The sequence below is a fragment of the Pholcus phalangioides genome, unplaced genomic scaffold (genome assembly GCF_987345545.1).
Source record: "Pholcus phalangioides strain wild (caught in Gottingen) unplaced genomic scaffold, Ppha-v1.0 ptg000013l_1, whole genome shotgun sequence".
Classification (NCBI taxonomy): Eukaryota; Metazoa; Arthropoda; class Arachnida; order Araneae; family Pholcidae; genus Pholcus; species Pholcus phalangioides.
The window spans coordinates 28,361,183-28,422,130 of NW_028301606.1; the positions used below are offsets into that span (position 1 = coordinate 28,361,183).

Here is a 60,948-nt window from a genome sequence, read left to right on the forward strand (position 1 = left end):
TTGGCATATGGGGACTATTAATGTATAACTTTATATCCGGAACCCCTTTAAGGTATCCGACTACGTTGAAAACGTCATTTTGGAAGAAAATATGGATTTTCTTTCCATTTTTTATAAAAGCCCTATTTGTTGCGATTCCAAAACGGGTCTTGTTTATATGATGCTTAGAATCAAAGTTACGTTCACTTTAGCTTTGCGTTTTTACATACAAGACTTTAAACGTGTTTTACTAAGAATGCTATTTTTGGCATTTTACTTGACTTTGTGACATGGTTTGTAAAAATTGATGCATTGCATCCTTACGAAATTTTAATGTGATGTTTCGCTATATATTGTTGAGGTTATGAACCAAAATCTAAGGTCTATATCGCATATTTTTTGAATTAGTGTTTTATAGACAAAATATAGGATGAAATTTCAAAAAATTCTCAGGTACTTAAACATATTTTGGTGTAACTTATGAACATATCATGCAATCCTTTAAATTTTGGTTCATTGGTTCATAACCTGCAACATTACTAGCTAAATGCACTGTGAAAATCACAAAGCCTTTCGTTAATAAAATTTTTTGCTATCGTGTTTCAAATATCGCATGAATTTTGCCTAAAATTTGACATAAAAACGACTTTTTCATAGAAAATATAATAGATAGGCCAAAATGTGTCACTGTTTTCACCATTTCGAGACACTTTCTATCAAAAAATGTAGTTAAAGTTCACTCCAGAACCGTTTTGAAGAAAAGTGACAAGGAAGGTAGTCTGATACCTTAAGTGCCAAAACACTCGTCTACATGATAAGCACAGGGTGTCCCGATGAAATCAAACGCATTTAATATTAATGTTACGGAATTTACTTTTCAAACTCATTGTCAATAAATATATCGTGATGGGGACATTCTCTCATAAAACTTGCAATTTATTTTCCAACAGTTTGGAATGACTCCGAAATCTTTCATATTCCTTGGATTGACTTTAGTATCGTTCAGTGCTTCGATTTTCGCGTAAGTACATTTTTCAAGAAATATTTTAAAAATTATATGTATACAGGGTGTCCCATAAATTCTTTAGTATGAAAATTCATAAATTGAAGGAATTGGTGTATTTTGAATACAGTTTACAAAAGTTCTCACGGGGGATTTTTTCGGTACAGAAAACAATTCAAAAGTTTTATTCATAGAGTGCGCTGCACCAAAGCACTAAAAATATGCAAGTTGGTCCTCTTAAATGCAGGGTTTACGATTAATCGCTCATTTCTGAATTGTCCTATTACTAGTTAATACATAAGGTTTTCATTCAGATTTTGGCATTGCTAGATAAAGCACCATTGGTGAAGTTGTTTCAACTCTGCAACGAATCTCCTGCTTGAAGCTTTACGAACGTTTCAGACACGCAAGGTTTGGGCTTGATGGCATCTGCCGGACTACTTTCCAGTGATAATTTCTATTGACAAGAATTTGAATTAAATCTTCTGTACCGAAAAAAAATCCCCCCTCCCTTTTGTGGGAATATTCTCACAAACCGCATTCGAAGATAAAAAAAATTCTTTCAGTTTTTAGATTTTTAAACTATAAATTTGATACCCCAGAGGCGTACGGGGGGGGGGGGGGCACGGGCATCCAAGATGACCAAAAATTAGGATTCGGTGAAAAAAACTAAATATAAAAAAAATATGCTATATTAACCAATTTCTGTTAATTTAAATGATTTTTAAAGGATGGTAACGATATCTCGAAGAATGTTTGTGTCCCTCCGAAGGTCGATCCTGCGTACGCCTCAGGGATACCCTATAAATTATGATCAATATTCGAGTGAGAAATATCGAATAACCTCTTAGACGAAAAAAATCCGTATTTTCTTTTTTCAGAGCGATTCAAACCATAGATGTCTTTACGTCATTCACGGTTCTAGTTTTACTATCTCGTTTTTTTGAAGGAATGGGAGCTGGTATACTGAGATCATCAACTTACTTGATGGTGGTGGATCAGTTCCCATCCAACGTATGGAATGTTTTTGTGAGTAAAATTTCAAGTCTCGTCTATATTTGAAACCTTTACATGAATAATTCATTTTTTTTTTTTCTTTTCACACATCGTTGGATCGAATGTCATAAATATGGTACGTGTTTTTTACGTTTCTTGTTTCTTGCAGAGCTCCTGCGCGTTTCTTGTTTTGTAAGACGTTATTGTTCCCCGGTTTTTTCTGGGTATAGCCATGAAAATTTCCCTTATATAAGGGAAAATCATTTTTTTAAGTGTCCGCGATAACAATTTTATGTACATTCATATCGGATGGAACCACCCGAAGAGAAATGTGGAATTCGCAGTAGTTTGAACGCGGTGATATGCACGCGTATTCTGAAAATACGGCGACATTTTTTTTTTGTATGACTTTAATGTAATAGTTTTATCCGAAGGTTATGAACACTTCCTTGAAGCCCTTCCTGTCATATTCACATGAATCGTTCATGTTACAATCCTGTGAAATCTCTAAAATCATTCGAGACATCCCGTAACGCAATGCGCGCTTCGAATAGCTGAATTTTTTACGACAATTTTCATGCTATACATAGTGAAACTTATTTCTTCAAGGACTACAGATACAAACTTTTGATGTTGGGCCATCAATTCATCGTGTAGATGGATTTTCAATTAATCTAACTAATAGATTATGATCAATAACTATTCCTCCAGGAAAAGTTTTTCAATTTTCTACAAGGTGTCCCATAAGTTCGTAAATAATTGAAATTGATTGGAAATTGGTATATTTGAATGTGGTTTGACAGCGAAAGCTATTCTCACGAAAGGAATTTGTTGTAGAAAAAAATAAATTCAAATTTTTTCCTCGATAAAAGGGCACTGCACGAAAGTAAATCATTCTTGAAAAATATTCCAGAATTCAGATTTATATTCATTTTGTTTTCCCCTTTTTCATGAAATTGATGGCATGTCGATTTCAGGAAAAGTTGATATATTTGAATGCAGTTTGTGTGAAAGTTATTCTTGCAAGTTTTTCTTTTTTTGGTATAGAAAAAAATTGTTCAAATTTTTCTCAATAGAAAGCGCTGCACGAAAGTAAATTGCAGAATTCAATGGGAAAAAACAATTTCAGTGTCCGTTCGTTCGTAAAGCTTCCGCCGACGATTTGTAGCTGAGGTTAAACTTCGCCAATATTGCTTATCTCCACCTTTTGTCAACATCACAAACTTATGTGAGTGCCAGTAACAAATTCAGAAATGAATCATTCATCATACAGCCTGCATTTTATGACAGATTTGCATATTTCCAGTGATTTGCTTTCGTGCCCTCTTGATGAAAACTTGAACTAAATTTTTTTTTTTTTCCTTTTCAACGAATAAATTTCCCTTCGTTAGAATAATTTTTCCGCAAACCACATTAGAATATAACAATTCCTTTACAATTTTTATGTATTTCTAAACTGTTTATAAATGGCACACCCTGTATTTCGAAGAAACGAATGGTCAAATTTTAAATTTAAAAAGTATAATTAAACCCTTAAAGCGCGATTTATAAGTTTCATTGATCCTTATTTCCCCTGTGAAAATTATAAACTCTGTAAAATGCTACTATTTTTCACTTTTCGATTTTGTGAAGGTGATAGTGCCCCCAAACAAACTCGGAGAGTTGAAAAAAAACTTCATGTATCCTGTACACATATTCCTATACTTCCCCGAAAGGGAAAAAGTTGTTTCGAGCATCGTCCCTCCTGGGAGGTGAATGTTTCCTTTTGAAGAAAACATGCGAAGCTCTTTGGGCTAATCATTTTCAAGGAGGTGGGCGAGATATCTCGTGATTGCCGAAACAAAAATCTTCAAGTTAGACGAGATGTTTCGTAATATCGCCACTGCCATAATGAAAATTTAAAATGACTGTCTTGTAATTGCTTTCAGAGAAGAATTTTTTTTTTTTTTTTTTTTTTAATGTTTACAGGCGATCTTGGATGCATGCTTTTCTTTCGGAATGGCGATTGGACCGGTTATAGGAGGATATCTATTCGAGGTAAATAGTCTAATCCCGTTTTAACGAATACCGTTATAGCTAAAATCTCGTTTTAACGAACTTTTCTAATCCTTCGAATAAGTTTACATAGGAACAATAAGTTAACTAGGTAACTTGGAATTCCTTTTATAACGAAATTTCGTTCTAAGTGATTCCTCCGGTCTCTTGGCGTTCGTTATAACGGAATTTAACTGTAGGTGTTCGATCAATCTCTGACAATCCACACTCTCAATCTCTCGACCGTATACATATACAGTAACTAGACCCACCCGATCCCCTCCAGTAACGGCTCTGACGATTAATTTATAATATTGCAGTATTAATACAATAATATCGGTTAAATAATTACATCGTAATCAATTACAGAACGGGTTATTTTACATGTTATATAGATCCTAAATTTTAGTTTTTCAGAAATAAAACTGCCATTCTCAACAGCGGGGAGGTTTTACTGTATACGCAACACACGGATTTTGCCTATAGAAAGTCGCGAACAAATCGACAGACGGTCTATCGACTTGCGCAACATTTTGTAGGTGTGAACAAGTTTCTGAGATAGGACACGTCAACACTTTTATGATTTTGGCCTAACGTGCGGCGAAACTATTCATCTTGAGAAAGTGGATCATTGTTTTGAAGCAGAAATGCGCGTGAATAGTAGGTGGGCCGCCATGATAATCTTGTACTAACAAGATTTACGGCAGGCTGGTAGGCTCCAAAACGCTTGGTTTAGGACCGTCAACCCTTTTCGAGTGATAAGTGCCATCTATGCACGTAAGAAATAACCTTTGCGACAACTGACATGCTGATTCAAATTGCCTAAATACAAATTCTTGAACTCCGCTCGTACGGAAAATATTTTGAGAAATTCAACACTTTGAGAACAAAGTTCGGCATTATCATGATGTGTGTACACTAATAATCCATAGAGCAAAGGTCTTTAACCTTTCGCAGTCGCGAGCACTACCTGTACCTATCATCAAAAGAAGAGCATCGTTACGGCAAATTTGACATACGAATGCATGATTCGGGATGATTTTAAATCGTTTGAATTGCGATTTGTTTAATTGGAACGTTGATAAAGTGCTCGCGAGCACGAAATCTGACACCAGCATCGAGCACTCGGTGTACTTCAGGGAGCACCGTGGTGCGAGCAACGGGTTGAAGATGTCTGCCATATAGCGAGATGATTTTGAGAGATCAGTCATGTGTTACATATAACGATCATCTCAATGATCTCTATCGGAATCTACATAAATATGACTCTGCATATCCATTGATACCCATGTATTTGAAAATATTTCGCAAATCTAATATCTTCACATCGAATATTTTAAAGCAGTGGTTCTCAACCGGTGCTCCGCGGAGCCCTTGGGGGGGGGGGCTTGTGCACTCTAGTGGCTCCGCGGTCGCTCGAGAAAAATAAAAAAAAACAGTAAAATTTAAAAAAATATATTTTTAAATGGTAAAATAAATCAGTAACTGAATAATTAAAAAATTGGTCTACGGGGCTCCGCCATAGAATGTTTTTCTTACTATATAGGGTTCCGCGGGTCAAAAAAGGTTGAGAACCTGTTTTAAAGGGTGCAATGCAAACAATTTTTATAAATTTTCTATCTAGGCTGTTGGATTTTCTTCAACCTTCTACTTAATGGGTGGTGTGATCTTTACAGTGGCCTTTGTCATTGCTGTACTGTTGCCTGATACAGGTATAGGTTGGACTTGCTGACGAATTTTTATTGGAATTTTCGAAAGCTTTTTCTCTTGGTCGATCATTGTTTTTTCAGTAAATGAAAGTTGCTAATAACTTATGATTTCGTGTTTATAGGGGAGGATTTCCAGCCCATACGCTTTAGCGATGTGTGGAATCTCATGAAGAAACCCCAAAGTGTCGTCTATTTCAGCGTCATCTTTGTATGTTACTACTTCACAGGTTTTCTCGAGGTTACGTTAGAAACTCATCTAAGTACGGTGAGCTGCATTATATTCTTGTTTACGAAGATTACTTCTTAACCCTTTCCGCGGCATACTAGAAATCGCTAAACACCCTTTAAAATGTCTTTTTGTTAAAAAAAAAAAAAATAGGCTTTTCGGCAGGTGCAAACTAGGGACGGGCTTAAGTATTTTGTACCCCTCTGGAACTAGTTTTCCCCCAGTGCATTGGCGTACACAAACGGGAGGAAGGGGTTGGAGCTGAATTCCCCTAAGCTGAGATTTGTTTCGGCAGTAAACAACGCAACTCGTTTTCTTGGGAACAAAATCTGAACCCCTCCCCTCTTGAAAATCCAGTGTACGATACTACCCCAGTGTTCATTAACAACCTGGTGCACACAAGTTTTGGTGGGGCGCCACAGTGGTTGGTACCCGATGAGGATTATAAAACCAATATTTCATGGTCATTTAAAAAAACCATTCGACTATAAATTTGGATGTTGGTGCCCGCTGCCCACCGAAAAAAATTGTCCTCGGGCATTTGAAGGTTGTTGGGGGGGGGGGGCAAAAGAGGGCTTACCCAAGGCCGCAACTAGATTCTCTTTCAGCCAAGAAAGTGTACATCATGCCTGCCCAGCGTAATTTTGAATAACTCTAAAAGAACTTGGTGCCCCCGGCACGAGATCTACTTGCACCCTTCTCTTGACTTACGGAGGTGGCTCTGATATATGTGTGTGTGTGTGTTCGATGTCTCAATTTTAGAGGTCTGGAACAGAATTTTAAGTAGTCTTGCTTTGATAAAATGGGGGGTTGAAGTGAAAATTAAATCAAATTACAGTGAAACGTGCGTATAACGGTACTGTAGGGACCTCTTTAAAAAAAATTGGACAGATTATCTTTGTAGGCATTTTGAGCACGGGCGCTTTCCTATTGAATACGAATTCCACCGGGACCAAAGAAATTATCGCTATAGCCAGGTTTATCATTATACAAAGGTTTCGCTGAATCTTTTATCCCGTTTTGCGGTTCCTAAAATTTAGATTCCTGGTTCGGCCTCGCCCTTCACGCCTGCCCAAGTTCGACCCTACTAAGGGGTATAGAGAACAGTTTTATGTAAAGTTGATTTCTCAATGATATTTTTTTGCTGCTTTGCTAATATGAGGCTTTTAGGGGAGCTTAGATATCTCGTTAATGCCACAGAGAATTAAAGGAACAATTTTTAAATATGTTGGAGCTGCAAAGTGTGAAAGTGAATACTAAGCGGAGATGAATTTCAGAAAGAAAATTCACGTATATCTGCGGAGAATCTAGCCGCCAACCCCTCGCTCTACCATTAAGCTACAGAGGACTGTCATTTTTCTTTCCTACGATCGTATGGTTAAGAGCTATTAGCTAAGTAGGGGGCTGCTCATGCATGGTCCCATTTTGCACAAGCTTAAAGAATGTCTGTCCTCTGTAGCTAAATGATAGAGCACTCGCTCGGACTGCGAGGGGTTGGTGGTTCGATTCCCCAGAGATACGCGAATTCTTTCTGAACTTCATCTCCATTTGATATCCAGTTTTTCGTACATCATATGAACAGCGGAGCGTGTGACGTTGTTTCTCTATGTGGGAACTACGTTGAGTTTGATCGAATACTGAATTGTATTTCGTAAATAATTTGAGATTAAACTGTTTTTTTTCCCTTCTAGTTTGCCATGAGAATGTTATTCGTCGGGATATTCTTTTCGATACCGGAAGCCATATGCTGCCTGTTGTCTATGGGATGGGGCAGCCTGGTCCAGCGAAAAGTGAGTCTTGTCATCCATTCGTGAATGACGTCTTTTTTAATGTGTTGCATGAATTTTTCTATAGCGTTTTTGATGAAAATTGATGTCCCATATTTGGCGGATTATTATTTAAGCTTCCAGTTTACTGTATTTTTCTCAGTGAAATATGGTCATCGTATCATTTGTATATTTTTCCGTGAAATTTTTGTTTACTGCGATTTCTAGCATCCTTTAATTTCCACGCCCTTCTGCAATTTTAGCAGCAATTGGCAAGTTGCATTTGAAGCAGTAAATTGCAGTTTTTGGAAAAAATATTTGATATTCCTTATTCAGGATCGCAATTTCCTGCATTCTCAATGATGCAGGGTGAACAAAAGTATAAAAGTTTTCATTTGTACCCATGATATTACTAATATGAATTACAACGGATGAAAAATGATTTTATCAAGTCTATCCGCAGACTGTTTTTTTTTAACTAATGCAGTAATCTGATCACGGGATCAAATCTTTTACAGAATCCTCTTGATCGAGACAAGGCATTTTATCAGGCCTGTCATTTGGGGGGGTCCGTTGCTCTCCCCAGGCTTTTGAAAATACACTAAATTTATACATGTATACACACACATTGAGTACATGTTCTTTGTCCCCCCCCCCCCGGAAAAAGTTGAAATGACGGCCCTGCATTTTATCTAAATGAGCGATTAAAATCGCTGCAAATAAATCCTCCTACGAAATTGTTTTTATCCCCCTTGGTGCTATTTTTAATCTACTTTGTGGTAATTTTCTGAGGAGGTGAAAGATCTGATCACCCGCTTTTAAACACTCGATGGCCGTAATGGAAGCTATTCGTAAGTAGATCGATGGAAGTAGCTTTAATTTATTAAATCCCTAGATTCATATTGGAATTCTAATATTAAATCGGCATTTTGCTTTACAATCTAGGAAATAAGCAATATTTTTGTTCATCGCCATTTTTTTGAGTTTATTTTGAATATGAATTTATAATGGTTCTAATTATTTCCATTTTTAAAATTAATCTTTTTAAAATAATTCAAAACATTTTTGGAATTCTAATTCACTTACAGAAAGATATATTTAAATTAGTTGAAAACATTAACCATCCACAGGCTACTATGCCTGTACAGATGATCGAAAACTTTGCACGATTAAGTAATAAGATAAAAATGAACAGACACATTAAAAACACAACATAAACAAGACAAAATTATGAATATCTAGTAAAAAATGCAATTTTTGTTCAATTGCCTTGTGTTGTGGGTGATAAAAAATAATGTACGACGAGAAATGTAAAAAACATTCATTTTTCCATATTTTTTAACAAACTCGCACAACTTAATTATTAACCTTATTTTAAATGTCTTTTTTATAAGCAGCTGAGTCCAGTGATGGTGATCTTCGTGGGCACGTTATTAGGTTTACCAGCTGCCCTTCTTATTGGACCAGTGAATTTCATTGAGTCTGACACGTAAGTAACGTCATGAGCGGCTTTTTTAAAAATAATTCTCAATATAATTTGAAAAAAAAATCTCAAGTGGTAAACTTCCATGGAAATATATACTTGTAACTGTTTCCAGGCAATTATACCTTATCGCCGCCGCTTTAGTGTTCAAGGGCATTTCGCAGAGTCAAAAGAACGTTTGTAGTTTCTATGGCTCTTATATAGATGCCGTGTACGTATATTGACCATTTATATATTTTACATTTTCTGTCAGAATATTTTCCCCTTGTGTATTAATCGATATGAACAAGTACCAATTTTTTTTTATATTTCAGAGCCAGGGGTCTTAACAACGATGTCATAACGCATTCCACCATCTTTATATTCCATACGTTAGCGACAACTTTAGGGTAAACAAATGCAGTATATGAATAAGTAGCTCATTCTAATTTTGTTCTGTAAAAGATGTACAAAATCTAAAGGAGTTGTGTATATGTGAATTAATGTGTTTTCTGTGGAAAATTGCAGAGGCTTGATTGGTGCATCGACTGCGGGTGTTCTGTATGAAGGTATAGGATTTAAAGATAGCACACTGATTCTTCTGGGATTAGAGATTTTGCTGGTATTTATCGTATTTTCGAATTATTTCCCGTAATTTCGATTGTCAAGCGATTTTTTTTTAAATTTGTTTTTCCAACAGAAATACCCCAGACATAGCTTTTACGGTTGTGATTCCCTTCTATAACTAGTGATCATTTACTGTACTTGCAGTGAAGGCGAATCACAATTTTGTAAAGTTAGATTAGAAGTTTGGAAAACTGATTTTCCTCGTAATGCAACCCACAACAGCAAATATTCTTGGTGCATTTAGTATTTGGGTGCCACCACATAAGACGGCCCTACCTTGAGATTGTCCATCCCCTTCCCCAGGATGCTCTTAATGAGTTTTCCGAGGCGCCTACCATGTTCTGCCGTTCCCTCGTGAAAATGGGATCTGGTTAAAATTATGGGTTTCCCCTCTGCACTTGGTCTCCAGGCAGGGTTCATACCTTGAGACGGCACTGTCTCAAGGTGCTTTAACAGCACCCTAATCACCTGTTGGAATCTTTCAACCAATGGTTCTAAATCTTTCGCCATCCAACGCAGTGCCGTCTTAAGGCATGAGCCGGCCCTGGGGCCCTCGAGATGGGCCTCACAAAAATTAGATCGGGTTGAAAATTTCGAGAATTTGCCTAGTAGGGCCTCATAGAAATCACTTATCCCGGGGGCCATGATGCTATTAAGACGGCCCTGCATCCACGGCTCCCGAGAAAAGTTTAAATAACCACTGAACAGACTCTCATCAATGTCGCCAACTCTCCGTGATACCCACTGACAAAGGTTTACGGTGGCCTTTGGAGCCGCTATGCACACTTTAAGTAGGCACATATATTTCAGGGCCTACTATATATAGCCCTGCATTCCATTCCCTGTTCGGTACGGCGTCGATTACAAAGACGAGGCGTATCCTCCGCAGCGGCATCGTTAACTTTGAGTCACTTTCTTTAAAGCCATACTATTCGGCTGACGTCATGGTATTCTACGCCGGCTGCAGCGTAAACTTTGCGAAATCACCCACAAAGTGCAATCTCGGAACTTGAGAAATTGTTTAATACCCTGGTAGAGTGGGTGGGTGGGGGGGGGGGGGGGTCATTTCACCAAGTTGGTCCCATTGAATTGAGTGGGCCACTTAATTGATATGGAACAGCACCGCTGGTTACTTGAGTTCCCACTTAAAATTGCCACCACCCCCTAAATTTTTCCGCCCATAGCCGTTACCCCCCTCAGAAGTACGGTACGTAGTTTGGACATCCATGCGTATTAAATTAAAATTTGTTCAAAAAATCCTTTGTAGCTGCAGAGATCATTTAATGTCGAGATAACTAAAATGAAAACGTCTGCTTCGTCCAGGAAAAGCGATTTTTTGCTAAGGGGGCCATTCAAGTATTATGTAAGCAGATTTTTAGCCATTTTTGACCCCCCTCCCCCTTGTCAGCAAAATTTCGTGAGCAGCTTAGAATATTTCATATCTTCAAAAAGGGTGGTTTATGACGTAAGCAACCTTCAAACCCCTCCTTCCCCCTTGTCATCAACAGTCAGCAAATCCGAAACCCCTCGATGTTGACGTAATACTTGAATGACCCCCCTCACCGCCAGGCAGAGACTCTGATTCGCACTGGCGATGCATCAAAAATGTCGGTAAATACTCTTTATGCATTTTCTCCATATCATTTTCTCCCTATTAATCCTTTTCTTTTCCGCTTAGATTCCCTTTGTGCTGACCTATGGCCTACTTCGTCCTTACAGAAGACCTGTGAATTTCCATTCCAGTGGCGAAAGCAGGCCATTATTATCGTCATCGTCGTCGGCCACGGTTTCGTAGAAGATACGTAAATGATGTTTACATGTCCGTATTTATTTGTCACCGGTACAAGGAAACAATTTCTCTTACACGCACAATACTGTATAGGATAATAAGAGGAATTTCTTTTCATTTTGAGATCGATAACCTCTTGCTCTTGTTCGTGTAAGATCTAAAGATCTTTTTGTGTTTTTGATTGCGTTTTTTTAAATTCGTGTTTTTCGTAACATCAGTGTTTTTGAATAATTTATGATCGTTTTAATTTTTGTATATTTACATTCATTTAATTTTAATTTTGTAATTGACATTTTTTTTTCCAGTATTCAATAAATTTTCAATTATTAATTTGTTTCGTATAATTTTGTATATAAGACTAACGAAATTTCTCTTTCCTCGAAAAGCTTGAAAATCTTCGAGTTCGAATCACTTGGCGAAATAGCTGAATTCCGCTTTATCTGAAAGAATACAAATTTAACACGGATAGTAACTTTATATTTAAAATGACTTTTTTTGGAGTATTAATCCAGTAGGAAACATTTGGGTGCAATATAAAGGTTCTTTTAATAAGGATTTCGATTCATGACTATGGGCCGTATTCACCGATATGGTTTAAACCAAAGTCGTACATGTTCAACCTATAGGCCGGGGGTTACCTTCGAAGTCATCTCATATTGCGCTCAACCTCAACTTATTTTTACGACAAAGTTCATCTGTAAATGTTTCGTCTCTACTTCAAGAGACTCGCGGTGCAGTTTCACGACACTTAAAAATGGCCTGTCATATTTACAGTTCACGTAGCATCTTTTCAGATCGCATGAGTAACCCGCGACACACAGCACTTAAGCGACCTGCGGTGCTATTTCAGATCACTTGGAATGGCCCGCACTCTCCTAAAGGTTGTACTCTTTGGCTGTGATCCGGCATCGTAGGTTTTGTGGGTCGAATTTCGATTAGTAAAATCATTTGGACAAAAAAAGAAACTTTAGTCAGCCGATCAGAATCTGCTTCGGAATGTCCCGGTCTGAATAAACCCTCGTTTTTTCATAAAATGACTGAGGAATGTATAATCTTTGAAAAAAGAATTGAAACATATCGATACATATTCTGGACCTGTATATCTTAAATGAACACCTGAATTTCCAGTCAAATTTAAGGGTACTTGTATGAAAATATCTGGCAATTTAAGATGAATCTAACGACTATATGGATTTATACAATGAGCGTACTACAGTAGAATCTATCGATAAAGGACACCCACATAGGACCAAAAATTTTATCCTCAAATGAGTGGGACGATATACAGAGGAACCTCGTTTACACGACTTTCACATTTATACAACGTGAGGCTTCGGTCGCTACAATTGGTTCCTATACATTTTAACGTTAGAATGTATTACTGCGAGAGTATATAAAAGTGTGTAAAGTGGTTATATATGCATTATCACCATTCGTCTCTAAGGAAAGTTTGATTAAATTTCCCAAAATTTATCACTTTACGGCGATTAAGCATAATTCCCAAATAAAGTTGGAAAGTCCGATAAATATAGAAATTTATAACCTTTTTCATTAAATAATTTCTATCCGTACATGAGTATACATCCGTACTACGCGCATTTTTCAATATCTCTTCATTTCTTTCAAATTTTTAAACATTTACATAACGACATCAGTCTTGTAATGTTAACCCCACCGTCGCCCCAGTGGTGGTCGGCTGAATTTGGTTTTCTGTGGTTCCCAATTTCAAGGCGTGAATGCGAGCTGATTTCCCCCTCAAGTTTCACCACATACCTACAAATGTAATGCATCACTCCATGTTTGAAATATAGACGGCAGCACTGAAAAATCAAGTGTATAACGATAAATTATTCAATCGTTACACTTCACTCATATAGTTAGAAAAGCTTGTAGCAGATGGCAGCACTACATACATAAGCATTACACAGAAACGAACCATGTCAGGTTTCACTACACGTACACGCGCGTACCAACATACCAATCCGCAAAGGAACATGGACGAGGTGCATGTGTGGTTTAGTAGTAAAGCATTGTAAAATCAAACTCACTACATACGCACCGAGACTGTTAGATGCACTTCCGGCACAACTCACTAGGTAAGTAAATCGCCCATAGATAGTGATAGACCTGAGTTGTGCTCGGTTTGAAAGAAAGTCTTGTAATGTTGACTTTCTCCTCACACGTATCAGCAAACAAAACCAACACCACTATTCAAATTTACTATCTTGGACCCATAGTTATATTCAGTTAATCCAATAATTAACTGACGATTTATCAACACTAGCTTGGGGGGATCAAGCATAATCTCAGTTGAATATGATTTAATTCCCGGTTTATAACAAGTTAAATCAGTTTGCCTGGTTTTACTGTCCGCTGTAACGGGGAGTGAAATACATTAAAGCCCTATTTCCACGAGACCGGAGATTAGAAATAGTGTCCGTTGGCGGGGGGGAAACGAAAAAGCACAATATCTACTCATGCAGAGGATAGTGAAATTGCTTCATTGAATTCTCGTATACTCTTTGTCACAGAAGTTTGTATAGCTTTTCACGTGCGAATTTCGACTGAGTTTTCGACGTTTTGCACAAACAATAAAGGAGAATTGATAGTTTCCCCCCTTTAAGGGGTCTCACGACCCTTGAAATCGAATTCTCAAAAATGATTTCAAAAAAATATTTCCTTCAATTGCAAATAAAATACTAGAAATTTCGTGTCAATCGGTTAATTTGTTCTTCCATAATAAAAGAAAGAAATTATGAATTTTTATAGAGTGTGAACGTATACAAGAAAAAACGCTTTGAACGTGATTTTCTCAGATTGCAGTTTTTGAGCTAATCCGTAAGATTTAAAAAAAAAACTGCCCCAAAAATTCTGAAATTATGGTTAAGAACCTCTTGGTCTGCATACGAATGTGTTTTTCTCGCTCTCTTTTATTCATTACCTTTAAAATTAAAAGTACTATAGTATTTTTTTGCGATATTTCATTATACAAGTTTATTTATAAATCAACAAACATTTCTGAATTTCTTTTGATATAAAAAGTTAGTCATCGTAATTTTTAAATTAAAGATACCAACTGCTCAGAAAATACGCACGTAGTAAAGTGCCTGCGATGTGGGTAATATTGTCGTCTTTCAATAGCCCAGGGTCAACTAGATGCTTGGTAAGCTGGGGCAAATACGAATTGTCTCCCCCCCCCCCCCCCGTGTAATGTAGAAGGAGAAATGAAAAGGTTGATTTGACTCCCCTTCTGGTTCCCGGGGCACTAGACCAGCCTGCTCCCCATTAATGGCTGCCCTGCAAGACCCCTCCCCCACAACTTGTCTAGAGGGTGATGCTTGATGCCTTCTTCCTCTCCCCATAGTCTAGGACTGTGGTACTGGGATACCTCAAGGGGGCCACGGAAGAAAATGGGGAAAGAGGGAGGCCATGACAGGTGGTTTTGAGGGCTGCAGAGAAGAAAAATTAAGGTGTGAAAAAAATATAAAAAAAGCTTTTATATTAGAGTGACTATACACACTTACAGAATCCAACAAAACCACCAATGTAATACCAGGGCCGTCTTAGGGCATGGACCCACCCGGGCCTCACCAACTACATTTTACAGCAGGTTCCCTAGGGGACGGGGTTTTTTCGCAGGCCCCCGGCTAGATTTTTCAGAGAACTCCCCCCCCCCCCATATTAAAATCATAGTGAAAAAACAAAAAATGATGAAAACCATATCAGGCCCCGGGCTGCAGCTCTGTCAGTCCCACTCTTGTGAGAGGTCGTGCCCGGGGGTCTCATGTTTATAAGTGACCCCCACCCCTCAATATATTTTGTGTAGTATAAATTTTAAAAATAATTAAGAAATATGTAGGCTGTTTATTTCTGGACAAGTGTGGGACTGACATAGCATCACTTTGCCAAGGGGGCCCATGATGTTGAGACGGTCCTGAATAGAACTCTGACTAGCGGGGAGCTCACTAAATTCTAGGCCAGTGGTCTGGTGGCCAATCTTATTTGCAAAATTTTCATTCAGTATGAATTCACAGAAAAAAAAATCAATTTAGTACGTATAAAGGATCTTGCTTTGAGATGAGGGTCGAAGACTCGGATAAGACAGGGGAGCCACGAGAAAAAATATGCTTCAAAGGGGGGCCACGGGGAAAAAAGATTAAGAAACGCTAGTCTGGGACAATAGTTTCTCAATCTTTTTTGTCTAATCGCTCTCTTCTTTAAAAAAAAATTTTCTCCTATCGCAATCTGATAGGATGAATCCTATGTTATACCCGTAGCTTTTACCGCCCACGTTGGGAATCACTGGTCTAGGATCGCTATAAACCAGAACTTTTTTGTAAGTAGAAAATAAAAGAGAAAAATTCATTCATGATCCGGCTTGAATTCAAACACAAATTCAACGTCTAATCCTCTTATAAATGGTCTCAAATGTAATAATTTTATGAGGATTCAAACTACCACGTTGCAAACACAAAATATTTTTAATGTTTTAAATAAAATTTTAGCATTTTTATATTTATGGGAGAACGCGCGTTAGAAAACACGGTCACGAAAACCCCTTGTGCTGGTATTTTTTTCTTCCTTTCGTTGTTTGTGGTAATAAATTAAGTGCCTCGTAGTTATTAATACAGTACAACTTCCGTGTGAAGCTTTATATAAATTATTACTTAGACTTTCAAGATTTAAAAACTTTGAATACACGTTGAATAATGAAAAATTTTATTGCTTCTGGTGGGATTTCCATCTCACTTTCCGTAGAAATATGCAAAATAGGCAACGGCGAACTATATTGCAGTGAATCATTTATATAAAAAGCTTCTTTCCCAACCTGGATTCACATATTCGTGATCTAACAGCGGAAGGGAACTTGTTGAGGTCACCGTACCGTAACTATGCCTCGTATAGAAATTAAGTAAGTGTTATTCTTTGATGTTATTTTTTTTTCCGGAGGGGTATCTGTCCTTGTTCTGTTTTAATCGCATTTATTTTAGCTTTATTGGGTTTTCTCCTCCCCCGTTTTAAAGCCGCCTGTGCAGGCCTAGCTTCGATTTCCATCTTAGTATGGTGCGTCTGTCAAACCATTCGGAAATTCCTATTAAGTTGTTCTTAACCTTTTTGTTTTCAACTGTGCAAATAAGGTGAAAAAAAGAGGACCCAGTTAATTATTAATCCAGTTATTTGATCCATTAATCGGTTTAATGTACGAATTTCATCGGAGTAGGTGATGAATTTCCGGATTATGCGGTGTCACGATCCCCCCCCCCCGAAGTCGATTTTTTTAAGAAATAACTTTGAGAAAACACTGATATTTAGACAAAAAATATCAAATTCAAAAAATCCTTATCTCTGTCAATTTTTTTTTTCTTCAGTAAATGTGAAAGAAATTAATAAAGAGTAAATGAATACACATGAAAAATCTTTTTGAACGTGGTTTCCTCAGATTGCAGTTTTCGAACTTGTCCGTAAGATTAAAAAAATTGCACCAAAATTTCTGAAGTTTTATATAAATATCCCTACACGAGTCGATAAAATGAACTTCAAATGTGAATCCCTTCCCTTTCCTCAGGGTTTTATGAATTTTTAAAGTTTGAAGAGAAAAAAATTTGTAAAAATCCTAGATTCGATATTCTTATGCTTCCCATTTTTCAACCACAAAATCGGAGGTACACTTTACTAATAAATATTCCTAGAAAACTTCAGAAAATTTGATGCAGTTGGGTGTGTTCCCCCCCCCCCCCTTACGGATGTGCTGCAGAAACTTTCAGAAAATCTCTGAACGAATTTATGAATACTTTCAAACTACAATCCATTAGTTTTTATTTTCAAGAACCAATTAACTGAATTGTATGAAATATAAAAATATATATATATATATATATATATATATATATATATATATATATATATATATATATATATATATATATATATTTATATATATATATTTATATATTATTATTATTATTATTATTATTATTATTATTATTATTATTATTATTATTATTATTATTATTATTATTATTATTATTATTATTATTATTATTATTATTATTATTATTATTATTATTATTATTATTATTATTATTATTATTATTATTATTATTATTATTATTATTATTATTATTATTATTATTATTATTATTATTATTATTATTATTATTATTATTATTATTATTATTATTATTATTATTATTATTATTATTATTATTATTATTATTATTATTATTATTATTATTATTATTATTATTATTATTATTATTATTATTATTATTATTATTATTATTATTATTATTATTATTATTATTATTATTATTATTATTATTATTATTATTATTATTATTATTATTATTATTATTATTATTATTATTATTATTATTATTATTATTATTATTATTATTATTATTATTATTATTATTATTATTATTATTATTATTATTATTATTATTATTATTATTATTATTATTATTATTATTATTATTATTATTATTATTATTATTATTATTATTATTATTATTATTATTATTATTATTATTATTATTATTATTATTATTATTATTATTATTATTATTATTATTATTATTATTATTATTATTATTATTATTATTATTATTATTATTATTATTATTATTATTATTATTATTATTATTATTATTATTATTATTATTATTATTATTATTATTATTATTATTATTATTATTATTATTATTATTATTATTATTATTATTATTATTATTATTATTATTATTATTATTATTATTATTATTATTATTATTATTATTATTATTATTATTATTATTATTATTATTATTATTATTATTATTATTATTATTATTATTATTATTATTATTATTATTATTATTATTATTATTATTATTATTATTATTATTATTATTATTATTATTATTATTATTATTATTATTATTATTATTATTATTATTATTATTATTATTATTATTATTATTATTATTATTATTATTATTATTATTATTATTATTATTATTATTATTATTATATTTTTTTTTTTTTTTTTTTTTTAAATGTACTGACAGGTACAGTTAACTACAGTACTGTACTAAAATTTCATTATATGATATCGGAATACTATCGACATCCAATGGTATGACTAAATGACAAATTAGTTTTCCGTTAAGTATGTGCTATTAATAAAATTTTGAGTTTCATATTTTTAAGATTTTAGGCAGCATTAAATGTTCAATCGATTTTACCTGGTTTGAGTAGACCAAGAGTTTTCAACGCATATCCAGCGGGTCACTTTTGGCCTTCTGGTATTTCTACCGTTGCCCGCCGACCATTTTTGAAAATAGCAAGATATCGAAACATAAATACTTTTTTATTTTGCCCGCGGTCACAGTGAGAAATGCAGCACTAAGCTGTTTTTTGGGCCCCTGATTTCGTACGGTTCGGACGGAAAAGTCTGCATTCGAAAGGCAGAGTTCACAAAAATGCCACTACTAAACCCCACATGCACCTCGTCCAGTCCTCTGCGGATCTTCTAATGAATTGGTAGATGTTGGAATATGCATGTTGTGAACCTGACGTGAAGTTTGTTTCTGTGTAATGTTTGCGTGTTGTGATGCCGTCAGTTTTACTAACTAAAGAGTAATTAAAATGAATAAATAAATACAGTCGAATCTCATTATAACGAACGCCGAGAGACCGGAGGAATCGCTTCGTTAAAATGAAATTTCGTTATAAAGGAATTCCAGGTTACCTAGCATTGTTCCTATGTAAACTTATTTGGGGGATTAAAAAAGTGTTCATTAAAACGAGATTTTCGCTATAACGATATTCGTTAAAACGGGATTCGACTGTAATTGTATCTTAAGTCTATTGCTCTTTATGAATTCAGCATTTCTCACAGAAATGCCGAAAAATATGCATATCATAACAGATTTTTAATTTTTTGAAATAATTTTTTAATCACAATTTAGATTTTAAACAAACTTTTTTTCAATTGTAAAATAACTTCAAAAGTTTGAAGTTAATGAAAGGAACAATTTAAAGATATATTGAAGGGAAATAATTTCAGAGGAAACTGGATAAATAATTCTAATTATTTATCCAAAGTAAATTCAAAATAATTAATAAACTGTTCCAGAATTGGTGAAATGATTTCAGAACTGACAATATCATGAATATAAATGATCATGAATTATTGAAAAAGCTTTCAGAATAAAGTTTTCAACTATTTGGGTGATCTGTTTGACTTGGGGTAATTGGCCCTTCTGTTGTGATGTAATCTAGATTTATATCTTGTACTAAATACCGCAGTGCAATGAGTTGGTGGCCCGTGGGAAGTTTTCAGTTTGGTCCGCGATGTCTGGAAAGGTTAAAGATTCCCCCATCATATATCGACGCTGATACAATTCGTGAACGTCGAATAGTTCAATGTCGTCATCGCTGGAATTCAATCTCGTCTACATTTGTTCAGCCACATTTTTCAGGAAGATAATGGCTTTTATCATAAACGTTGAAATTTACGATCAAGGGCGTAATATTACGTCTAAACACCAGTGGAATAAATTCAAACAAGCTTTGTGTTTTTTCCTCTTCACCATCGCGAAGCTTTATAGCAAGCAGCGGCGGTTCATGGTCCGATATTTTGGGTGGCGCTGATTTCCAAAAATATACCGCTATCTATTGCTGATATGTAGTCAAGTACATGTAGGGCCGTAACTAGGATTTTTGCCGCCCCTAAATTTTTCGGCCTGGGGTAATCGCCATCTCTGCCCCCTCCCTCCGGTTCCGGCCCTGAATACATGTACTATTTACAATTTTAGTAAAGTATTGCACTACATTGAAAACTTTTTATTTTTGTTTATCACAATTTTTTCACATTATCTGTATACCTTGCAATACAAAAACAATACTCTATCAACGCAGCATATATACGTAAAAAAGTTTGCGCAGTCAGCTTAAGCGATGTCTTAACGTTGAAAATCATTATTTAAGTTTAACAGTTGGCAATGGATTTTGCATATTGTGAAAATTCGTGCTCTTCCAATATCAGGGGTCTGCACCCAGCCAAAAATTGGTCCCGTTTTCCGAACCCTTCCTAAAATTAGAAATTTATGGTTTCATTAAATTTTTATTTTGCGAAGGGTCCGTTTTTGATTCCTTTTTGAGTAGATAATCTAGTTAGTTAACTTCGCTTCCCGGAAAATTACTTCACAAAATTATCCTTTTCACAAAAATGGGAAAATTTTCACAAACTCACCCTACAACAAAGTGTATAGACTCCTGAATATTATACTCTATCATAGAATGCATGGAATACATTTGAATAAAAATATTTTTTTATATATAACTTTTCATGAAGGGGGTTTGATGGGTTATAACTACCCATTGGAACCCTGTCTCACCAATTATGGTTTTCGGATATAACTTTTGGAAGATACAATAGATTTAAAAGAAAGTACACATGGCAGCATTTGAGTATTCGCGGCGCTATTATTGCGCACCTAAAATGAGAAAATAACCTTGTACTAACCATACCCCTTTCTTCCTCTGGTTTTCATACTACCAAAGGGTAGAACCAAAGCCTCCTAGATACTACTTCTAGGAGGCTTTGGTAGAACCCCTTAATACACGTATCCTTTGGTAAGACTTCATATATCTCGTACGGAGAGCGGCCAAAGAGGAAAGAATAGATCTCTCTCCACGGAAAGCGCTGCCGAACTTTGACCCATATTTTAAGGGACTTTTTATTAATGCTTCAGCAAATTTTTCTTTTCTAATTTATAAAAATTCATTTAAAAAAAATAGATTCAATGGTATTAAGTTAGCATCAAATCCATTTAAAGAATTAAATGAATGACTTAATTTTCGGGGGGGGGGGCGGCACGCCCCTTCTTCACGAGCCGTCCCTAATAGCAACCCTATTATCACGATTGTCACGTGGTTTTTCTTTCCCCTTCATCTACACGTAAGAGAACTTTAAAAATCGTATAAAAGGGAAAACGCGATAGCTATTTCCCCCCCCCCCTTTTTTCTAATAGTGCTGTTAAGTTGATACAAGGTTACCATACTTGTATCACCGATTCCTTAGAGATAATCCAAATTTCTTGCCAAAACTTTGTATGTGAAGGGTAAAAACTGGCTCGCTCCCAGAGGCATTCACTGGGTATGGTAACCAATGGCTTGGACGGTTCAGAAATTCTGTAAGTTGACTATTTCGATTTCAAGTTTTAGTAAACGTAGGTCAAGTTCTTATCCCAGCATAAAGAAACAAATACGTTGAATTACAGGTTATCTGTCTACTGTGTGACGAAGTATCGAAACGAATACCACATCACCACAAATGAAATTTTAAGTTGCCAGATTTCTAAATACAAGGTGCATGTACATTAGGGTTACCAAATTAAAAAACTCGGAAAGGAGAACGGCTGCGCGCACTCTTTATAACGTCATTTTTTCAAATTTTCGCGAAGATGTTGCTACATGGAATCTTGAGTTTGAATCCTGTCTTTGTTTCTGAATCCATCCCCCAATATTCAGTACACGGAAATAGATAATGGCATATTAAAATTTGATGCTGTCGGGTTTTTTTTTCGAAGCTTTTTCGGACTGTCTTTTTCATGTCCTGGAGCAAGCTGGGCCGTAGAACATCTGTCCCGCTTAGAAGCAACTTGAGCTCTTGCATTCCAGGAATTTCAAGGGCGATTAGTTAGTGCTTGAATACATGTGTGGAATAGAAGAAACTTCTCAATGAAGAGATGTTTTCAGAGAAGTAAAACTCCACAGAATGAAAAATAATTCCGAAAATGAGAACAAAATTGCAAATTTTCTCAAACATAGAACGTTTGAAATGGCATCGAAAAGGACGGTAACCCTAGTGGAGTAGTAGACATTCCTCTACTGAACTGGTACATGTAGAAACACGTTCCGAGTGTGTGGCCTAACGGCCGTATTCACCAACACAGTTTCAACTACAATCGCAGGTTAAACGATCAGCGATCGACACGGATTGGTTAAAATCCTTAATTTAGCCAATCCGTTTCGATCTTCAATCCTTCCACCTGCGATTTCAGTTGAAACTGTGTTGGTGAATACGGCCGTTAATGTATCCATATTATTAGTTATGCATGTTTCGTGTTCTAGTGTGTGCTGCCATCTAGAATTTTCACGATGCCTGAATTTTCGGGTTTTAAAGTTCGCCTGCTCTATGGGAAAACGTTTTTCAGGTTTCTAAATAAGATGCTGTGTGTAACAATCTTGAAGTGGGATATTTGAACTAAAAAGTATATAATTTTTATTCTACTTTTTCAGCTTATTACAAGAAATTCTGTTCCGTAAAGACGGCACGCAAATTTGCATTTGTGAGAGAAACTACACAACAGTACGATTCTCGAGTATAGATTCAAGTTCACGACAGGCATGATGGCCGTTCACAGGTGTTGCAACCAGAATTTCCCTCTATTCGTACGAGAAATTGATACTTGGGTTTTTTTGTTTTTTTTTGTTAACAATTTTGTTTTGGGGAATCTGGGAGAAGATTCAAATTATTGCATTATATAAATTTTTATTCATGAATTTCTATTGATTTGTGACTGATTTGATAAAAGTTAGATCGATTCCTAAAGATGATCTATTAGAGTCCTTTACATTGGAGAATGAGAGATTCTAAATGAGATGACGAATGAACGACAGCACATCCACCAGATAATTGATACTTGAAAAATACAGGATGAATCGCCGTTATATATGAATTAATACTTATGAACGTTATTACTTTTTTCGTATGAAATAAAGCTATTCATATATGTGTGTTAACTTTATCTTGAAATATAATTGTGTGCTACTCTTCATTAAAACCTTTTCGTTAATATTTTCAGTTTTGCATAAATGAAATTATTAGTTAAATTATTTCATCGCTTGGAATTTTCATATCGCTCATTACACTTCTATTACAAAATCTCGCGAATCCATGATTATTATACGGTATTGGTTCACTTTCAGTACTGTTACCTCGTAATAGTATTTTCAGAACATCGATTCCACACGATGTGCACGTTAAATAAACCATTTTTAATTTTTTTCAAAAAATTAATGGATTATGAATTGAACAAGCTTAAAATGCTTTTAGAAGTGAGTTATCTTCATAGAAATAATGGGGTAATGCAAAATATCAACTGCAAATTCACATATCCAACACCGATTAAAATACGCATAAATTGTTTACCGTGTTCTGAAAGAGTAAACCGATTTGAATTAACTTTCACGTTTTGTCAATCTTAAAACAATTGCATTGCCCATGCAAGATATACAGAAAATTTGATGACGTGTTAAGATGCTGATTTTGGAAAGAAAAATTTATCTCTGCCTCTTTTCTTTCCACACAAAAGAGAATTCAATACCTTCATGAAACATCCATTTTTCTGTATATCTTGCATAAACACGTGAAGAGCGACGTCATGTCATAATCATTGGCCATGTATTCATAAGCATATTTAGCATGATTTAAGAGCTCATTTGTATATCCAATATAGGGATTATAATTACCATTTAAAGCACTTGCTTTGAACACACTACAAGCGGAGATGAGTTTTATAGATATGCGTTAAATCGTTGACGCTTATATTTCTGCTCTCGTTGAACAAAAGAAATATTGAGTCTTCCGTACAAAAGCTCCATTCATTGAAGATGAGAAAAACTTGCATTATTCGAATTAGTGTGGGAAAAAATTTAAAATTTTCAACATGTCTCTGCATTAACCCTTAAAGGCATTGAATAGCACAAATATTTTGTGAAGCCAATGGGCCCTTACTTTGCGCCTGTTAAAAATGGAAACAGTGCTCGCTTAATTAAAAAAAAATGTAATTCATAGGCGGTGTAGTGATTTTTGCTATGATACTTACACAAAGGAGTAATGCACGGACACGAAAACTGATTCCGAAACTTAGAGAGAGGAACTTCGTTGTTTGTATAAATTCAATTTTTTCTGTTGAGTATGTATAGTGAGTGATCTACCTTTACTTCGCGATGTAGAAGGAAATATATATAAATTCATGATTCACAGGATATGAATTTATAGTTTAAGGAGAATTGAATTTACAATTTATTTTGAATTCGATTCTAACCTAGCATATATAGTCGAATTTCAATTATCATAACCAAGAAAGATAAATTATGAAGAATAAAATTCCTTATAAGTGATTCACCAATATGTGTGTGCGCGTTCATATTATGACTAAAATTAATGAATTAAATAATAAACGCGCTTTTTAACGTTCTTGTTTTCGTAACAAAAATTTCTCTTCGAATATTCGGATATATATGTATATAGATGACGCTAGTAGTATTATTCCCTGGTATTCCTTTTTGTTACGTGACTATTATTTTTGGCTTTTTTTTTTTTGACGTTTCCTTTTTTCTGAGAAGCAACTGAGCAAGCAGCTGACAACATGGCGCCGTTGAGAGACTGCTTGATCCATTGGAAGAAAAAACTAGAACAGAGTGATGATGACGAAAAGGTAAATGAATTCGATGGAAAAGATTCGAATAAAATTAATAAATTCATATTCCTTCCTTTATTCTAATCGTTTCGCCATTTTATTCTTTTCCATGTTACTTTTTTTTCTTTCAAAAAAATATTTGTGGTGATAGTTCCGAACTGGGCCACACACACACAAATGCAATTCGAAGGGGAATTTCGCAACAGCTGTTCGAATGATTTATAAATGGGAGCTTGAAAAATTTGATTCACTTTCTAAATGCCATATCCGTATTGTGCAGCGATTAATTTGATGCTTTGTGGAGTTCGTATTCGATCTTGAAGACTGGGTAAATTGATGGTCACTTTTGGGGCCCCCCCTTGAGCTAGGGTTTTTTTTTCATGGGGGCTCCCCCTCTTGTAAAATGACAAAGATTTGTTAGGGGTTTGGGGGGGGGGGACCCCCACCTGTTAGCTTCACCTGTTTTCGGGCCGTGGCTCAAAATCGGTGAACCTTATTGTAGTTCCGGAAGGGGGAAAAAACACGTTTGCGGAAATGTTATGAACAGGTAATTATTAGACATTAAAATGGAATTAAAAGTTTTGAATGTATTCGATAAAGAAACATTGAAAACTTTGGGTTGAAGTGGGAATTTCTTGTGAAATATTTCTCATTGATTTATATGGGAGATAAAGTTGTATATCTAGAAATGAGGAAATTTGAAAATTTAATTCTATTTCAAAATGTCATTTTTGTATTATGTGCATTGAATGATTCGTTGTCTACTAGAGAGTTTGTATTTGATCTCGAGAACATGATAAAGGTTCACTGTATGAGCCTCCTGGATTGGGAGCCTTGAGCGGCAGTATTTCATGCGGCCCCACTTTTAGTGATATACAGTTGAATCCTGTTATAACGAACTCCAGGAGACCGGAGAAATCACTTCGTTATAACAAAATTTTGTTATTAAAGAATTCAAAGTTTTTACATTGTTCCTATGCAACCTTATGTGGGAGATTTAAAAAGTGTTCGTTAAAACGGTATTCGACTGTATTAAAAAAGTTTTCTCCATGTTTTTGGGGTCCCATTAGCTGCAGGTATTTTGGGCTGTAGTTATGTGAATATTTAAAATCATTAAATTCATTGTAGATCTGTGGTGGTGGGAGGGAATCATTTCTGCGGAAATGATATAAACAGATAATTATTAGACATTAAAATGGAATTTGAAAATTTTTGAGTATTAGGTTATAAGACGTTGGGAACTTGGTGAGATGTTTGCTTGAGAATTTCATGTAAAATATTTATTGTTAACCTATATGTAAGATAAAAAGATAATGGGAACTTTGAAAAAACAAGAATTGATGGTTCACTGCAGGGACCTCTTGGATCGGGACCCTTAAGCTATAATTTGCCACAGGTTAGAGCCGTTATTTCTGGGTTATAGTTCACTTACACGAATGTTCAAAATCAATGAATTTATCTGTAGTTCTGGACAGGGAAAAAAAATAATGTTTGTGGAAATGTTATAAACAGCTTATTATATATTAGACATGAAAATTAAATGGCCTCCATTCCAAGAGCCTCAAATTTAATTCCATTAAAATGAAAATTTAGAGTGTTTGAATAAAAAACATTGGGAACTTGGTATAAGTTGAGGTGTTTACAGCATTTTCTTGAGAATTTCATGTAAAATAATTATGGATTTATGTGCAAAATAAAAGATTCATAAATAACTCAAAGAAATTAAATTCAATTTCAAAGTGTCATTTTATGTATTGGTGCAGTGAATTATTAGTTGCATGTATTTGATCTTGAAAACTGAATGATGGCTCACTGTAGGGGCCTCCTAGATCGATACCTTTTATAGTGAAGGTAAATGTGTGGTGAAAAAAAGCCCTTTCCTTCAGTTCCTGATCAGTTTTTCAGTCAGAGAATTTTTTTTCTTCGCGAGACTTCCTCTAGGGACCCATGAAACGTATCGTGCATCAAAAAATATATATATTATAATTCCTGTGATGTACATTAGTCAGTTCCATTCTAACATGTCACAATGGCTGAATAACAAAAACACAGGACTGTAGCTCAAAGAAAGAAAAAAGGTCTGTTTTAAAATGGAATAAGTAAAAAATGGAACGAGATTAAACATTTTGAAACCAATTATGATTGAAAATCAACAAAATTAAATACATGGCTGGGTTTTATGATGGGAATTCTGAGATATATATATATAACCTATATCCTAAAAAACAAAATTTTGTTATTAAAGAATTCAAAGTTTTTACATTGTTCCTATGCAACCTTATGTGGGAGATTTAAGAAACAATCCTTTCCTTTAGTTGTGTCTAAGTTCTCCGTTCAAGTGTCTGAATGAACACTTTGTACTCGGTTTTTTAATCAATTGTGAAACTCTGAGTTCAGTGTATCTTGTCATTGGCATTCTGGTTGGCATTGGTGTTAAAAAAAATACATGTATCATAGAACAGCGCATACATTTATGGACAAATGGTCATTAAGTATGCCAAGAGACTCGTAACTTTTTTATTGATCTACTTTAGTTGAACAGGAATAACTCAAACTAAAGCGTTTCCTCTGAGGTTTGCAGTACAATATATAATTTATTTATTTTTGCTATTCAGTGTATTTACTGCGATTCTTTATATGTAATGTGTTCCTATTGACTTTGTAGAATGCTCAAAATGTTTTTAATTGTAATTTATAAGCCTAATCTCTGTGGTGTCTGTGTGCAGGGGTCTGTCTAGACTTTTTTAAATAGGGTTTATTTTTTGTGTGAAACGAAAAAATCTAGCTATTACATTTATACAAAATAAGTAAAATTTGTTTTTGTTAAATTTTTTTGTGAAGGGTCTGAAAAGGACCATATTTTGGCTTGACAGGCTCCTGGTGTAGCATAGTATTTCTCAAAGAATCAATACACAAAAAAAAGTTATGCAATTGAAAGAACAGTTATTTTACACTGGTTATGATCTCTCGTTCAATTGGATTCTCTTTCTATCACTGTCACAAAAAAAGTCCAGTTACAAATAGTTTGACTGTAGTTAATTAAGGATTTTGTCAATAAAACTGGGTGCATAAGTATTCAGAAGCTGAAAATTGGTTGTGAAGGTGTTTTTTTATTGCTCTGTTTAAGTTATATTTTATGCTGCATTATAAGATTATTTTGTCGGTGTGTGAACAATGATTAAAACTTATTACTCATTCTGAGATGACTTCCCTCTAATACCAGGCTTTATGGTAAAATTTCTGCGAGTAGCTTTGCAAACACCACAAAAGCAGTATTTTTGATTCCCCATCGAGCAAAATATAAAAATTAGTTACGAAAATATTTTGTTATGTATGTGAGACATTATGTGCAAAACAAAAAGGGTTGAGGTAATTTTCATTGTCTTTAATGTGAGTTTTATCAAAGTGAAGATTCAACGAAATGAATCTGGTAATAGTCTGGTTTTCTCAGTTCTAACTTGGGATGATTTTTTTTTAAATTCTCTGTTGAGGGTTTGTTAAAAATCCTAGCCTGTGGGTCTGACTGCAAGATATGGGGTGGGGGTCCTGAATATATAAAAATTTATTTCAGAGGGACTTCTTCAATATATCTTTCATTTGGCTGTATCGGGGCTCTACAAATCCCAAGTGCCAAGTCACCATTCCATTGTGACTTGAAAATCGGTATTGACTCCTATAATATTTTTGTGATTGCTAAATTGGAGTCTAAAGATGACACAAATTTTTCGGATTTCATTACATTATGCTTTTTAAAATTGGAAAATGTTATTAAGTTCCAGAGGAGAAAAAAGCCATTATTTAATGTATTTGTGTTTCTGGAGCAAAAACTGCTTGGCTCTTAAGAAATTTGATTAGTGCTGAAATATTTTTTTGAAAATAAAGTCCAGTTACAGATAGTTTGACTAGTTAATGTGGGATTTTTTTTATTATCAATAAAACTGGGCGTGTAAATATTTAGAAGCTGAAAATCAGTTGCAGAGATGATTTTTTTTATTTCTCTATTTGAGTTATATTTATGTTGCATTGTAAGATTATTTTGTTGATGTGTGAACAATAATATCAAACTTATCAATTACTCATTCATTCTAACTGAGATAACTTCCCTCTAATACCAGAATACCAGGCTTTATGGTTAGATCTCTGCTGGTGATTTTGTGAACACCACAAAAGCACAGCGTAGTGATTTCTGCCATGATGTATTGCCTATTGTCTCATAAATGTTTGAAGTTTTTTAGCAACGGATTGTTGTGAACATTCAATGAACATATTTTTCTAATACAGCACACCTTGCTTAAGATAAGAGTAAGTGAAAAGATTTTAATTGAGTGATTTTTATTTTCTTTCCAGAGGATAGAAACGATTCGTAAATTATACAAAGTGCCAATTACAGTTGAATTGCTTCGGGTGAGTTTATCTACGTAAAAAATATATCCATTTGAAATTTTTATATGCCTGAAAACATATATTTTTTTTCTTTTTTATCAATTCATTCATCTAGCCTCACTAAATTTTTGATGTTACTGTTACATGTTTATTCTCAAAGGTGACTGATGTAAACGTGAGCAAAAGTAGATGAGCTTGTCTATATAAAACAAAATGGCTTTGTATTTTGTAAATTGAGAAATTTTGCTATCAAGGTTTTGGTTGTAATTCTGGTAAAGGAATTCAAATTTAGAAATTTTATTATTTTTGAGAAAATGAATTCTTTAGATTTCTATTAAATATATACAGGGCAAAAACTTGAGTCTCTTTCAGCTCAAGTAACTCTTGAACCATTGGTTATGGTAACCAATACATACATCATCATGGTAAAACATACTTTCATTTGAAAAAGGTATTAAAATAATGTTTCCATTTTAGGTATGTTATTTATTTTATGCCGGGATTACACTATAAAAGTTTGGTAAAAGTCGTCCTACAAAACTTCAGAAATGTAGCCTATAAAGGTAGCCGCTGTGGTGGTCGAGTGGTTATAGTGACGGACTCGCGATGCGAGGATCCGGGTTCGAACCCCACAATGGTGGTCGGCTGAAGTTGGTTTTCTGTGGTTCCCAACTTCAAGGCGCGAATGCGAGCCGATCTCCCTGTTAAAGTCTCGCCACAGAGAGCAACAGGCCTACAATGTTACAAATATTCAATCATTACACTTCACTTACAATTTGAAAGTATAGATGGCAGCACTGAAATATACACAACACTAGCTACACACTCAGACTGTTAGGTGCACTCACTTTGTTCCAGACTCTGTCACGAAGCTGGGCTGGAAGAGATTTCGGCAATGGGATAAGTCTGGTGGCAGAGACCCTGGCGTTCATTCAGGCTATAAAGGTCATCGGTTGCATTTTCTACAATGTAACCAATAACCTTATTGGTTAGATTTTTTAAGTTTTATAAAAGGACTTTTATAGTGTAATCCCGGCCTTACTAAAGTTGTATATGTGACGAGATATAAAGTTCAATTTTTTTTTTATACACTTCCCCGGTCTTCTAACTTGGTGTTTCTCAACCAGAGTCCGAAAAGCATTCATACCGGCCACTTCTTTTTGTCCCATTCACTTTCTGTTAGTTGTGCTTTCCACTTACAAAAATAAATTAAACCAGGCTGCGGGCCATAGGCGGAGATAGACTTAGAAGTCTGGGGGTGGGCACGGTCATTATTGCTGGGGGGGGGCAAGATGATGATGATGTCGATTCATCTATACATATATGCATTAGATCAGTCGACTTCACCTTTGATGCTTGCGCCCCCCCCCCATATCTCCACCCATGCTGCGGGCATCCAAAAGTTGAGAACCACTACTTAAACTTCCAATTAAACTTTTGTTCTTTCTACGGAGCCCAGAAAGAAATAATAATTCTTGTTTTTCTAAGGGCAATATATATAAGGGCAGATATTTGAATCAAAAAATAGCTGAAAATCGGAGAAAAAAACATCAAATAAGACCCCTTCTAAAATGAATGGGCATGTTATTTTAATACTCTCTCTAATTGAAAGTATATTTCTATATCCAATGGTTTACAGATTATTTGAGCTGAAATGGACTTGAGTTAATTAAAATCTGCTTCAACAGGTCTTTCTCTCGAATAATTAGAATTAGAGATTTTTTTACCATAGTGTCTGATAATCAAGCCATAATTCATTGATTAAATTAACGGTGACAACTTTTTGATTTCAATTCATATAATTTTCCATCTGTATATTCTTTATTTTATTTTAAGGAAACAAGAATCGGAAAAATCATCAAGCATTTAGGCAAACAACCAGGAAAAGTTGGAAGTCATGCCTCTCTCGTTCTGCAAAGATGGCGGAATATAGTTGCTAGCTCTCAAGAAGATGAAGTGAAGTCTGATAAATATTTTGAGGAAAGCAAATCAAAAAAATTCAATAATGGTGATCTTAACGGAACACATCACAGCCCTCACAAGTCAAAAATGTATCCAAAAACTAATGGCTATGCAAAAACATCCACATTGAATGAAGATGATGCAAACAGAACTATTAAACAGGAGATTGATTCGAGCGAAGAATTTGAGGATCACAAAAAGAAGAAATACAGTGGTGGCATCAATGGATCGTATCACAGCTCTTATGAGCCAAAATATTATTCAAAAAATGATAGCTATGCTGAAATTCCTGTGTTCAGTCAAGATGGTATGAAGAGAACTATTAAACGTGAGATTGTGGATACAAGTGAAGAAGAATGTGAGAGTTATGACTATGTTAATAATAATCATAATGAGAGTGCTCAAAATGCATTAAGGGAAGGTGATCAATGTTATCGAAAGAATCCTGGTGAAGACATCAGTTACAGTGTAGAGCAAGAAACCAGCTCTGAATATGATCCTGCATATCCGCTGATTCATCCCAAAAAAATTCGATTGGGTATTGGGGATGATAGAGCATACAAACATGAAAGCTCTAATTCTAGTCACAGCAACACCAAGGGAAAAGCTGATATTAACCCTTACGGCGGAACTGATTTGGAAACAAAGAAGAGTCATAAAAATTCTATCAAGAAATCTGATTCCCCAGTTCATTTTTCCAAATCAAATTCATCCCAAATCCATGGTGTATCCATAAAAGAGAAGCACTCTACTCGGGAACATAGTAAAGAACACCATATTCGTAAGAAAAGATCACATGACTCTACAGAGCATAAGTCCAGAGAATTTGAGGAGGATATCGAAACCTATCCGATTGATAGTGGGTACCACAATAGTGACATGGAGCAAGAAATCAATTGTGAATATGGTAATGAACATTCACTGAGTATTCCCAAGAAAATACGAATGAGTATCAGTGATGATAGAGCATGCAAACTTGAAAGCTCTAATTCTAGTCACAGCAACCCCAAGGTAAAAGTTGATGTGAACCATCATCTCGGAAGTGATTCAGAAACTAAGAAGAGTCATAAAAGTTCCATCAAGAAATCCGATTCCCCAGTTCATGTTTCCAAATCATCAAATTCATCCAAGATCCAGGGTGTATCTATGAAAGAGAAGCACTCGACCCATGAACACAGTAAAGAACATGTTCACAAAAAAAGATACGACTCTACAGAGCACAAATCCAGAGAAACTTCTCAGAATGGTCATGCTCATTTGAAAAGTTATCCATCGAAGCCCTCTGTGGAAAATGACCATGCGAAACATCAAGATTCAAAGGTTATGAAACCTCCTAAATCGGATCACAAGAAGTATTCCTCAGAGAAACGATCTTCTAACTCTTCATCGAAAGTAACCTTCAGTTCAGCTTTTACAGCAGAGAAAGTAGAGCCGAGTTATCAGTGTAGTGAAAAAGATTCTCTTGCAAGGATCAAGTCGAATGTGAAAAACAAAAGTCCCACTAAAGTGAAGGTGCCACAGGCAGAAGAACTAACGGCGTCAGAAGCCAGTTTTGAGGCTTGCTTGGGACTGAACGATGTTGTAACACCCAAAAAGAAGAAAAACCCTTCTTCTTTGAAACCCAGCAAATCCTCATCTCCTTGTGACGAACTTCCCACCAAGAAAAAACACAAGGACAAGAAAGAAGTGAAGTCTTCAAGCAAAGGAGAAATTACAAAAGTTTTAAAAACTGGTCACAGCCATGTTAGTAAGTCTTCAAGCAGTGCTGGTAAGATTGAAGAGAGCCGCAAATCGTCCAGCAGTGGCCACAACTCCTCCAAGCCACAGCTACATAATAAAGACGTCCCATTAAAGAAACTTCCTGATGTGGTATGTTGGATTATATATGTATTTAGTACCAATTTTTTTTGTATATTCCTATAGTTTCGGGAAAAGCTTATATATTTTAGTTGTTTTTATACAACATATCAGTCAATGCACAATGTATCATTTTGAGTAAAATTCTATATTCTAAATACGGTCGACGGTGCTTAATGTGATTGCATTAGGAGCTCTGGTTTTTGATAGCAATAACTGATTGATTGTTTAAAATTGAATGTTCCATTTTCCCCTCCTGTTACATTTCCATGCTGTGACCTTTTAAAAAAAATTAACGATTGTAAATATATTATCCTATATCATATCAATATCATGAATATCAATAACTGGGGTATATCTACGATCTAACATTTGAGTATATTTCATGAAATCAGTTTAGAATTTTTTTAATGTTACATAAAACAGATTGTGAAATGTTCAAATGTGCCACTTTGCATTTCATTGTCCCATTTTCGGTAATTTGGTATATTGTTCCGAAATGGTTTTTTTTTAGGCTAAGATCATGTCTGTTTTTTTAGTTGATCCATAGCAAGGACTTGTAATGAGAACTGTTTAATAGGGATTACACAGTACTTTTTTAAATATACCATATAAGCCTACATAGATCCCTTGAAGTCTTGCACGATGTACTCAATTCTGGTCAACTTACAAAATATCCGAAGGTTTTCCCTTTTTTTTTTCATACTTTAATTTGCTTCCTTGCAAATGATTGTCATAAGGAAATATATAATAGCTGTTGTAACAGTATGTGAGGGAGTGCAGAAACGTTTTTCACTCTTACCTCTTGCATAGTCTGCAGTCTAATAGAGAGAACTGATGGGGGAAAAAAATGTGGTTCAACATCGGCTTCAAAGAGCGCAGAATTATTCCAGGGAAAAAACAAATTATGATGGGAAAAAAAGTTGATAGCATAAACTAAATAAAATCCTGATAACTATAAACAAATGTTTTTCTATGTTCGGGTATCTGACCGTTCTATTCCTTTCAAAAGTGATAATACCCAAATGATAACATTATCCTTGATTTTTAATAAGCGACGTCGACTGTATCTTGGAACTTAGCCAGCTATAGGTGCTTAGCCAGTATCCACTATTAAAATATAGAATGGTCAGTATGTAGAAACTGGTATCTAATTTGTTGTCATAACTTTTTCTTTCTTTTAACAATAGTATTTAGATCAAACTTTGTTATACTCTATGGAAAAGCACAAAAAATCATTTCGGGTGTCAAGGTATATCTCTCTAATTGGGATTGTCTGGAACAACTTGTTTACTTATACAGTAAAACCAATTTTATGGACACCAACAGGACAAAAAAATTTTATCCTTAAAAGAGGTGACCTTTAATCAGTGGTTCGAAATGCATAGTTTTGTTATACAATGCAAAATTATTCAGCTGTAAAACGGGTGACCGCATCTGAGAGGTGTCCGTTGAGAGGGGTTTTACTGTATTTCAATAACATTTTGATTGTGAATTTATAAAACAAAATTTATTTGAGAGATTTTAATTCATCGTATATATAGTCGATTGAAGAAAAAAAAATTTTTTGTTGATTTCGCTTCTGAATATGTTTAGGGATCTTCAACCTATGGCCTTCCGACCATTTTTAGAAGAAAAAACTTTTTTTTTCATAGAAAAAAGGATTAAATTAAAAAATCATTGAAGAGAGTTCTTGCCACTGAAATATGCACTGCCAATATTTAGAACTGAGATACTTTCCTGAATGAGTAGTAATGCTATGCATTTGATACATTGAAAGGGCATTCACATCAAATTTGTGGGACCCTGAGCCAAAACAGCTTTTTTAGGCCTATGATTTCATAGGCCTACAGGCTACATATTTTGAGATCAAATTGGGCATCCAGAAGGTATACACAATTACAGAATTGATGAAAAACACCTTAATGAAAGAAATAATTTTAGTAAATAATGGAAGAAAATGATTTCATAATTGATGAAAAGTAGTTACAGAATTGCTGAAGAAATAATTTCACAGAATCGTTAGAAGTAATAATTTTCATGAAAAAAATTAAAAAATTTTTGAGAATAATTTCAGATTTAATGAAAAAAAAATGTTTAAAAAGAGTTAATCAATGAAAGATTATATGAAAATAAATAAAACTTCAAATTTGATGAAAAATAAATTCAGAGTAAATGAAAGTGTTCATTAAAATTTGGGGGAACCCTTTTTAATAACAAATGTCATTGTATATGACTTGGTAGCCCACATGTTTCATGGAAGGTTAAATTTGGTCTGAAAGGTTGAAGGCCTCTGGCCTACACAGTGCAGTAGTACTGCAGCCTCCAGCAAGGCTTGACGAATATTAATTTGTATAATATTAATACGTACAAGGGTTCCGTACGTTATCAAGATTTTTTTATTGCTTCTCTTTATAATTGTGTATCTGTTTGGTTTCTGGCTTTATTTTATGTAAGTCAATATTTTTGTCATCATGGAGTGAAGTCACTGACACACTGTAGTGTGCACAGGTACCAGAACATAAAGGTTTGAGTTTACTTAAGTCTTTCTTCTATAGAAGTTTCTCTGTAAACTTTGTGAAGGAAGGTTGAGGCATTCTCTCCCCTTTCTTCATCCCCAAGCATTCATGATTATTCAACACACACTCGTCCCTTTTGGTCCTAAGCCTGTATAATTCACATATTCTATGGTACAATATTTTACTCAGCAAGAGACCCAGGGTTTTCCAACAACCTGTTTGTAAGAACCTAATTCTAATTGTGTGTGAGTTTGAATAGTGACTTCACTGAAATTACACAAATTCTCTAAATTATGAGGAAATTTTATGATTATCCAAGCTTATAAATTTCAAGAAAGCATTCATGTATGCACATTTAATAAATTGTATTTGTTCATTTTTGTTTGTCTTTCATGCTAATAAGAGTTATTAATTTGTAGCCGAAGCCTCCACCTATGGAACAAGCTGACATTCTATCGACATTACCAGAGATTCAACCAAATTACAAGCCTCTTCCCAGACTAGATTTCGATATTCTGCAACATCCAAGAAAAAAAGGTAATTATCAAATACATTTTTAATTAAAAAAACAGCAACAGATTAATGTTGAAAATAAAGTTGAAGATTGAATTAAATTATCGAATCATGCCAATATTAATGCAACTGTATTACAGGCTATGGTGTGATACAAATATTTTAATCTAAATTGAAATAACATATTGCTATAAAATCACAAAAGGTTTTTGCTTTTTAGCTCTATGCTATTTCAGTTTAGATGAATACATATTCATTTTTTTATCAAACTATATATATAGTTCAAAAATTGCTATATTGAGGTTTTTTATTTATTAAATGGTGGGGGGGGGGGGGTCGTTGAACTTTTATCTTTGTGACAATTTCAGGAAAAAAAATTAGTTAAATCAAGTAATTAGTTGAATCAAAGTTCGTTATATTGGGGTCCAACTCTAATATGTTGTTATACCTAGATAATGTTCTATATGAAGTGAACCAAAAGTCCCATGGGTCTGGAGTTCTATGGTACATGAGTAAAATTATGAGAGTTCAACTTAAGCATGTGTATAATTGGCTTTACTCTCTTTATGTACAGGAATAAAATATTTTTACAGTAAATATGATGAAATGTGTAATAACCAACTTAAATGGCCACTTATGCATGATAACAGATAAAAATCTGATTATACACAAATATACAAATACAACGCCACAACAGGCAAATTGCCCAACGAGGTGGCTGACTTAAGAACATCGTGGATCCCCGAGCCCTACCTACTACTGCTACACCACATATGCACCCCTTCCCCCGCGGAACCCCCCAACGAATCGGTACATGCGGGAATGTGCGTGTACGTGTAGTGCAACCTGACGTAAAGTTTGTTTCTGTGTAATGCTTGTTATGTGTAGTGCTGTCACCTGCCCCCAGTTTTACTAACTATGAGTGAAGTGTTATGGTTGAATGATTTACCGTTGTAGGACTGTTGCTCTCTGTGGCGAGACTTTTTAACGGGGAGATCAGCTCGCATTTGCGCCTTGAAGTTGGGAACCACAGAAAACCAACTTCAGCCGACCACCACTGTGGGGTTCGAACCCGGATCCTCGCATCACGAGTCCGGCACTATTATAATGCATAATTGATTTACAGGGGTGGGAACTCTGCTCCAATAGTGTAATTTTATGTTTTTCTGTGCCAAATAGCGAATTTTGCTGCAGTATGCCCAGAATTTCGGAAAGGACAGGAAAAATTTTTTGTTCCTACTTGCCGCGAAATGATTCTTTCCGAGAAGAGCTTGTTTTATTCCACTTTACTTGAACTATCGCCTTATTTAAACTATCTGCCCCTGCATCTAGCTTCCCATCGCGAAATCCCGATATTATCAGTGATCGTGCAACTGAAGATGGTTTGCAATGGTCTTTCAGTTTTAAAGCGCAAATGCGAGTCAGTTTCCATTTTCAAAAAAAAAAGTCGCCACTGGAAGCAGCAGAAATTACTGTAGTCGATCGTCATTGTGTCAAATCCCGATGTTTCGTGAAAAAAATTTTCATTCTGGGAGTAAAAAAAGCGCATGTCCGCCAGTTGCTAATTTAGAAACTTTGCTGAATAATAAGCATTAAATCGCCAATGTTGCCGAATAACGAGTGCTGAATTGCCAAACATAGTGTTGATTCTTCTGAAATTCTCTCCCATTCTGCAACAATTTCTTTTCGAGTATAAAAAAATTGAAAACTTATATAGAAAATTTTTAGCCCATTTGAGGGCGGCTGTTCCAGACAGCAAATAGTGCCCTCAGTAAGCAAAAATTGTCTTAAATAGACTGGTGCGAAAAATTTTATGACAGCCGCTCTTTCAAACAAGGCATCAAAAGCCTGAAACAACAAAAAACAAGCTGATAAAAAGATGTTCAATAAAAAAAAGACTGCAGTTGTTCTATTTTGAAAAGTGGTGAGGGTTAACGAAGATATTGTTAATTTCGCTGCTCCAATTTATAAATGTCTTCTCCGAATCCTCAATTTGCTGCTCCAAAACTGCTCCGAATCCTGAATTTTGCTGCTCCAAAGCTGCTCCGAAATAGACTGGCGAATGGGATAGGCGAAAAAACTATACGATAAACTTAGCAACTCTGAAATTCCACATCTCATGGAGATTTCCTCATATGACAGCAGAGATAAAACACATCTCAAAAGACCAAAAAATTTTCTTCGTATGCTCAGGCCTGCGCTGCCAGGTCTGTGAACATTGTACGAAGTATACAAAAACATTACACATTGCTCTTGAAGACGAGGTGATGCTGCATGTCGGTACATCTATTTATATATATATTAATACTCATATAATTATAATTATGCGGTGAGCGTACTCACCTTGGCCCTGATGAGATTCCTTTTTGAAGGGGGAAAAAAAATACGTAAATACGTTTAATCATTTTTACTACTCGCATTTATTCGTGATATTCAATTTTATCCTTGTGAGATACGTCTTGCGAAAGCAAATTGCTCTGGAACAGTGTAATACTCAGGAATATTCTCAAGTACTTATTTAGCAAAAAAAAAAAAATTTTTTTGCTCCCCTTTAGGTCTCAGGTGAACTTAAGTCACCCACCTCGTTGATCTTTATTATATTTTTCATTTGCAAAGCGCACTACTGCAACAGGAATTGGCAGAGTCATGATGAAGGGGGTTTGATGGGTTATAACTGCCCATTGGAACCCTTTCTCACCAATTATGGTTTTCGGTGGACTTTGTCACTTCCCACCCCTGGATTTATTATAACATGCCAACTCTCCAGATTTAGGCGGGAGACTCTAGATTTTTAACCCTTTTTTCTGCTCTCTAGATTTGTTAAAATTTTTCCGGGTTTTGGCATTATATTTTCTGCAAGCTTTCATATTGTCTTGGCATCAATGACTATTGTCATCGTTAGGGAAAACACCCATGGAGGGCAGCCATGGTCATTTCCATCAAGCAGCCAAAAAAAAGTATTGGTGATCACATTTAAGCAACTGGCAAAGACATGAGTGTGTTTACTTAGCGTTTATCGGCAATCATTTATCAGAGGGATGATCTTAGTTGCCGAAATTCCTGTATAATCATTATTGTATTCCATTAACGACCATGCTGTGAACACAATACGTTTTTTCGTCAGCAGGTTTTCTATTTTGAGGTTTTTAAATTGTTTCTTCTGATTAAATATGTCATCAGAAAGAAAATATGAAACTGCTTTTAAAAGTTCGTATACCCAAGATTATTGGTCACTGATAGCATCCACAAAAGGAAATACTTATGTTTTATGAACAGTGTGTAGATGTGATTTCTCTATTCTGCATGGAAAGACTGACATTAAATTATATTCTGCTCAGGGACAATGCAAAACCTGCGGGGGGGGGGGGGGGGTTGGAACTTTTCCTTAATAGATGGAAAAAAAATTTGAATTTTTTTTTATCAGTATGGGAGGGGGGGGGGATACTCCCATCTCCGGATTTCTGGATTCCAAAAGTTGGCACCTCTAACATGTATGATGTTATTTTGGTTAACTTGATGTTAATTTTGGTTCTGCTTATTATGGGATATAGACTAGTTTACAATATGATGTAAATGATTAATGTTGGGCTTTTTTTTCTCACCAGCAATGACAAATGAAGAGGCTATAATTTTCACTTCTTCCAAGAAAGACAGGACAGCTGTGTATTCTGGAAGAAGGAATTTTTATTCTACAGGTAAGAAAAGTTTGTTCATGAAATTTCATATGCATAGAAGTATGTATGATGTAGAAAGGAATTACCTTCTGGGTGAGACAATATACTAGGTGAGAAACGTGTGTTGCCCCAAAATTGGAAAAAGGAATCACAGCTAAAACAATGTGGTTCCTTTTTCCAATTTTTTGTCTATGCATGTTTTTTCTCCCTAGTATATTATGTATGATGTATCTAAGTACAGACCTGCCAACTCTCCGGATTTAGGCGGGAGACTCTGGATTTTTCATCATTCCTCCCGCTCACCGTATTTGTTAAAATTTCTCCAGATTTTCGCAGAAAATTAGATTTTATGCGAGCTTTCACGTTGTCATGACGTCAATGACTGCCGTCGTCTTTAGGAAAAGCACTCATATAGAGGACAGCCGTAGTCATTTCCATCGAGCAGCTGTTAAAAAAAATGTCTCTGTGACCGCATTTAAGCAACTGGCAAAGACGTGACTTTGTTTACATAGCATTTATCGGCAATCATTTATCATGGGCATGATGACCTTAGTTGCCGAAATTCCTGTATAATCGTTATTGTATTCCATTAACAGCCGTGCCATGTATAAACACAAGTTTTTTTTGTCAGCAGCTTTGTATTTTGAAGTTTTTTTAATTGTTTCCTCCGATTAAAAATATGTCTTCAGAAAGAAAATATAAAACTTTAAGCTATATAAAGCTAAATATAAAGCTTTTAAGAGTTCATATATCCAAGATTATCAATCACAGATAGCATTCACGAAAGGAAACACTTATGTTTTATGAACAGAAAATGTAGATGTGATTTCTCTATTCACAGCATGGAAAGACTGTGACATGGAGTTATATTCTGCTCGGGAGGGGGCAATGCAGAACCTGCCTTGGGGAAGGGGGGGGGAAGGAACTTTTTCTTAATTGATGAAAAAAAAATTAGAAAAACAAATTTTGAGAATTTTTTCTTTTGATCGAGTCTGAGTGCCTGGGGGGTTACCCCCTTTCGGGAGAATCTCCGGATTTCTGGATTCCAAAAGTTTGCACGTCTGTAAGTATGATCTGTATAAGAACTGACCATTTGTTTTTGGTTGTCCATGGAAAGATTGTTTAAAGCAGCGGTTCTCAACCTTTTTTAACTCGCGGATCCCTTTTCAGTATATAATTTCTATGGCGGAGCCCTGTTTGACTCGAGGAGCCCTTTTTTGTACATAGCTTTTATGGCAGAACCTTGTAGGTCTCTCTTATTTACTTATCTATTGAATTTACTGATTCATTTAATTTTCATCGAGTCGCCGCAAAGCCCCTGGGAGTTGCACCCCTTGGGGCTACGCGGAGCACCGGTTGAGAACCGCTGGTTTAAAGCAAAGAATCTCTTGAAAGTTTAAAGCAGAATTTCCCATTTATAGATATTCTATTCTTATTTCTTCTATAAAATTGTTGCTCGTGTTTTTCAATGGTTAAAGCATTGACATGACTGAGCAAATATTGACTATTCTAAAATGAAAAACCCTTAAATATTAAACCACTTTAATTAGAATTTGAAAACAAACTTGTTTTTTTAGTGACAAACAAAACAGCAGAGCCAAATGTTTAAAAAAATCATGGTGAGGGCATTTTGTTGGCATTAATATTACTCTTTACCCAATATGAAACTCTTGTATTTTTCTTTTACAGTGTTATCTGTATACCTTAAAATGGAAGGCAATGAAATTTTTCAGTGTAGGAGGAAGAGGGAAATTTTTCTTTTATTTCACAAGTAGTTGCAGCAAGCTAGGTTAGGAGCTAAATGGCAATGCTCATTGTACATACAGGTGAAACTTTTTATGCAGCTTCAGATCATGGCTTTTTGCTTGATTTCGCTTCACAATCAGTCAAGAATTAAATCACTGGAGATTCTTTTTCATCAGTTAAGCAATGCATGGTTCTTTTAGTCTTCACTTAAGTTTTTATTTTCAATATCTTTAGTTTACATTCATTGGCTGAGTCATTCAGTGAAGGATGTTTTTATGAAACTTCTTTAGGGTGGTATATTTTCATATTTTTTAGTTCTAAGTCTGGAGATTGGTTGCTTTTTTATTTCATAGGATTATTTGGAAGAAAAAATATTCACCAGAGATTGATTTATGTGGATGGATATTATAGTAGCATAGGCTTGGAAAAAAATGTTCAAGTCACATTAAAAAAAACAGAATTGCTATTAAAAATGTGAATAGTCTAATTTAAATACAAAAATCATGATACTTTTCAAAAAAATACTTTTATATCATAGGTTGATGAATGCAACTGGTTTGGGAAAAAATATTTTGCAGAGCAATAAAAATTTAATGTGATCGTAAATATATATAGAGTATGAAGATTTATATTTTCCTCACACTCATAACTGTACCACTGATCAGAATTAAGTTTGTAAATAATAAATGTTGTAAAATAATTTGACCACATTAAGAACAATTTGAAAATTTCTTTTTGGCTTAATTTATTTTATGTGATTAATGTTAACTTGAAGTCTTGTAAAATCAGGTGAGTTTTTTCCCCCTTTCATTGACTGCAATCATCATAAAAGGTGTGATTTTCTGTAACTTGAGGTGAGTGAAATAATTTTCATCATTAATGATGAACAGATATTTTCTGAGAAGCCACCTGAACTAGTCTGAATATTTTTAAACTGAATTTTGTGAAGTTGTGATCAAAATTTGATTCATATTTATATCTGAAGATTTTATTACATTAAATAATTATAAACAGATGTATATTGTGAATTCTTAAAATTCAAATAGTGCAATGATGTGTTATTTTATCAGTTACCTTTTTCTCTCTCTCTTCCAGTTAAACAATCCATGTACTACACCATGAGATCCAGAAATTTCACTAAGAAATTTTATTTTATTACAATAACATCCGCAACAAATTCCTATAACTAGATGTTCAGGGAAAAAAAATATCAAAAGAATACATTGGTTAAATAGAAAATAAGTAAATATTGTTTTCCCAATAAAGTTTTTAAATCATTTATGTGTATCATTTATATTTGCAATCTGCATACTTTTTTCATCAAATATATATTTGTAATGATGTGTGCATTTGGTATGTTACAATGAATTTTTATTTTTAATGGAGCAAAAGCCTAGTAATGGTTGAATTACAAAAACGAAAATACTAAGTTTATTACCTTTTTATGGGCATCTTTTTTCAGCCACTTCATTGGGCATCTTGTGTTATGGCCTTTGTGTAACACATTATACGATTCTGTTCAAAACTGAATTTAAACATCATTGTCTTTTATTGTTTCCTGCCTATTTCTAGCTTTTTGCTTTTCGACAGTTATAGGTTTTTCTTTTTTTCTTTGCAGAAGTGCCTTCCTTATTTGAGATGTGCACTAGAATACTGATAGAAAATGTTGAGTGTAAGTAAAACGCCATGCATTTTAAAACTTTTTTTTATAGCATTGTCAGAATATGTAATGTTTTGTATCTTACAGTATGTAATACAAACTTTTAAAGTATAATAAATAATTGAAACATTAGGTTGACATTGCTGATTGAAATGTGTTTCACCAAATCATAACTTTCAGGGGATTGAAGATAGTGAAACACAGGCACATCTCGGAGATAATAATCTATGGAATATGTTTGTGTTTTATATATGCAAAGAATGTGCAAGCTGTTTGATTGGTCATTTATTATACATGTGGCATGAAAGATGAAAAAACAACCGTATGAATAGATTTTTTCTGACGTGAATGAATGCTGCAATGTTTTTTTAACGTATTCACCAGTAAAATCGTTTCTATCTTGATTAGACCTCTGTGATTCAATTACACACTTCTTATTTACATCAATATTTCTTAATCATCCTGTTTTTAACTCATCCTTACCATTAAGTGACCTCCCATTCAATATATTTATACAGATTTTTTTAAAATTAATTTCTATGTGGAGATTTTTGTTTGCTGTAAATGTTTCAAATTTGATCTCTTCACAAAGAACTTTTTATTTTATTATCTTTGGAAAATCTAATTTCTTTTAAAAATTTGCTTTTTAACAGTCTATCCTTTCAATTTTTGTATGCTAATATCAAAGTTAGATTTTATATTTTTGCCTCAACAAAATTTGAGGTTTCAGTCAAGAGATGTTTCTCTTACATATAAATATAATACAGTGAAATCTTGATATAATGATACTGTGCGGACCAATAAAAAATATTGTAGAGGGATTATCATTATATTGAGCCGTCAGCTCAATTATTAGACTATAGGTATTTCTTGACAAAACTTGAGAAACCATTGCAGAAGAATTTATCTGTATACAGAATATTGTTGTGTAGTGAGGTTTAATTGTATTCATCTAAACATTGCTGTTTTTGTGGAAATTTACAGCTCTATTTTCAATTGTAGAAATTGTCTTGTCTACTACATTTTTGCCGGAAATCGCCAATTAGAGAAAGAATGGTGTATTAAAAATTTCTTTCTAGTTTTTCGAAAAATTCTTTTATTTCTACTACACATGATGGAGGTCTCTTCATGGCGATATTTAAAAATTCATGTATGAGAACTGCATCAGTGCATAAAAAAAATATTTAATTTCAATATTTTTCTTGGAATTAATGTTGATATGTTCAATATCTTATTTCTATATATTCTTGTTGTAAAAATGTCTTAATTTTCACCTGTCATCTCCAAAATTAAATATTTAGTTTTTTTTTAATGAAATGTAGATATTGGATACACTGGTGGTGTGCCTTATGATTTGCTAAAGCCTGTGTTGGAACGTTGTACAGCTTTTCAACTTTATAAGTTGGAAGACTTCAATTCCGTGAGTGAACATATTCTAAGTATTAAATGTAAAATTAGTGAAGGAACGAATGATTTCTTAGAAAAAAATCATTTGTTACTTCTAATTTATCCAATAGTAAATTTATGCTTCAAAAACTAATGTTTCAGTTTTAAATTCTACATGCTGTATATACCAGACCATCATATCATTTCAACAATTCAACTTATTTTATCAAACAGTATTTGCTTGAAGACACTCATGACTTGTGGGAACGCCATTGCCAAAAGGAATTTCGCACTAGTAAGAGAGAAGAAAGTGAAACATGGAGAGAGATGTATTTGGTATTTATATTTTTTTAACATTCTTCAAATGAGTTCAGATAATTTGATTTTTTCGCTGCATATATAAATAGCTGGGTTCATATGTTGCTTAAAAACTCCTTAAAAAGTCATTAATTTTCATTTCCTTTTTAAGGGTCCGTAAAATCCTTCCAGCTGTTTCTAAAACAAAGTTGACTTTCCCCCCGCTCTCGATTTTGTCTCCGAAAATGGGATTGTGGTAACTGCAGCTCCTTATTCAAATTATCGGTCCCTCATCGGACTTTTCATTGTGAAACTACGATTATATCATTGATCGTGCAGCTGAAGATGGTTTAACCTAGTCCAGTGTTTCTCAACAACCGATCACGGTTTTCGTTTTCAAAAAGAGAAGAAAAGTTGTCACTGCAAGCAACAGAAATTACTATGGTCGATCGTCATTGCGTCAAATCCCGATGCTTCGGGGGGGGATTCATTTCATGAATAAGAGCTAGTCCGCCGAATTATTAGAGTTAATTTGTAAATTTCGCCAAATTACGAGCGTTAAATCTCCAATGTCGCCAAATAACGAGTGCTAAATCGCCAAACATAGTGTTGAATGTCCTGAAATTTGCTCTCATTTTGCAACAATTTCTTTCTGAGTATAACTGAAAAACAAAAAGGAAAACTGAAAAACTTAATTTTAAAGAATTTGTGTATGTGTTGATCCACTTTGAGCGAGAGATGAATAAAGAGTTTCTGCAAATATATAATTTTGTAAGAAAAATCTTTGTCAACTGTGGATTTTTATTTTGAATAATTGGGTGAGGGGGAATGAATATCACTTTTCAAATTTTTATAATTTATGTGATGCTGTTATGAGTTATATTTTTGACCGAAACTTCAAAGTTTTAGAATTCTTTGGTGACAACAGAAAAGTATGTATGTAGATTGATTATTTTATGAATTCTTATGATGCTGGGCAACAAATCAAAAGTTGTAATTTCTGAACCACTTCTACATCTATTTTTGAGAAGAGGGAAAATTTGTTATGCAAATTTATTTTTAATTTGCCAATGTGCCCCGCCCCCTTTTTTTGCTGTAAAACTTATAAGTTATGAAGTTTGCCACGACTCCTTAAAAACTCCTTAATTTTTATTTAGAAAATTTTGTATGAACCCTGAATAGCCCATGCACACACACATAAAAATATTCTATTAAACTATAGATTTCTTATGAATGCTGAAAATTTTATATTTATAAAACAAGGAGATAAATGTACATCAGTTTATTTCATACGTATAATGAAATTTAATTTCTTATAATTAAAAAAAAATCCTTAAGTATTTGACAAAGTACTGATCAGTTTTGTGATCCAAAAGAATGTTCCAGCGATCAAAGATCTCTGAGATATCCTAATGTACTCTTTATATAAGGCTGAAGTTTTAATGTAAAAATTGATACAAAGTGACAACTTAGATGTTTCTAAATTTTATTTTGTCTCTTGTGTAATGCAAGTATTTGTCAAAATATTTCTACGTCAATCTTTTCATATTCATATGAAGAAAAATGTATCTGTAAGCTTAAAACCTGCTTAACTTGTGTACAACAAAATTAAGCTCAGGCATGTCGCTCTCGGGCATTCGCATTACACATTACCTTACAATGTAACAATTATAGATAATTGTACCATATCATGATGTATAGGATTTGTTAATGGATTCATTTTTTAGTTTTGTATAAGTTATAACTACACTTTTCAAAATAATTTTTTCCTGTTGTTTTGCAGAGGTGTTTTGAAGAAAAGGAGAAAAAGTTGAAAGCTCTTACTGCTAACATATCAGCATCTATGTCCAAGTCAAACCCTGGTAAGTCTGATAAAGAAAGATTTGATACATATTTTCAATTTTAAGGAATTTATTCAATACAATTATTAATAAACTGGTTTTTTCTTCTCTCTTGTTTCAGTGAGGCAAGTGAAGCTAGCCTATGTTGACTCTGTCGTGAAACCTCCCAGAGAAGTTGCTAGGAAGCAAGCTAAGAATGGCACTGCACTACCGGTCAATCATACAGTCAAAGCTGGTCCACCATCCAAAGCCACGCCAAGACCTACTGCACCTGCAGTTAATGCAGCTTTAGCACCCAGTAAACCATCGGGTCCTATTTCATTGAAAAGTAATTTCAGCTTATTTCTTTCATATATTTTTCTTTTTACTGTACGCTTTTCAACAAACTATAGACCAGTTAATGAAGCATAATGTTAAAATATTTTTTGTCTTTAGAGTAAAATAACTCAACAAATAAGTTCAAAAGATGTCTCTCCCCCTCCACTATTCATACAAAGGTTTCAAAAACTTTCCTGATGGGAACATTAATTCAGAAAATAAAATTTAACTCTGTGGGGGAATTAACTCTTTAACACCCAGATAGAAAACCTGGGAGGGTCGTGAAAATACCAAGTTTTTTGTGTTCGAAGTGGACTCGTCCAAATTTTGGCCACTCTCCCTCTCCCCACCCTTTCTCCATGAGTTTCTATTCATGCCACCCTTTGCATTGACGTTCACCCTTTCATTTCAATGGATTTTCGGGAGATAATTTGTCTATATATATACTGAAAACACCCCTTTCCTCACAGTATTATCTCTTTGTAAAATGCATTGAGTACCCTTGGTCCATTCTCAAGGAACATTCTAGTACATCAGCTTTTAAAATCCCATTGATAGGGCATTGCAGTTGTATTTCCGGTCCCGCCTCTGACAAGAGCTTTCATCTTCTTCCCCATTGGTGACAAAAGCCCACCAAAACATACCCATACTCCCTAGCTGGGCCGACTTGAGGCGGTTATGGGCATAACCTACTCGGCCGACTTCGGGCGATCTGGGCATTATAGAGTTAAACCACGTCCTCTCATTTGCAGCTAGATCGCTATGCTTTAAAGGCAATGAACCTCTCAGTCTGTCCAGACTTTTTGTAGGGTCCTGTTTTTGTAAAAAATTTTCCTTATTTTTGTGAGGTGGTGTCATTAATTTGGTAAAACATAAATAATTCTATAATATATTCATGTCATATAAATAATTCTGTGTGCGAAAGGCAAAATAATCTAGTTAATCACAAAAGAAACGAAATACCAAATTTATGATTTCATTAATTTGTATTGTGTAAATGGTTGGTTTTTCAGATCTGGAATTTTGTGAAGTGTCCATAAAACAGGCCCCGAATTTCGGCTGAACAGACCTGTTTTTCCTTGAGCTCATGTGTACTGAACAGGACAGTCCATAGACAGTCAAACCTATCTAAAGCTAACAATTGCTGACACTATCTGATTTGGATGAGTTGCCATCTGGTGACAATGTCGGCAATTATGAGCTTTGGCCTGAGTTAGGTCTTGTGTCCATGTATGGTCTTATTGAGTGCACACAAGCTCTAAAAAAAAGGGGGGGGGGGTTGTTGTCATTGTGACGTTGTCTTTGTGATCTTGCCCAACAAGTGAGAGGATGCAAGTTCAATTTCCTGCAGAGGTATTTGAATTTTCTTCCCTGAATTCGTCTTCACATCAGCCCATTGTTTAAATCCTTAAAAAAAGGTCATATTTAGAGATGTGCAGCACTAAATTTTCTCAGAGCATTGGTAGTGTTAAAAATATAATTGTGTTAAATATCATTATTTTATTGTTTATATTAGAGTTTGGTAAGTTTTCCAGTAACTGATTGTATCAACAAAGATTTATTACAGTTAGCAGTTTTAGAGAGGTACTACACATCCATGTAGCTATGATGGCTTCACATATAAGGATTCAATTTCAGTTACTATTGATAATATTGTGACTTACATCAAACCCTTTTATTTATAATTCCAAAAATCAATGGTTTACTGCATATATAATTGCTGTAGGATATTTCCTGATCTTGCTGTAACACTTCTGCATTGAGTTTATAATTTTGGATTTAATTATGGTTCATAAAACCCCCCATTCTATTTAATTCAACAAACTGTCTTGAATTCAATTAGCTTAAACAATCTAATGCATGTTTGTTTTTTTAATATTAAAAGCAGTTTTCATTGATCAGAAATTTTCTTTTTTTAAAAGCATTGAAAACCTGATAAAAAAAATTTAAACTTCACTTTCAATCAAAATATTTCATCTTGAAGTTTTAACCTTTGTCAAATTTTAGGGATAAGGGGTAGCAGATTTTCTTTATTTTATAATCTAATTACATTAATGCTCATTCATGAATTTAACAATCAAGATGTTTTTTCTTATTTTTCAGAACCTAAAATGGCACCTCTCATGGCCAAAACACTCAAATGCATGAAGAGAGTTTACAGGAGGTAACTTAGGGATTTATGTTTAGATTACAATATTTTTAGCTTGTCTGAAACTGTATTTAATTGAAACTACATCATGCAGGTTTTGTATAAATCTACTAAGGCAGCCCATTGTGGTATAAACGTTTGTATCAGCAAAAACAAACCTGTTGATTTGTGATTGTGTTAGTGTTATTTAAAAACTATGGGCTGTTCAGAATGAAAGGGTACCCATTTTACTGTGATCATATGCTAAGTTTTTTTCAATTACCTCAATTGTAAATTGTATCTTTCACAATATGTAACTGAAATTATGAATGTACCATGATAACTGAAAGGTCATGTCACAAAATGTTATTTGATTTATGCCGATGTGAATAATAGTTTTATATGTAAAAAAGAAAAATTGCTATTGCAGATCAACCATTAATCATTTGTAGTAGCATGAGGCCAGTTCTCAAAGAATACAGATGTACTGCACATAATTTTTATCTAGCATTTTAAGCTTTCAAAGTTCATTTAAGTGTGATGTGTTTGTGTTGAGGATTTCATAACATTCTCAATTGAAATCCATCTGAAGTTTTGGATTATAGTATTGATTAATTAATATTATCAATAAATTTAGTGGTAGTGAAATTTTCCAAACAAAAGTACAGTGATTCAGGTGATACAAAAAATTTCTATTTATTCACATATATCCGAATATGAATCTTGCTTGCAAAAAGTGAAATTAACCTGGCAAAAACATTTTGCCTGCTTTGTTGTTTCTTTTTAACTGAGGAAGATGCACAAGGGGGTTGTTACTGATTGTATACAAGGCAAGATATGTTTCCCCAAATGCAAATTTTCCTAGGTTAAAATATTTTTTACATTCTTTTTTTTTAAATCTCGTCTGTAAGAAGAGAAATATGCCTCATGTTACTAAGATCTTGTTTTATCTTAATACAACACAACAAAGGTTTGTGTGTTTTGACATGAAATTTTCACCAAATCAGTGGTTAGATTAACATAAATATTTATTAATATTCTATTCCGATATTAAGGTTTGTCCGGGTGATACATTTGATAGCTTTGTTCAGTTAAACACGACTTTGAGATATGTAATAATTTCACAGAACGTTGCAGAATTCAGAGAACTTTCTCTCAACTCTTTTGTCAACTTAGTTATAAACTTGAACACATATGTATGACAAATTTCTGTGAACATTGTTATTTATAGCAACCATTTTTAATTGTTATGGCACCAGAAAAACTGTTCATTTGTAAATTTTGTTTTCAAATTTTTCAACATGTATTATTATGTGGGCTCTAACTTGTTGTCACTATCATTGTTATTATTTTTCTAAACAGATTCCATACGAAAAAGGTATGATTGGGTATGAAATTTCTTCTGCATTGTAGCAGGGAATTAAATGCTTTGATGAAAAATTTATACTAAATCATTTTACCTTTTATATATATATATATTTAAGGAACCTGTGCATATATATAATGGCGCCTTTTATCATGGAAAGTCAAAACTGGCTATATTGTATTGTTTTGCTTCTGGTGTGATTTGTTTTATATTTTAACTAATGAAAAGTTCAATGTATTTAGCTAATTCTTTTCCACTGTATAGATTACAAGAGAAGAAAATTAGTGTTCTGTTTAAAATCCATGCAGTTTGACCTCTCTGTGGGGATTCAAAATAAGAACACATACTGGGTGGGCAGATAATTTTTTTTGGGGGGGGGGGGTCTCATTTCTGTATATCATTGGCAAAAGAAAAAATAAGTGGTTACAAAACCAATGTAGTTGATATACTACTTGAATAAATGCTTATTTTCAGTCTGAAATCTTAGATTATATCCAAGTGTATAGTAAAACTGAAAGGCAAAATCCAGTCTGAGCATCTTGATACTAAATTTTTTTCTATTGATTCTCTTGTTCCCTTGTTCGCACGAAAACATGTAGCGAGCATATTTAAACAGAAAATTTCATCAGTTAAAAGCAGTATTTTTATTTATCTTTGTAATTAAGTGCAGGCTGTAACATTTTTCAGGGTTCCCAGCAACCTGTAAAGTCAGGGAAATGGAAAATGGGCAGGAAAAATATAAAATATTTGGCAAAGTCAGTCAGAGCAATATGCAAATATTTAACAGAAGACAGGGAATTTCATTTCTGCTTGAGGCTGAAGCCCATCTGCTTACATATAAACAAAATTACATTTATAAAAAAATAGAATAAAGGGAAAATAGGAACGTGTGTGAGTTGAGATATATACATGTCAAGCAGACACTGATATACAGGTCATCTCTAGAAACCAAATATAGATAATTCTACATATAAAATACACATACTTTACACATGCCCATTACAAACTATGAGGTTTAATAAATTTAATACAACTGCAAACCCAATCTGGCTGTGTATTCAAAAACTGATTAAAGTGCAAAGAGGGGGTGAAAATATAACATAGGGAGATTAGCACCAGACAGGTACGAAAGAGATGTTCTGTGAAGGAAAAAAAAAGATTTAAAATTTAAAATATTAAGACTACGCCGTAATTAGGATTTGTGTGTGCGGGGGAGGAAACATCATTTTTTATAACAGTATTTTTGGTCTTTCCTAAATTTTTCTGTGGGGGAAGTTTTACCTTGTCCTTTAGTTCCACCCCATCGAGTTGAGATTTTGAATTATATATTTTTTTTCTTCTGGAGTGTTTATCAGAGAAAGTCGGGGAAATTATCTAGCTGATTTTTCTGAGAACCTTGTTTTCGCCGAGATGACACTGTGGAAGTGAGCAAGATGTCTTATTCTAGAGAAGAAAAGATGAGTTCTTGCTGTTGGTTAATGCCATGTGTCTTGGCCATGCTGCACTTCTTTTTTCTTGCAAACTACGTTTAATTGTTTTTTGTTTGTGATTAAATGTTTTCTCAAATGATGTCTCAACCATCATTTATGTGTCTCATGCTACAGCAATAAACAAATTCAATGAAGTAATTCATAGTATTTTTCATCACTGGATGAGCTACTTGTTTACAGTAGAGCATTGATGAAACTTAGAAAAACAAAATGACTTCTTCCTAAAAAGTTTTCTCTTTCCAATGTTCTATTTTTCTGTTAATGCTGTGCACATCCTCTGATAAAACTACCATGGAAATGTTCCTTGTATTGAAAGATTAGATCATATTGCGCATCGTGTCCCTGATGTGCTACTTGAATGGACTTGTGCCTGTTGTCCTAGAATTTGTATTTCAGTGTTCAGTGGTATCCACTCAGGGAGGTTTGACTGCATTGTATCCACAATATAAGCAATAAATTTAAAACTTTTGTTGATTGCATGTGTTTGATTCCCCCTCTCTCATTTTCTCTTCCCATTTTTGAAATTTCCTGTGAAATTTTATTCATCATGATCCCCCTCTTTCTCAGAATTTCTAGAACAGATTGAAACAGGTTTTGTGTGTGCTCTTGTTTATTAAGATGTTTAATTATGTTATCATATATTATTAAATCTGAAGGTTTATTTTATGGGACTTTTTTTAACAATCTGTCTTTTGAAGTGAAGTTGTATATGAATAAATTTTGTGTTAAAAATGTATATTATGTAGATCAGGCTCATGTTACATGCGTTCAGTTCCAGAAAACTTCATTCCAATGGGAGCCATTGGTTGTTCTAACGTGATTTCTCCAGTGTGCATTTTGTATGACAGGAAAGATTTATATCAATATCAATGAAACTATATCTAATTGACATTGATTATTTAAGGTCTTCACATTTTCAAAGTTCACACTATTTTTGTTTCAATAACTTGTGCTTAACATTCACTTAACAGTTAAAAAAGAAGGGAGGAAAAGAGGAAACATTCAATTTAAGTTAGATTCTGAGAATTTTGGGGGAAATTATTTGTCCAAGTTTTATTGGAATATACATATATGTTAAATCATTTAGAAATGCATCAATTTTCTTACATTTCTGTTTTATGTTTTTCAAAGATAATATTCTAATGTATATACAGCAAAACTTCTCTTATCCTAACTAAAGTGCTCTGGACTCTCTTCAGAAATGAAATATCTTTAATGGAGTTGCGAAAATGGTCAAAATAAAGTTTTTCCCCCCTAAAAATATTAGCTCCTCAAATTATTTTTAGAAAGTATCCTTTCTAAATTTTTATTTTTTAAATTTATTTGAGAAAGTAAAGCTCCTCGAGTATTTGAGAAAATCCAGGGGTAGGGAGTTACTGGCCTTGCATACACCTTTTCAGCCTGTCCCTTTCTTTTAATATTTATCATGTAGAGAATTTTAGATGTTTCAGGTTTTGGGAAGTTTTTCTGTATTTCAATGTAATTGATATTTGTTATTTCCAAATGTGATAATATATTTACTTGTTGATTGCCATGAGTTGTGGGCATGACAAAGCATAATGAACTAGATCAGGGGTGGCCAACTTATTTGTTTGAGGGCCAAAATAATGGTCAACTGTAACGTCATGGGCCATGTTATAGGCGTCTCTACAGTGTGTAAGCTGCACCAGGAAAATAAGCCAAAAAACTTGCAGACTTGTATATGTCAAGTTATATGGTGACATAGGCAAAAAAATTAGATGTTAAACTTTTACGGAGGTTTTAACGGCCTCTACCCATGGCCTAGAGGATGATGGTGTGTAGCGGCAGTTGAATAGCACAGTGACAACATTTTTAAATTAAACTTCCCTGTATTTTTAAGTGGTGAAATTTAAAGATGAATGCTTTATTTTTTTTCACGCAAATACTTCACTGTGTCTAGGAGTGGAACTCCTTTGGTCAAAGGCAAGTCACTTCCACTATGAAATTTGACAATTTTTTGCCATTTGGAATCATTAGGGTCTGCCTAGCCTGGTTGGTTGAGGTTTTGAGGTGCCATTGTGAGTTGCATCAACTTTGAAAAAGTTTTGTCGCCAAATACACATTTGGTTACAAATACAGAGGCTGCAGCGGGCAATTAGCCCAACGAAGGGTTAAGGGGAAAATGGCCCATAACACAAACTTTTTGAGCTATTTGTGTGTCTGAAAAGGTAGTATAGCAAGAACATAGTAAATTATTTTTTTCACTAGAAATAATAAATGCAAATAATTCGTTAATCAGGAAGTCTGCTGTTGGAACTGCTCAAATAATGATCTGTTTGAATAAAATAAAGATTACATCAGAGAAGAAACAGTGCCTACGAAAACACACAGTATGGATACCATGACTACTTCCACGTTTGATCAACAATCATTTTTGTCACATCACTCATTTTCTGCACGCAAGGGCTAATTAGACTGGGACCTACAATTTATTGCCGATTCCAAACAGCGCCCTTTTTTTATACTAGCCCAAAGGTTCGTGCACTAACCCCTCTGTAGTAGTAATCTTTTTTATGGTCATGTGTTCCTTGTTCGAAATACTTTCAAACTCACTAGCCATGAGAGGCGATCTCTCCCTCCACCTGTATTTTTGGTTAAGGCCGGCCTTGGCCATTACAACAGTATTTTTACCTTGTCGGGACCGCACAAAACCATCTTGCGAGCCAGCTATTGGCCACCCCTGAACTAGACTTATGACTTGATCTACTCTGATAAATGTCCTGAGTAAGAAAATGTGTGACATTGAATTGTCACACATTTTCTTATTCAGGACATTTATCAGCATTCTTGTGAAGAATTTGGTTGTTATTTGTTATCTTTGGATTGTTTATTAGTTGATCGTACTGCTGCATAATGTTAGGTCATTAGCAATACATTAATATCAATACAAGGATTTCAAAAAAAAGGAATAAAATTGTTCCATAAAGATGATGATTGTATAGTTGTGTTATCATTGCTTAATGCTGCTTTTTATTTTGAACAAAATTTCTCTCTGCAACATGCCAACCCTCCCTCCTTGATTTTTTTCTGTGCATATTTTTAATCAGGGCTTGACAAGTCCCAGATCTTTATGATGACTGTAAAATTTGTATTGGCGCTCAAAATGTTCTATTTGTGGTTACTAAATTCACTTCTGGAGATGCCACAAATTTTGAAAATTTTTGTACCAACACGCCTACCGACATGGAAAGAAATCACTGTCCTGAAAAAAATGAAACATTTTTTTCCCCAAAAATTTTTTTATCTTACCTCTCAAAAAGTTGATTGTTCCTAATTATTTTTGTATTTGTCAAGCCCTTTTTGTTAATGTATTCTTTGGAATTCATGAAGTATTAGTTGATGCTATATTTGAAACTGACATGTACTTGATGTTAATAGTGATAACCGTGTTCGGGTTCAGAAAACCATAAATTACTTTCGCCATCATCATCATAGAATTTCATGGGGACAAAGGAGGAGGTGAATTTTCTCGACCAGCAGTGGAATCACGATGCCCACTAGTTGAATCCGATATTTTTGGCAGTAGTGAAGGGATCCAAATTGCAAGAATTTTATCACATCAAGTTATCGATAGCTTGTTAGAACATTCAGTGTACTTTGCTAGATCATAGTGCTATGGTATCAATAAAATGTATTATTTCATCATTTATTACGTTTCATTGTCTTTCAAACTCTTGGTGTTACTTCATTTTGCAGTGTAAATATTTTCTTCGGGAAATACTCACATCCACAGATTATATTTTGAGTAGGAGAAAAAACGCATGAATAAAAAAAAGACTTTAGTACCTTAATGTTTTATGTAGGAATTATTTTATAATAATCAGATGCTGTATTTTGTTACTTGCCACTGATTTTACAGGACAATGATTCTCCATAACGAGTTCAGTTGTGGAAGTAGGCTAGTAAAAAAAAATATTTCTTAGATTTTGAGTACTGTAATTTCCTGTATATAAAAAATTTATGGATTGTTTAAAAACATTTGAATTTCTTAGCCTTCATTATATGCACCTTTTTTTAGAGAGAATAGAAATATTTTCACTTACAATTTTTGGCAACAAATTTGGATTATCTGTATTTAAAGTATCAGTGATAAAATTAAAAACTTGTTTTTTTGTTCCCATGTTAGAAATATGGGGGAAGGAAAATATATTGTGCAGTAGATTTCACTTTTGCCCTCACCCTTTTCACCCTCCTCTATTTGTTGTGTCTCTAATAAATATATAGTACAAAGATTATATGTGGAGGGGGAAATCACTAAACATGAATATAGAAAGGTGGAGGTAAAAAACATCATTTGCACAGAGTTACAATAAAGCTTCAAGATGAGAAAAGAGGTAAAAAGAGTGCTGGAATGAATTTCTTCTGTTTGCGTTTGGACGAGATATCTTTTACCCCCTTTGGCTGCAGGAATAGTCATACATAAAAGCTGTTTTCAAAACAGCTGCGTAAAAAATTATCTTTTTTTTCGGTTGTGTCTTTTGTGTAAGACACCTGATTGGACACTCAAACCCATATGTTGCAAATGCAGTGATACCTCAACTAACGAAGATAATTCGTTTCGGAATCGCGTTTATAAGCGGAGGTATCACTGTCATGAAACCTAAGATTGACACTTTTTGAGGAGAAAACCTGTCTTCGACAGAATCAAAAGGCCCTCTTTTGATTTATGCTTGTGTGTGCACACCTTTATAAAATGGAATATTTCAATCTGTGTTAAGTTTCGTACAGGTTTCGTTGTACAATAAATAGAAAAGTGTAATAGAATCGGGGTTCGCGTGGAACCCACAAACACCAACAAAATAGGGATTGGTGCAGGCACTCTACCATTACTCAACAATGTATCGTAATACAAGCAAACCTGTTAGAGTATAGAGAAATAAAAAAAAACTAGAATATATATGTGCCATCTCTAAATACATCATTTTTTTTAAGAACTTCGTGTTAAATTTCTTTGGAAATTCGGATCATCTCAAGATGATTGAGCACGCTGCTACACTCATCCCTAGATGATGGGAGCGTGCTCAAGGTTAAATATTAAAAAATATTGTTTTTTACAACAAATTTGTTTTACACTATATAATGTCCATGATGCATTAAGCTGGGGAAAAAAAATTCAAATATTTCGAAAAAGATGAATCCCTTGATTTTAGCAAAACAAAATGAATTCAAACGTTTTCTCTCAGAAAGAATGAATTGATCCAAAAAAGAAAAGTTATTCAACTGTAAATGGTGATCTGCATTTGTGATATTCACTTTGTACAGGCTTACATTTAATTTAACATGTAAAAACAAATGTGTGTAATTGTGTGTGTGTGTGACAATCTCTCTGCATGAAATTGATTAATATTGTAAGCGGCATGCTCGTATAAAATAAATGTATCATACATGAACTGAAGAAAACAAATATGTATTACTTTCAGAGGTTATATTTTCATTATACGAAGACTAAACTTTGATCTGCTAGTAGTTGCCTGATAAAGATCCATACATATACTGTGTTAATTTTTTTTAATGCATTGTACTTTATATCAAACTTTTTTTTGCGAAGTTCTATCTTTTAATGTCCCGTTATAGTTGAAATTGCTTATTTGGGCAACTATAATTCTTATGATCTTGTAGAATGTTGAATGCCTGGGGCATATGTTGCATTTTGCTTTCTTAGAGCATTTAGATTTATTTAATATAAATCGTCTCGATTATTTACGTCAAGAAAAGTTTGTATGCATAAGAAATGTTGAAAAGGCTGTGACAATTTCTTTTTTATTTATATACGTGTTGTCATTTCGGTAAATTTTGTTTGCTCAAAAAAGAAAAGGAACATTTTTTTAGATATACATGTTTAAGCCTTTAGGATTCTAGTAGCTGTGTTTTCTTTTCTTTCTTTTTTTCCTTCTGAATATTAAATTTTATGAGCATTGCATCTCGCCCTTGTTTTTGTGGTTTATTTAGAATGAATTTTTTCCCCTCACTCTGTGCATATTCAGGAAGCTTTTTTAAAATGAAATTCTCTAAATTGCCTTACTACAGTAAAACTCCTCTAGGGCAAACACCACCTTTAATACAAATACAACGCCACAACAGGTGAATAGGCAAATTGCCCAACGAGGTGGCTGAGTTAAGAACATCATGTATCCCCGAGCCATTTTTTGGAGGCCCTACCTACTACTGCTACACCACACATACACCCCCGCGCGGAACCCCCAACGAATCTGTACATGCGGGAATGTGCGTGTACGTGTAATGAAACCTGACGTGAAGTTTTTTGTTTCTCTGTAATGCTTGTTATGTGTAGTGCTGCCATCTGCCACCAGTTTTTCTAACTATGAGTGAAGTGTTATGATTGAATGATTTATCGTTGTAGGACTGTTGCTCTCTGTGGCGAGACTTTTTAAGGGGGAGATCGGCTCGCATTTGCGCCTTGAAGTTGGGAACCACAGAATTACCAACTTCAGCCGACCACCACTGTGGGGTTCGAACCCGGATCCTCGCATCGCGAGTCCGTCACTATAACCACTCGACCACCACAGCGGCTTGGGAGTTATCTACATTTATATTCTTGAAATGTTCTATTTTGAACAAAAATTAGTCAAAATACGGAGAAATTGATTCTTTTTGACATGGACTCTACAAGATGTTGATAGGTCGTTTATGCTGCGATTTGTTGCATTGTTACCATTCCGTTGTATCTTACACATACTTTTCGATTCCTTATAAAGTGTCTCTGATGTATTGGTTAGCGCATTTGCCCGGCATACAAGGGCACCTTGTATCTTATTCCCTGAGGAGGCAAATCACTTTTCTTTCCAAACATTCGTTTCAGCATAACATTCAGAAAATTGAATTTCTCCGTATTTTGACTAATTTTTGTTCAAAATAGAACATTTCAAGAATATAAATGTAGATAACTCCCAAGCCGCTGTGGTGGTCGAGTGGTTATAGTGACGGACTCGCGATGCGAGGATCCAGGCCCGAACCCCACAGTGGTGGTCGGCTGAAGTTGGTTTTCTGTGGTTCCCAACTTCAGGGCGAAAATGCGAGCCGATCTCCCCGTTAAAAAGTCTCGCCGCAGAGAGCAACAGTCCTACAACGATAAATCATTCACTCATAACACTTCACTCATAGTTAGAAAAACTGGTGGCAGATGGCAGCGCTACACATAACCAGCATTACAGAGAAACAAAAAAAAACTTCACGTCAGGTTTCACTACACGTACACGCACATTCCCGCATGTACCGATTCGTTGGGGGTGCATGTGTGGTGTAGCAGTAGTAGGTAGGGCCTCCAAAAAATGGCTCGGGGATCCATGATGTTCTTAAGTCAGCCACCTGGTTGGGCAATTTGCCTGTTGTGGCGTTGTATTTGTATTTGAATGGTGTAGAAAATATAGTACATATTCTTATACCACTCCCTTATGCTGCTACCCTGTTGGGCTATTTTCCACTTTTGTAAAGCAGTCCATTCCTCGAAAATATGGTTTTTTTACCTCTATTGGAAATTCAGTAATTGTTGGAAAATGTTCAGTTCCCTTTTTCAAAAATGAACTCAAATACGGATTTTTGTTTGTGTGTTGAAATTCACGAAAGTTTAGTGCAGTGTTCCCCAAAGTGGGCAATATCGCCCCCTGGTGGGCGATGGAATGGTCCAGGGGGCGATAGAAGCTAGGGGATTAACGTAGGATCCTATATGTATGCTTCTGAGTTAAGAGAGCAACGAGAGAAAAAATTTCTGATGAAGGGGGCCGATGGGACAAAAAGTTTGAGAAACTATGGTTTAGAGTGCATTCTTTTTGGTTATTCTTGGTTAAATTAGTTAAATGTAATACGAGAAAAAACCGTGTCGGTCAAATAGAAAGTATAAATGGGTTGGATCAGGAAATTTTTCGCCTTTGACATTTCGCCTGCCCTGATCATATGTGTGACATAACTCGCATGATATTGTTACAAGGGGCGAAATGTCGGGTGTGAAATATCCGGAGCTGAATGTCAAACTCACTTAGTCGCTCACTTGGTCACGTACAGTCACAGCCCAGGTGAAATGCCCAACTCATTTAATCACTCACACTTGGTAGCTCATACGGTCAGGACAGGTGAAATGTACAGGGAGTGAAATGTCGGGCGGGGTCATGGCCCCCATTTATGATGAATTTACATCGTGAAAATAGTCCCGGGCCCCAGAGCTGGAGCCTTGTGGGGGGCCATGGGCGGGGTCAAGCTTTTCGTAAACCAAATGGATTAAGGTAATAAAATTCATTTTTTCCAAGTTGGCATCTTAAATAACACTTTATCCCCGAATATAATTAGGACGTAATATTTGTTCTCCATCTTGTTTACTTTCTCGTAACACATCACTGGTCATTCTGTTTCCTCGAATCAGATATTCTTTTTCTTTGTTTCGTTTCGTTGCCTTGAACGCGATGTTGCGTTTCGATGATAACATGCTGTGTTTAAGCTTTTACAGTCGTATTCCTCGCCTCCTCCCCCTCATTCTTGTGGTGTGACCATTGTGGTCCCCGTTGAGTTGAATGGAGGGAAATATAAAAGAGAGAGAAAAAAATTTCAGTGAATATATATCACATGTAACCTCAACTTTTTTTTTCCATAGAAATAAAATGCATGGTCTATCATCCGGAATACAGTGTGGAACCAGATTTCATTCAGATTGACGTCTTAAGACACCCACAGTGCTTAAGATATTCACAGTGGATAGAGTGTGTGCTCTAT

At 34.4% G+C, this 60,948-nt stretch overlaps 2 protein-coding genes across 5 annotated transcripts in view; both read left to right on the forward strand.

The window, feature by feature from the left end:
- Positions 1-11,921, forward strand: part of LOC149078910 (MFS-type transporter SLC18B1-like) — a 17,099-nt gene extending 5,178 nt beyond the window's left edge. For 2 of the 4 annotated variants that reach the window (XM_089241107.1, XM_089241105.1), the window contains exons 4-14: positions 930-1,000; positions 1,864-2,011; positions 3,947-4,015; positions 5,637-5,724; positions 5,844-5,986; positions 7,639-7,737; positions 9,108-9,202; positions 9,312-9,407; positions 9,511-9,585; positions 9,704-9,797; positions 11,481-11,921. In XM_089241107.1, the coding sequence (XP_089097233.1) occupies positions 930-1,000; positions 1,864-2,011; positions 3,947-4,015; positions 5,637-5,724; positions 5,844-5,986; positions 7,639-7,737; positions 9,108-9,202; positions 9,312-9,407; positions 9,511-9,585; positions 9,704-9,797; positions 11,481-11,597 (1,095 nt within the window). In that variant the 3' untranslated portion in view covers positions 11,598-11,921. The remainder of the gene's footprint in view (positions 1-929; positions 1,001-1,863; positions 2,012-3,946; positions 4,016-5,636; positions 5,725-5,843; positions 5,987-7,638; positions 7,738-9,107; positions 9,203-9,311; positions 9,408-9,510; positions 9,586-9,703; positions 9,798-11,480) is intronic. The other 2 variants (XM_089241108.1, XM_089241106.1) reach the window with 1 other exon arrangement.
- Positions 11,922-24,988: 13,067 nt separating this feature from the next.
- On the forward strand, positions 24,989-51,573 carry LOC149078911 (uncharacterized). The gene is made up of 11 exons (XM_089241109.1): positions 24,989-25,084; positions 29,414-29,470; positions 31,286-33,280; positions 36,207-36,324; positions 39,906-39,995; positions 43,339-43,392; positions 44,703-44,800; positions 45,001-45,102; positions 46,847-46,925; positions 47,026-47,232; positions 49,326-51,573. Exons 1-11 carry the CDS (start codon positions 25,016-25,018, stop codon positions 49,388-49,390), a joined length of 2,934 nt encoding a protein of 977 aa, XP_089097235.1. The 5' UTR covers positions 24,989-25,015; the 3' UTR covers positions 49,391-51,573.
- The last annotated feature ends 9,375 nt before the right edge of the window (positions 51,574-60,948 follow it).

Excerpts from the sequence above, each read along its gene's own strand:
- LOC149078911 (XM_089241109.1), top strand. The coding sequence starts at position 25,016 with ATGGCGCCGTTGAGAGACTGCTTGATCCATTGGAAGAAAAAACTAGAA. Across the intron at positions 33,281-36,206 it reads TAAAGAAACTTCCTGATGTG|CCGAAGCCTCCACCTATGGA; the intron begins GTATGTTGGATT and ends ATTAATTTGTAG. Across the intron at positions 44,801-45,000 it reads AGTTGGAAGACTTCAATTCC|TATTTGCTTGAAGACACTCA; the intron begins GTGAGTGAACAT and ends TTTATCAAACAG.